This window comes from Pinus tabuliformis, chromosome Q, assembly GCF_031772625.1.
Source record: "Pinus tabuliformis cultivar Carrire ecotype Pingquan chromosome Q, CPIR1, whole genome shotgun sequence".
NCBI classification, from domain to species: domain Eukaryota; kingdom Viridiplantae; phylum Streptophyta; class Pinopsida; order Pinales; family Pinaceae; genus Pinus; species Pinus tabuliformis.
The window spans coordinates 245,908,577-245,980,665 of record NC_142296.1 but is presented as its reverse complement, the minus strand read 5'-3'; the positions used below and the strand labels follow the sequence as shown (position 1 = coordinate 245,980,665).

Here is a 72,089-nt window from a genome sequence, read left to right as displayed (position 1 = left end):
GCAATACTCCATATCACTCTTAGTTCATGGCCTTTTAAGATAATTTCCTCTTCACCGAATGCTTCTATTTTTCTCCATTTAGGAATATTTTGAATAACAACCTTCTTGGACTCATTGTAATAATAGTCTCCCAATTCATCAACTTCATCATTTGTATCCCTGGGGTTATCAACAATAGGAACATTATCTTGCAATTTGGAAATTATAGGAATAGAAGAATGGGGAATTGGGTTAATGATTGAGCTTTGTATCAAGTCAATTCCAAAGTATTTTCCTAAATAACATTTTCTTGTTGAGAGGATTCAGGGAAAAGCTATGGATCTTTTCCCTTCCTGCCCTCCTCTCCCAATTTCTTCAATTTTTCTGGTGGCTCATTTTCAATCTTCTCAACTTGTTCCTTTGCTTCAGCCTTGGCCTAGGCATTTTTTTTCCTTTTCTTTGAGCTTCTACATCAAGTTTCTTCTATTCTAAGGCTTTAGCTTTTATTCTCTATTCTTCCTCTTTAACTTTACAGATTGCATCAATTTCATAAAATTGATTTTCCTTTTTTTCTCTTTGTTCTTCAATTGGATATTGAATAGGTGGTTGATAAGTGGTTGTCATTGATGTCAACCCAAGCAACACCAAGAGCTACCCCGATCTTCCATGGAAAATTTAACATGGAAATTCATGGAATCTTGTGTCAATATCCTTCTAGATATATTCTCCTTCACGAGATTTTTTCGTTGATATATGCTACACCTCGTGGTTCCTCTTGGTTTGAGAGAAATTTGAGGTTGAATTTGAAGACCCATTTTGTGGGCTAAAACCCCAGGGGGTAGAGACATGACACCTTATTCACCAATAGTTGTCAATATATGACATGGATTCTCACCATAATCTCACCACATATAAGTTGAATAACTTCAAGATGAAAAGGTAGTAAACCAATCATTGACTTCACACTCAGGTAGGACCATATGCACTAAGCCCATCATTGAATTCAAAATTTAGTGGAATTGAAAATTTTTCTAGACAAATATTAATAAGTGTTAGTAATTAATTAAATTAAGGGTAATTATGAAAGAAACATCTTAGGAAGCATTTTAAATTAATTTTATCCCATAAAAATTATCCCTCCTACCTTAACAAAAACTATCTCTTCTCATAAGGCTCACGACCTCCCTTCCTTAGCACATATGACATAAATAAAATTAATATTTTAATATGCTAATTCCTATATGAATTCCTCTCTAATATCTAACACTCACCTATAAAGTCCCTTCCTAAACCTTAAGAGTCATCCTTACAAACCAACGTATGACTATAAAAAAAAAAACCCTTATCAATACTTCAGAGACAAGATTTTGAATGAATAATCTAAGGAATTATCTCTCTGAAGTTATTCGGTCACTGTGAGGAGCACTTAACGTTGGCATCTAAAAAATCAACAAAGGTCAGGGTTTGGTTTGGTTTAGGATTTATTTCATGGGAAGTTACCTTGCAAAGGAGAACACAGATCCATACTTTCAGCCATGTCATATAGACCTGTATCAAGTATTCTACTTTGGATCTATGGTGGAGGTGAGAAAAAATTTTAGGTAAGTTTATTAGGCAATTGTACTTGATTTGGTTTTCGGTTTAGTGTGGAAGGACTATTAAATTTCATGTACAAGTCTCCCTTCATATCTTTGGCCCTCGTCTACGGCATAACTCACACAACGCAACGTGAGCTATATATTATTCCTATTCATTAATTACAAGACTTGGGGCAACATTTTATATATATTATTCCTATTCATTTCAGCACAACATATTAGTCTCAAAGAAAGCAAAGTCTCAAAGCAATTTTAGGCCTTTTCTTGATAAACTTGGAACTGTTTTGTGCAAGTCTTAAGATAGAAAAAGTTTGGGCATCTCTTTAGGTTCAAGAATAATCCAATTAGTGCTTAGTTTAGGTCTGTCATAAGCATGTTGAGAGTTATTCCATAAATTTGTTCAAGGTAGCAAACCGTTCAAGACCTCTGATTAGGTCCTCAGATCTGTTTATTTAGGCTCATCATCATGTGTCCTTTTTGGCTTGGATCTATGGTGACAAACATCTAAAATTACTACCCTCCTAATACCACGTCAAGGTAAATCCATTATATGTATTTTATAAACATCAATGTTATCACAAGTAAAGGAGATCAAATCTGAAGATTTTTATTGAGAAAATATCCAATTCCAAGGTAAGTCATGTGTTTTGTTTCTTCTTAGTTTTTAAACTTAGTATATGTATTTTATTATAGGTGGAAGAGTGCATATTTCATATTAGTTTTGTAATTTTGTGTGTTTCTTTAAATGAACTATTCAAGATTATCAATTAAATATTTTCTCTTGGGTTCATAAGATTCATATAGGAGTAGATTTCGTTAAATACCTATATTGCAGGTATAGGTCTATTGGATAAAATCATACTCGAGTTCTCTTGGATACTCTTTTGGGATTGGTATGGGTATATTTGACTTTTGCAGGTGGAGGACTTGAACAATTTGTGGCAGCAAGGTTAAAAGGAACTGCAAGTCATGGCAAGAAACAAGTGTATCATTCAGTAACATCTTCATACATTATGCACTAGAGCAGTGAAGGTCTAAAGCAATAATAGTTAACCTAAAGCGGGAAGAGTTTCAACATAGTTCAAACATTCATGCAAGAATAGTGATATCAAATAAGGATGCTAGCCACAAGAAACAAACTTGTGAAAATTGAAGAAGAGATCAAGCAATGAAAGGACAAGCAAGCAAGTGACCAAGATCAGAAGTAATTCAACAATATACACATCTATATGTATTGTCTTGTAAAAAGCTTGTCCAAGAGTCAGTGTCATTTTTCAAAAATTATATATCATTGTAAATGGGTCATTATCCCTTGTAAGGCAGACCACATTTATAAAGAGTTTAGGTCATTGCCTTGAGTTGAATAAGGAAAATTTGTTTTGGGAATGTTCTTGGTTTGTCGAGACAAGGGTTTAGGTCTTAGTGTTATTGATCAGTTAAAGAAAATCATTGTAATATCATTTTAACGTGGATCCTTGTCCCTGGTACATGAGTCCACACTTTTGTATTTAATTTTCATCTTTATATTGTGGTAGGTGGTGCTAGGAAAGTGAATGAAGTCACCTATAGGTTGGGGCTTGTAAACACTTCAGGGTGGTAGGGTGGTGCTAGGGTGAGTTGTGGCTCACTTGGGTGTTGGGGCATCCATCCAGTGGAGTGCTGATAAAACCAGAGTGTTGGGGTGTCCTTCTAGTGGGAGCTAGAGAAGAATGTTTTTCTAGAATTCTACGAATTTGTAGCCTTCTTTTCAGTTGGAGCTAAAGATTAAAGAATTTATTAGAAAAGCATTCTGTGGTTTTTGACCCTGAGGGGGTTTTCCACATACAAATATTCTTCCTATTGTCTCTATCTTTATGCATTGATGTTTATTGTTTTACTGAATAATTATGATATTGTTGAAGATTAACTAATGCTCTGAAAAGATTAATTATGTGCTAATTGCTAAGAAATATTGATTCACTCCCCCCCCCGCCGTCTCAGTATTTCCAACAATTAGTATCAGAGCTTGGTTCCTGCAGTAACAGTTTAACTGGAAGGAGATCATGGAGTACACCAAGAATAGATTTCCTCTATTTAATGGAGATAATTATCCACTTTGGAGAAAAAGGATGCAATTTCATTTACTTGCATAAGGATATGAAGTTTGGGAAATTCTCGAGCAGGGCTACCAAGAAATAAAAGATGAAAAAGGTAAGAAAAATATCTTAAATGATGTTAAAGAAAAGGATCTTACTATAAGTGGACTCACTCAATCTGTCTATGTTAAGGTATTTGGTTGTAAAACAACTAATGAGGTATGGGACAAGATTCAGAATATATATGTAAGAGACTCAAAGGTCAAGGAAACTTCAAATTTACAGAGCTCAATTTGAACGACTAAGGATGAAAGAATATGAGAACATTGCAACTTACTTTCAATGTGTAGATGAAATAACAAATGACTTGGAAGGATTAGGAGAACCATTTGATAAGAAGGACATTGTTCAGAAAGTCCTCATAACTCTTCCATCAATATTTAATCCTAAGGTTTCAATATTAGAAGATAGATCAGATTTAAGCAACTTGAGTATGGGCGAACTACATGGGATACTTATAGCTTATGAAATGAGGATTGAAGAAGACGATGGATCATCTAATATAGAAAATGAATTCACATCATCTAAGTAAACCAAGAAGGGCAAACAGGTATTGAAACCTAGATCTAGTTGTTGCAAAGAGGAAGAAGAAGAAGAAGTAGGACTTTCAGATGAAGAATTTGTGTACATTGTTAGCCTCCTGTTGCAACAGGTATTCATCTTTCATGATCGACATTTTTACATGCCAAATATGTCATACTTTGCATGCTGCAATGTTCCATATTTCCTTAAGAGGCCAAAGAAGAGGCCATGAAAGTGTGCTAGTCTAACTGCCACTATTGTACTCCAATTTTGATGAGTCATTCCATTTTGAAGAATTTCCAGTTAAGGGAAGGCCAAACAGTTTAATCCTGGCTTCCCTAGGTTTCAATTTCTTGTTGTAGAACATAGAGAATGGATATCTGTCCAAACAGCTTAAGCTTGGCAGATCAGTAGCTAGGTACAGAAATAAAGGAGCCCAACTGCTTAATCTAGGCCCTTGGAAGATATAAGGGTACATTTAGATAGCAGGGCAGTCAAAAGAAAAGAAGATAATCAGGGTCTACAAGTTTAAGTGCACCCAAACCAAAAAGAAGAAAAAATGTTAGGTAAGTAGGCTGGGTAAGTAGCTTTTGAGGTTGCAGAATGAATAAGCGTGATCAATTTTGTATCTCAAAGTGTTATTTTACTTCAGATCACAAATACAAGAGAGTTTTCCCTTGGAGCAGCTCAAGCGAGGCATGACTAACTCCCCCTTCTTCTTGTTCCCCAAATCATTCACTAACCTCCCCAAAGAGGTCAAGATCTGCTTGATATCTCTTTACTTTCATCATTTTTCATAGCATTGCCTAAGTAAAGATCTGCTTTGCTTAAAGATACTTATATTTCTTAGAAAGGTCTGGTTTCCCCTTTAAAGCCTAATATTCCTATCCTTAGCGCTTTCTTCACAAAATTCATATTAACTCTTAACTCTATTATGTAAATCCCTCCTTATTTCCCCTTCCCATACTAAAAAATATAGTAAAAATCCCCATTATTTACATATCCCCTCCTCTGGTTGAAATATAACCATAAATATCTTGGGAATTACTAAGTTTGCCTGAAACTTAAGTAAGAACCCTCAGTTTTGCTTCTTAAAAACTCCCTCAAAGTGTCTTTGGACTCCTTCCAAGGCATGAAATCCCTCTTTTTTGATTATCGGACCCCTTCCGAGGCCTCAAGAACCCTTCCAAAGCTTTAAAAAGCCTTTTCCGATCACATAAATCATTTTCTGATCGCATTAACCCTCTTCCGATTGAGTGTTTCCTCCTCCGATGAGTTTTCTTCCCCTCCGACGCGATATCGTTGTCGGAGGTCGCACCTTTCATTCATCGGCCCCCCTTTTATAAAATCCCCGATATCAATTCGCCGATGCGATTTTGCGATCGGCACTCGCAAGGTTTTGTATCTGTATATATATCCCCCCTCTCATCTGCCGACGCGATATTGCTATCGCACCCGAAAGCATATCGCATCGCGTCCCGCTCATTTCCGCAATATTTCCCATTTTCGCACAGCCGCATGCCTTATCGCTTTGTCTGATATTGGCGATTGCTCCCATCACCCCGCACATATAAAAGCCATCGCCCCCTGTCCCCGCCGTACTGCCACATCACCCTGCCACGTCACTGTCGTACTAGGACCCACCGCTGGCATCATGCTGACGTCATCACTAAAAGAAGGCGTGAAGGGCGAAAATCGCAGCAAAGAGAGCCCGGAATGTAAAACAGAGGCAGTTTTCGATAAGCGCTAATCGCGCATCGCTAAGAAAAAATGACCAAAATGGAAGGCTTCATATCGCTCGGCTACCAGCAGGCCCGAAAACTCGTAGTTTGACAGAAATTCTTCATTTATGATTCCTATTCAAATCAGCCAACGCTGATAGCATCCCAGAGGCCACAAAAAGCATTTGCAACAGCCATTTTTGCCTTGAAAGGGCAGTAAAGGGGCGATTTGACAGTTTCAAACCCGTCAAGGGAGAGAAAGTGGCCCAATTCAACTGTAAAAGAGTATCAGAGGAAAGATGAAGCCTCGATTAAATTGAAGAGTATCAGCGAAGCGGCAAAGAGTATCAGATCGAAGCAGGTGAACATTAAAGGCCCCCAAGCAAAGTCAGAAAAAAGCAGTGAAACCATTTAAGGCTCTCATATCACAGTTAATGCACATCAAAGCCACTCAAGAGCAGAGGATCAAAGCCCAAAGCACAGTTATGGCTAAATGAACAGCATAGAGCCATAAGGACACCATATTAACTCATTTTGATACAGCTGCCTCCAGCGCAGCTCAAAGATATTTTCTTGCATTAATTTCAGGGCAAGATTAGGTTAAAAAACTCATTTCCCTCAGACATGTTTAAGGTCAGCTGTAATAGATATTTTTAGATTTTTCCCTATATATACCACCCAAATTCATTGTTTAAATGGTTGGTTGGTGGATAATCCTGATTCGGGACTCGCACTGTATGTTTGAGAATTTCTATAATCAAAGACTGCTGAAAATTCTGGAGGATGGACTGTCTGTTGTGTTATTAATGGTTGAAGAGTGAAATATAGAATTCTTGCGCTGCTACATGGCCCAATAAGTGTTTCTTACCTCTGTTTTAAATTCATATATGTTTATATCATACATATATCACCATCTAAGTTACAGAAAGAAATATTAGCTTAGAATTTGCTTGGCTGCACTCTATGCTCAGTTTCTGTGACTTCTATATGTTTTCTTCTAATTTAGGCATAAATATGAATTCCTCATGGCTCATATTTGCTCTATTTCATTCATGTATGAATGTTATTTAGGAATTCTTGACTGCTCCTAGATATAGTTCACTCACCTTCCCTCTGTTAAGCTGAATGAGAGATTCTTAGTTGCCTTTCATTCCTTAGCTTTCATTTCATCCTTTTAACTTGAAAGGTTGTTTCATGTGTAGCTATCTTGCTCTATATTCCTCTTGTGACCAAGAAAACGCACCAGCAGCCCAATTCCATGACTCCATGCCCAATGGTTCGAACCTCTCACATTATGCATGCCTCCCTACTTGAAAACATCAATCATCCCACCAAAACTTAAACAAAAACCCAAAGAAGCATATAACTAGCCTAAGATCAACCCAAAACAAAGTTAAACAGAAAGAGAGAGCCCTCTCTGATTACAGGTAGGCTAGGACCTGCAGTCCAAAGATTGTTTTGTGGTTACCTCGGCCGTATCCCTTAAGGAGCCAAGGGACAACCTGAGTGATAACATACATTATGAGGAATATGAAAAGAGGAACTGGTAAGTATAAAGGAAAACTTCCATTAGTATGTTTTGAATGTAGTGAGATAGGTCATTTTGCTACTAAGTGTCTGCATAAGAATAAAACATTTACAGAAGGAAAGAAGGGTCAAACAAATTTCAACAACCAAGGTAAGAAGAAAGAGTTTAAGAAAAAATTCCTCTCCAAGGAAGATAGTTCCTCCTCTGAAGAAGAAAGTGACAGTGATGAAGAAAACAAAGAAAGAGTATTATTTATGGCTAAGCATAACAAGATGGAAGCATATGACAAAGAAGAAGACGAAGGAGAAGAAATGGCTGAAATTGAATTTCAAAACGAGGTTGTCAGAATTATAAAAGAACTCGAAGAAGAAAGGAAAAATGTTAATTCTCTGGAAACCAAATTGAAGGAGGTAAATAATTTAAACAAAAGGAAAGAAGAAAAAATCATCAACCTTAGAGTAAATTTAGAAGAAGTCAAAATAATTGAAGAATCACTTAGGGATGAGTTAAAATAAAGCAACGAGGCAAGGGAAGAACTAGAAGCCCAAATAGTATCTCTTCGAAAGGAAGTAAAAAAGGGAAATTTTCTGCAAAATTTTGCTAACAATTCTAAAACTTTGTATGATCTTATCTGCAACCAAAGGTCATACAATGACAAGAGTGGTCTAGGCCATAAACAAATCCTTGAAAAGAGTTCAAACTCTAAAAGGGAAAATACACAGAAAACCTATGCTGAAGGATCTACCAAGCAAGGATGTTTCCTAGCCAAAACAAAGGTTCAAGATAGACAAGAAGGATCTTGGAAAATGATTCCATGAAGAAGGTTTCCTCGCAGGTATCAACCCACCTTTTATGGTTTTTGTTATTCATGTAGAAAGTTTGGGCATAAAGTTATAGATTGTCGTACTTATGAAAGCAACTTTGGAAGATATTTTAGGAATATCTATTCCAAAAATCCGCAAGCAAACTTTAGGCAAAATTATAACAGATTTGACTGGTTAAGAAATGAAGTAGAATGTTATAAATGCAACAATTTGGAAATTTGGCTAAGGATTGCAGGTTTATGCTCCTCTCAAGGGAATCACAAAAAAATCATAATGAACAAGTCTGGAACTAGAAAACTAAAAGGTGTGCTCTAGCATTAAAGGCTCAAAGTAAAAAGAATGTTTGGTATGTCGATAGAGGTTGTTCTACACATATGACTAGAGATAGGAATACATTTATATCTTTAAAGGAAGGAAAATATGGAACAATATCCTTTGGAAATGATGGATCTTCAAATGTCATAGGAATAGGTACTGTCAAGTTTGGAAGCAAGGATGTTATAGAAAAAAATGTGCTTCTTGTTGAAAATATGAATCACAATTTGTTAAGTGTAGGTCATGTTATCACTCAGGTTGTTCCCTTTGACTCCCAAGGGAATACGGCCGAGGTAACCACAAACCAATCTTTGGACTGCAGGTCCTAGCCTACCTGCAATCAGAGAGGGCTCTCTCTTTATAATTTAACTTTGTTGATGATGGTTTTAGGCTATTTATTGAGTTCAAGGGGTTTTGTTTAAGTTTGGTGGGAAGGATGATGCTTTCAAGCAGAGAGGAAATGTATAGTATGATAAGTACAAACCATTGGGCATGGAGTCATGGAATAGGACTGCTGGTGCATTTTCTTGGTCACAAGAGGAATATGGAGCAAGACAGTTACACATGAAACAACTTTCAAGCTAAATGGAGATGGATTGAAGGCTAAGGAATGAGAGGTAGTTAAGAATCTCTCTTTCAGCTTAACAGAGGGAAGGTGAATGAGCTCTATCTAGGAGCAATAAAGAATCCCTAGATAACTGTCAAACATGAATGAAACAAAGAAAATACGAGCCATGAGGAATTCATATTTATGCCTGAATCAGAAGAAAACATATAGAAGTCATAGAAACTGAGCATAGAGTGCAGCCACGCAAATTCTAAACTAATCTTTCTTTCTGTAACTTAGATGGTGATATATGTATGATAAAACATATATGAATTTAAAACAGAGATAAGAAACACTTATTGAGTCATGTTGCAACACAAGAATTCCATATTAATTCTTCAAAACATTAATAGCACAGTAGACAGTCCATCCTCCAAACTTTTCAGCAGTCTTTGATTAATGAAAACATCAAGTATACAAAGCGAGTCTCTCTTGGAACTATACAACCAACCAACCCCTTAAACGTTCAGTGGGGAGGTATATATACAAAAATAAGATACAAAAATATCTAGATGATCAGTTAATAGCTCATAACTTCTTCGCCAACTCTTAAGGGATAGTAGCTGAAAGAGTAAATGCTGTAGTAAACATGAATATAACAGCTGTTCATTCCTGTCAGAGAAAATTGACTTTCGAGTCCAATTGAGTCGGTTGGGCTGCACTTTTAAAATCTGCGGTATTTTGGGTTTGTCGTCCATGTCTTTTCTTTGTCACTGCTCCAACCTGCTCTGCCTGTTCTTTAACCGCTCTGTCTGGTGCTTCCGTGCCTCATTTGGCTGACTCATAACTGACCAAGATTTTAAATAACAAAAAGGGAAAAAACTGAAATTACCTGGGCACAATGGCCAGCATTGCCTGCCACCAATCCTCGGGAGGTAACTGATGCTTTTGTATTTTGATGAGTGTTTCATCAGCCTCTGTATACCTATAATAGTTGGGTGGCGTCTGAAAAAAATGAGTAATTTCATGTTCAATAAAAAATAAGTTTTCCAACTTATCATAGAGATTCTGCCCAGAAGGTGGCCCTGGCTCTGCTGTAGAGCCTGAGGATGCAGTAAGTTGATTTGTAACATAGTTGTTCACTCTAGTGACATATTTCTCACGTGTTAACAGCCTTCCAGCACTGGTCAGCAAACTGGGCAAACCTTTGCTTTGTAATGATGCAAGTTTCCACTTAAAATCATCTATGTCCCTTTGCATCTCTTGACACTTTCTTTCTAGTGTTTGTACAAAACCTCTCAGAATCAGCACCTTCTTTGCTGTGAGTATAGCCTCCGTCCTATTCATAATTTGCATGGCTGCTAGCTCTTCCTCAGTTTGATGGTTCAAAAAATTAATCATTCTGTTGGCCTGTTCAGGCATGGTTCCCAACGCTGCTCTGGCTCTCTGATTTTCAAACTGAGCTAGGCCAATTAGATCTATTTGTTCATGTATGGCCTGAATTGACCACCACTGGTCAGTGATCGATTGATTAATCTTGGCCCACAGAATCTTCTTTATTTCAGCTAGTGTCTTGTCCAAAGTTAGCCCCTCCTCCAAGGCCTTTATTTTGTCCTTTAGGGCCTTAATTTCCCTTGTCTGCTCAGCCACTGTCATTTTGGACTTATCATATTTTCCTTCTAGGTTGGCCAAATTTTCCTTGGCCTCTTTTATTTCTGTTGCCTAAAGCTCCAGCTCCTTGACATCTTTTGTCAATTCATCCATGTTCATGCTAGACTCAGGAGCTGTTGTTGTTGCCGCTGTAGCATCTGTAGCTATTGTAGCTACTGGAATAACTGGAGGGGTCACTGCTGCTTGTGTAGGAGGAACAGTAACAACAGTTGGAACTGTTTGAGGTGGCTGGGAGTTCAACTCTCCCTGCTTGCCTTGTAGTGCTTTCTCCAACTCTCCCTCCATCTCAATTATTCTCTGGTTCATTTGCATTAGCAGGTCCAATGAATCTTTGGCTTCTTTCTCTCGAACCAGTTCTCCTGTTTGTGGGTGCATAGTTGAGGTGAGCCTCATTTGCTTTTTCAGAGCAGCAATATCGTCCTCCTTTTTCTTCATTAGGGCCTTGATGGCCTTGGGGTTCTTAGGATCATGCCCTAGGTCCACAATAATGTCCTCCAAGGTTTTAATTCTGTTGTCTTTGGCTGTGGAGGAAATTATTTCCAAATCAAGCTGACTATTTGTATTCTTTAAAGATTCCTTCAACTCATGAGCCAGCGTGGCCTTCTCTGCCAAGGTGGCATAAACCATCTCCCCTGTTTTCTTATGTAACTCTATTTGATCCATGGGGTGAATGTCCTTGGCTAGGACCTCTAATCTTGTCTTCACATAGTCTGCAGCTGACTGTGGCTGCTGAACCTTGGGCTTGAAGTGGCTGAGAATCATCCTTTCTTCTTTGATGTCATATGCTGCCATCAACCTTTCCTGCTTGGCAGGTGTTGCTTTAAGAAATTGGTCATACAATTGTACTCTTAATATCTCATTTTGAGCCTTGATTTCTTTAAAGGTGGCTTTGATGCTATCTGGCTTCTTACTTCGCTGTGCAGAGGAAGATACCTCCATGCCATGCTGTCTGTCTAGTTCTTGTTGGAAAGAGCTTGTAGTTGTTTGTTGACTTCCTTCTCTGTCTCTCCTTGGACTTCCAAGGAGTTCCTCACTGACTTCCTCCTCAATTGGAGAGTCAACCTTTTGCCTCTTGGCTTCGGGTTGTTGTGTAGACCCACTAGCAGGTGTGGAGTCTTCTCGGTCTCGTTTTCTGCCTCTTTCCTCATGGGCAGGAGTCTGTAAAACAGGCACTTGTGGTGCCTCTGTTTGCTATGGAGGAGCTTGTCCTTGAGATTGCTCCATTGAAGTGGCAGGCTATTCTGTGACCATTCCTTGTTCTGTATCCATTGGCTCTTTTCCTTTAGTTGTACCTGTTACTGATGTAGATGCTCCCTGGGCAGCTTGTGAAGCTGCAGCAGTAGATGTGCCTTCTCCGACTTGGTGCAGCAGTTTGAAAGTTACTTGGTCAGCAGAATCCAAGTCAAGAGTTTTTTCTAAATCTTTGACATTGCTTTCCATAATTTCTTCTTGGGTCAATTCCTCAACTAATGTGTCTTGCAGCCACTCATCTTGGTTGGCATATTGTTCAATTTGTGGTAATTTACAATGGTCATAGGCCATCAGCCTGTATTTAACTCTTCTGGCATTGATAAAACCCTCCAGGTCATAAGGGACCCACCAGAAACTCCTCTTTAACTTATATTTGTCCCTCAGTATTTGATCGGCATCTTGCCAACCTTCTTTCTTGTTCATAACGAAGGGGCCTAGATGGTCTTTGAATTTCAGATGAGCCTTCTTCTTGGCACTATGGAAATGAGTAAGATCAGCATTGATGAGATGCCTATAGTACTCCAATGCAAACAGTCTCATTGGTACATATCTTGGGAGCCTATAAGGACAGAGCTCACAGCCATAGATTCTAATGATAGTGTGATCTTGGTAGAGATACCAATCACCTATTTTGTAACTCTTAGATAGCAGTAAGGTCTTCTGTATGTCAAATGACAATCTAGGAGGAGGGGACCATTTTAGAAGTCAAGAGACTGAGTAAACAAACTGGTCAATGAACTCACAGTAGGAAAATGGAGAGTTTTGAACCTCATGGAAAACTGATGACCAAAAGATGACAGACCTTCTTTCCCCCTTAGAATCCAGCTTTTTAATGGGGCATTGGAAGCATTCAGACTGGTAATACATGAACAAATGATAGATATATGATGAATATTTAAAGACTCCCTCCCTGTCCAACCTCAATAGCTGATCATGTATTTTGTTGGATATGAACTTGGCATAATTATATTTAACAACAGGGGACTGTCCTGGGTTGTATGTAGACAGCAGAACCAGCGCTGTTTCATCGATGTGCTCACTTGTTTTAAAACCCAGCACAGAGGAAATCATATCTATAAGCAGCCTGCCCACCTCATTGAAATTGTCATATAAGAAAGGAGGTGGGCCTGTTGGCTGGCAGTCTGCCCTCATGAATGTCTTGGTAATTCTTGCAATTTCAGAGCTGGAAAGCTTGGCGCCTTCATTCAGCAAATAGTTCATGGAGAAAGGAGTCAATAGCTGAGTCTGTTTGAAGTCGAGCATCTGGTTGATGGAGTCAGGACTGATATGAAAAAGTATGCTCCCAGATGGAGACTTGACAGCTCTCTGATTAGGTTCATAGTTCTCAGCACACAAATGGATGACCTCAGGAAAAACATTAACAGATGGAAGGAAATAATAAGGCAAATTGGACTCCCATATGCCATAGATGTCACATTTGTTTATAAAACTGTCTCTTAGTTGGCAGAAGGTCTTCAAGTGATTTCTGTCCCCAACTAGATCTTGAATGAGGTAATCCTTATCAGCCAGAGGCATGGCTTCAATTTCTTTGTTTGGTGGATTCATAGGAGTGACACTGAGAGCTGTTGGAGTGGCCATTACGCAACTTTTCAATGTTTGAGCTTGGAAGGAGGATCAAGGCAACAGCGGGCTAAATAAACTTGTTTGTGAGGACTAGCAGAGGAACCTAGGACTGAATTCCAATGTAACAATAGCTTTGACTGTTTGGCACTATGATGAAAGAGGCAATCTTTGCAGAGTTTTTAGGCCAACTTCCTTTCTCCTTAGAAAATTATCTGGATTTAGGGACTGTGGGGGCAAAATGCATAGGGGAAAAGGATAATTGCAGCTTTAGAGGACTGACATTTCCAGTGGGATGAGGCGGAACTAGGCAATGCCGGGCTGTTACAAGATTTTTTCTGGAGGCCGAGCTTTAAAAGGAGCTTTTGACGGTGAAATTGTAAACGGGCGTGGGCTTACTGGGCTTCTTTTGAGGTGAAGCCTTATCAGTGGGTTTTAGTGAAGTCTTAGGTGTAGCAGAGTTGCCAATTGAGGAATTTTGCAGGTTTGTAGCATGTACAGCAAAGAAACATGGAAGAACAGGAACGAAGAGAGGAGAAATTGGCAAATACCTGGTTAAAACGGCGCCGAGGGTGGACGAGCTGGTGCAATGGCAAGCTATGGAGTCGAATTACAGGCCGTAGCAGCTTGGTTAGTCGATTTCAAGCTTTGGGAATGAGAAAATGGTAAAAACAACGAACCAAAGCTTTGCAAAAGAACCAATAGAGGTGAAATACAACGGTCGTTTGCGCGCTTTTTATGCAAAAAATGACATTTTGGCACTTTTGGTGCTTTTTCGGGATGACATCATCGGCAGGTCCCGGGTACGGACGGGTGACGTGGCAATGACACGATAGCAGGGCGCGGGCACGAAAGGGATGAGCTGGCGGTGACGTGGAGCAGCGGCGGGGACGCGGGGGTGACGTCACAGGCGGGGGAGTGGTATCTGGTTTTTATCGCACTGCTTTTGTGTAGAAGCGGTTTCAGAGGAGGAGGCTCCACCACAGCCGGGAGGGTGACGCGTGGCGTGAGTACGACGGGAAAACCGCCCATCTCCCAGACGCTAACCCTCGGCACATTGGGGCACAAAAAGACCCGCCCACCGTAGATCTTGGGTGCGCCAGATCTAACGGCCGACGGGACAGTTAACGCGGCAGATGGTTAGGGACGGGGCCCGCAGCGCTATTTTATTTGTTTATTCATACGGCGCGGGGGGAAACTTTAATAAAAATGGGTTTTATGGGTTAATGCGGCATGGGTGTGGGTTAAGGCAATTATGTCCCAAAATGTGAACGCGTAGTGTGATAGAAAATGGTTGATGAGGGGGGGGATAAATGGTTATCAGTTCAACCAGGGGTTAACTGATCCCAAGGGACAAATGGGGAAGGGTTAAATGCAAGTCCCAGATGGATTTGACATTTCCCCAAACCTTTAGAATATATGGCTATAGTGCCAAGGAGTGGGAATATTATTATTTTTTGGATTTTATATAGTTTTAGTAAAATAGGGATAGGGAAGATGTTAGGGAGCTATATAATAGATTTAGAAGTTAATATGAGTTTATGAGGTGAAAGTAGAGCAGAAGGCTAAGTTTCAAAAGTAAAACTTAGACATAGGGGTAAATGAGAGTGGGGGACTGATTTTACACAAGAAATGTGGCTTCTTTTCTTTGAAGAAAGCCAACATTTAACATGATGTTTCAAAAAAATGAAGTTAAAACTAGGACTTGTTGGGCAGATCCCAAGGTCCTTTAGGGGGATGTTAGTAAGAGACTTTTTAGGGGGAGTGAAAGGGAATTAGACATGCTTCCAAACTTTTCCATCATAAGACAGCATTGGTACTTCTGCCACTAATGAGATGAACTTTCTTTTTCAAGGCCAAAACCGAAGATGATCTTGCTTCTGCAACCCCAGGCTGCCTACCCAGCTTAATACACCTAGCATTTTTCGTTACTTCAGGAAGGGTGCACTTAGACCTGCAAACCCTGATTGCTTTTTTTTTTTTTTTTTTTTAACTGTCCTGCTATCTAAAACTACCCTTATTGCTTCCAAGGGCCCAGATTAGACAGTTGGGCACCTTATTTTCTCTACCCAGCTACTGATCTGCCAAGTTTAAACTGTTTGGACAAATACTCTTTCTCTATTCTACAACAGCAATTTAAAGCTAGGGAAGCCAAGATTAAACTATTTGGCCTTCCCTTAATTTAGAAACGTTTCGAAAATGGAACTTTTGTAGCATGGAAAAGATGAACATTTTTGGCATTTCCACTGTCAATCATGAAATATGAAACCTATTGCAATAGGAGGCTAACAGGTCAAATGTGTGATCAAGGACACACAATATTATTTGACTCGAAGAAATGTGAAATAAGAAAAGAAAAATCCAGTCAACTTGTGGCTACTGCAAGTAGAGCTCCAAATGACATATACAACTTGGATGAGGTCGTTAAAGGATGGTTATTGGCAAAAGAAGATGAGAGTTGGCTATGGCATAGACGAATGGGACATGTAAACTTTGACAACCTTGTTAGAATTAGAAAAAAGGAAGTTGTGAGAGAAATTCCATTGATTTCAAAACCAACCAACGTTGTATGTTAACATTGACGACATGGCAAGAAGACAAAAGTCAAATTCAAGAGAAAAGAACACTTCACATCACAGCCATTGTAGTTAATACATACTAAATTATCTATGTGGACCAATGAGGACTAACGGATTAAATGGTGAATTATATTTTATGCTAATGATAGATTATTATACCAGAATGATGGTTGTTAGTTTCTTGAAGAAAAATTCTAAGGCATTTGAATGTTTCAAGATCTACAATGAAATGGTTGAAAATGAAATTGATTTAAAGATTAAATGTTTAAGATCTGATAACGGCGACAGGTTTAACTCCTACGCATTTCATCATTTTTGTGAAGAAAATGGAATAAAAATAAAATTCTCAACAGCCAGGACACCGAAAAAAATGGCGTTGTTGAAAGGAAGAATAGAATTATACAAGAAATGGACAGAAAAATGCTAAATGATTCAAAATTAGATGACAAATTTTGGGTTCAAGCAGTTGATACAATTGTATTTATTTTGAATAGAAGTTTGCTTAGAAACAATTGTGATATGACTCCATACGAACTTTGGAAAGGAAGACCAGAAAATGTCAAATATTTTAGGGTATTTGGAAGCAAATGCTACATTAAAAGAGAAGATCAGGAAACAGGAATGTTTGATTCTCGAGTAAACAAAGGTATTTTTGTTGGTTATTCACGCAAAATAAAAGCTTATAAATGTTACAATCAAAGACTTAAATGAATAGTTGAAAGCATCAATGTAACATTTAATGAAGATTATGGCTCAAAGGTTAATGAGGAAAGCTCCTCTTCAAGCAAACCAAAGACACATGAGTTACAACCAGATAAGGTCAAAGAAGAAGTCCCAAAGCAAGCATAGTTGAATAAGGAAACAACTACCAACCTGGAATAGATAAGAGACGAACAACAGGTTGAACAAGAAACACCCCCAAAGGCCCCCAAAGAATGGTATCAAAAGAATCATCCATCAAATCAAGTCATTGTGGATATCAATGAAGGAATAGGAACTAGAAGAAATCCCCAATTTGTGTACCACAACAAGCCCATCTTTCTCTCTTAGCTGCATTTGAGCCAAACAATTTTGAATAATCCAGTCAATATGAACATTGGGTAGCTACTATGAATGAAGAATTGGATCAAATTGAGAAGAATGGCATTTGGTAATTGGTCCCACGACCAAAAGAAAAAAATTTCATTGGGACAAAATGGGTTTTCAGGAACAAGTTAAATGAGGATGGAAAGGTTACCAGGAACAAGGCAAGGTTGGTTTGCAAAGGATATGCATAGGTTGAAGAAATTGATTTTGAAGAAACATTTGTGCTCGTTACTAGAATGGAAGCTATCAGGATGTTCTTGGCTTATGCATGTTCAAGAAAGATCAAAGTTTATCAAATGGACGTGAAATTAGCATTTCTAAATCGAGAATTAGAAGAATTATATATAGAAAAACCTGAGGGATTTTTTCTCATTGACAAGAAATATTATGTTTGTGGGTTAAATAAGGCGTTGTATGGTCTCAAATAGGCACCCAAAGCATGGTATGCCTTTCTTGACAGGTATTTGCAGCAACAAGTATTCAAGAAGGGAAGTGTGGATAACAACCTTTATGGAAGGATTGAACATGATAGTCTGACGATTATTGAAGTATATGTGGATGATATAATCTTTGGGAGTAATGATGATTGGTTAGGTAAAAAATATTCTACAAATATGCAGAGTGAGTTTGAGATGTCACTACTTGGTGAGTTGACATTCTTTTTAGGACTTCAAATATCTCAGCAAGACAAGGGAATATTTCTTTGTGAAACCAAATATATCAAGGAAATGTTGAAGAGATTTCAAATAATTCCCACCCCAATGGTGACAGGTTGCAAGTTGAGCATCGATGAATCATCCAAAGATGTGGATTAGAGGATGTATAGATCTATGATTGGTAGTCTTCTATATGTAGCAACTTCTAGACTAGATGGGATGCTGGCAGTTGACCAAGTTGTAAGATTCCAAGCAGTACCAAAGAAATCCCATGTCATTGTAGTAAAAAGGATTTTTCAATATCTTAAGGGGACAACAAAATATGGACTATGGTATCCTAAAGGAAATGAGCTAACCATCGAAACTTATACCGATGCAGATTGGGAAGGAAGTGTTGATGATCGTAAGAGAACTAGTGGAGCAGCTTTCTATCTAGGTGGTTGTCTTGTTTTATGGTTGAGAAAGAAAAAATCTTCCATCTCATTATCCACAGTGTAAGCAAAGTACATAGCAACATTAGCTTGTTGTACCCAAGTCTTATGGATGAAACAAACCTTGCATGATCTTCAAGTGAAGTTTGATGAGCCCATTCCATTTTTTTGTGATAACACCAACACCATCAATATCTCCAAGAATCCTGTGATGCATTCAAAAACGAAACACATTCTGATCAAAAACCAGTTTGTTAGAGAACAAGTTGTTGAGAAAAACATCAAGGTTGAATACATTGGGATGAAAGAACAAATTGCTGACATCTTTACCAAACCTTTACCATGTGAGGAATTTGACTATCTTCTCCAAAATCTCGGAATGCTTTTATCCATTCAAGTCGAAATGGGGAGCTAAGGTAGGTTACAGGTCCGCAAGAGAGGCAACTTTTCAAGGGGAGTTACCATTTTCCATTGATGTCAAAAGGGTAGAGAAAGCATTAGGAAGGTTAGAAGCATGATGTCAGGGGGAGTGCTTGTGCTTCCATAAATGTCATAGGGCGAGATTGTTGATAAGTGGTTGTCATTAATGTCAACCCAAGCAACACTTGGAGCTACCCTAATCTTCCATGGAAAATTTGACATGGAAATTCATGGGATATTTTGTTAATATATTTCTATATAGATTCTCCTCGATGAGATGTTTTCGTTGATATATGGTACGCCTCGTGGTTCCTCCTGGTTTGAGAGAAAATTAGGGTTGAAGTTGAAGACCCATTTTTGTGGGCTAAAACCCCAGGTGGTAGAGACATGACACCTTTTTCATGACAAATATTTATTTGCATTAGTAATTAATTAAGTTAAGGGTAATTATGAAAGAATCATCTTAGGAATCATTTTAAATTAATTATATCCCATAAAAAGTATCCCTCCTACATTAACAAACATTATCTCTTCGCATAAGGCTCACGACCTCCCTTCCTTAGTACATAAGACATAAATAAAATTAATATTTTAATATGATAATTCCTCTACGAAACCCTCTCTAATATCTAACGGTCACTTATAAATTCCCTTCCTAAAACTTAACGATTATCCTTACCAACCAACGTATGACTATAAAAACAAACCCTTATCACCACTTGAGAGACAAGATTTTGAATGGATAATCTAAGGAATTATCTCTCTGAAATTATTCTGTCACCCTAAGGAGAAATCACTGTAGGCATCTAAAAATTCAATAGGGGTTAGGGTTTTGTTTGGTTGAGGATTTATTTCATGGCTAGTTACCTTGCAAAGGAGAATGAAGATCCATACTTTCAGCCCTGTCATATGTTGCAAAATCAAAGATATTATATTAGGGTTTGATTCTCCTTTCTTGATAATTACTTGTGAGTGTGTTGTCTTCTTTTACTTATTTATTATCTTATCTTTCATCAAACAATTACCATATTATATGTGTATTAAGATCACAAAACAATAGACACAATATATAGGCACATGCCAGGGAAAAACCCCCCCGGAGGGGAAAACCCAGTCAAGATAATTCTTCCTTTCAATAGTATTCTTTGAGACTCATTACCCTAGACCAAGACTCAGCCTCCAAGATCTTCGACCCCTTCCAGCAACTTCGACTAGGCAGCAACTTCCGGCAACAACGAGATCTTAGGATACTTCGATCTCCCAACCCAAACCATGAAATAGAGAGAGAGAGGCATCAAAAGTCTGATTTTCTTCTTCTATAAAGACTTCCCCAAACTCACACTTATTTCGTCCTCCCGACAACAGACTTCGCGCTTCTTTAGCTCTTCTTGAGATATCGAACTTGCTTGAGAGTAATTGGTTCAAATGACTTCAACCTCCTTGAATATATAGGCTTCTTGTGGGTCGAATGGGGGTCCTTAAGCCAACTTGATCTCCCTTAGGCTGACATGATGTGGAGGGTACATAATTCATATTTGACTTGATACAAAACCTTTTTACATGATTTGAAAGCCCAAGAAGGGTCTCTTCAAATGTACAATGACTCTATAAACTCAATATTAATCTTAGAAGTCCACAATAGGGACTTTTACTAATATAATGATGACCCAAGAATGAAACCCATGCTTTAATAAGTCGTTGTTACAATAATAAAAAATATTTTATTTATTCTTTTGACAAGTAGATTACATAATGACTCAAGTACATTATTTAAGACCAAACATAGTTACATTTTCTAACACTCTGTTCTAGAGGCTACAACCACCCTCCAAAATTTTTCCTTAGCCCGTTTTGGAGCCTCCCTACCAACCTGCCACAAAACCTTGTCTTGTTTTGTCAAGTAAACAAGCTTCAGTGTTTTCTTGCACAAAGGTAGCCTGTTGATCACAGCTTGATGCATTCACCTCACAGGTTGATCACCCGGACTTAGTCTAGCTGCAGGCTGAGCAGCTCCCCGAAGAAATTGCGCAATTATGGAGGGAAACCAGCCTTCCCTTCATAAATTGTGCAATCATGACTGGCAGCCTGCTGGGCTCCAGAATTGCGCAATTCTGGCAGTCAACACTCACAGTGAAAATTGCGCAGTTTTCTCGAACGGGGCTGCTCAACCCAAAATTTGCATAAATCTGGGCAGAAGTCAGCTGCTCTACCCAGTAATTGCACACATTTGGGCAACAGTCAGCTGCTCTACCCAGAAATTGAGCAAATCTCCTCGGCAACCAGCCCGTCTCCCAGCCAGAAATGCGCATTTTGTCCCAGCAGTCGAACAGCCTCTTGTATGTGCATCTGAGTTGACCGGTACCCTCCAGGACCGAGAAAAATATACTTGCATGCATGGGTTGCTTCTCCCAAGGCAGCATGCAAAGGCATCCCTTGTTTCAGGAATCTATTTTTAGTAGTTGGAGGCTAAATGCAAGGATCATTTCAGAAACCTCCCACCAAGTGTCGCTTCCCCTAGATTTGTGGTATGCACGTTACAACCTCAATGTTGTCAAAACTCGTCAACTGGACGTTGCGGAGATCATTCCTCACATAAACCTTGCAACTCTGACATCCCACATCACATCTAGGAGTTGTCAGCACATCCATCTCAACTGTTTTTGGGTAAGCCCGCTTTCCATGCCTTGTGTTGCATTTCTGTAGCTTTTTGTGTTTTCGCTTGTATGAGTACTGTTTGCTTGATTTTTTTGAACACTTGTTGTTGTTTACATGTATACTAGCTTTTCCTAGCACTGTTTCAGTTTTCGTTGCTAACTCACTGTTGTCGCATGCATGACACTGTTTTTCACGAACAGTCGCCGATTCGTGCCTCGCATCACCCACATGCATGTTGTTCCATTTTCTGAATCTTTCATTCGCCATTTGCATGCATGATCATTCACTTACGCTTACACTCAGTATCACCATGTATTCACACTCACATTCACTTTCAGTTGCCCATCGGTGAGTTTGGGTAGCCTTGGCCCGGACTCTGCCACACCAAGAGCCTCACCAAGACAGCATTGCGCAATCTTTTCAGGAAAGGCTTTATCTTCCTCTTAGGAAATGCGCATTTCTACCCAGAAGCTATTCCCCAAGCCTGCTTTGTGCAATCCTGAGGGACAGTGACTGCTGGCCCAGAAAATTGCGCAATGCAGTCACTGAGCTTGTAATCAGTGCCAGCTAAAATTGTGCATTACGCAAATCCAGTAGTCAGCAGTCAGGCTGGACTGTGCATTGCATAGTTCTAGTAATCAGTTAGTCTCCCAACAGCCCAGACTTGCCTTGCACAGTCTTGGCAGTCAGTCGCCCAACCTCCCAGCCGAAATTGTGCAACCTTCATGATCAATCACACAGGTATGTTGCAATTCAGTTCTCAAGTTCATTTTGGTTTTTAACTGACGGATTTCTTGCCATGAGTGTTACCATGTCTCCAGGTATTTTAAGTGTTCATCTGCCTCTCAATAAGTGTTGGTACAATGGTTTCCAAGAGAACAGAGTCAAAGACACCATTCAGAGCACACCTAGAGATGTAGTCGATCAAATGTATATGAGATTTCCCAATCACGAAGATATCAAGTTGTTCGTAGACATGGACATCAAGATATGACAACAGCAGCATCACAGTGAGCAACATCATGAACAGCAGCTGAACGCAACATACCGAATGCAACAAATGCAATGAATGCAAGAGGAAGGTTGTTGACTACAAAGGCAGAACAAAGTTGCAAGCTCAAGTTGATCCACTGATGATGAAAGCAACTTTGGAGACTTAGGCTATGAGGTGACGGCGCAACATGAATATCACACAAAAATACAGAATGGAACAAAGAAGGAGTTGCATGTGCTGAAGCAACAACTCAATGAAGAACATGAAGCTGCACCGACAGACGAATGAGTTGCAGCAGGAATAGGAACCACAGTGGGCGCGACATGCACTCATGAATGAAATTGCACCCATACAAGTTAAAGATCCATCCCAGCAGTTGGCACAAATTATACATGGTGAGCAGTGTCGATGATCACATGCAAGAGATTCAGCAGCATGCATGTCATTTTGTACACAAATGTGATCCAACCCATTCAGCACACTCACCAAGGCGAAGACAAGAAGCAAGTCCAACTGGAGCTAAACATGTACTTCGGCAAGTTGATGTGCATGACCACCAGCGCACACTTGAAGATCATCATGGACACTATGCATCAGTTTTTTGCCAGTTCATCTGCACCCAAGAAGACCATGCGCATGTTAGTGGATGAGTTGGATGAAGGAGCCGAACCAATGCACCAGTTGAAATGGAGGCAAGAGTTCACTTCAGCAAGATGTCAACATGGGGTGCATGCACACCATCACGGATGACCAAGCTTGGCATCATCTCACCACCTTCGCCATCACAAGCATGTCAAAGAGTGATGTCTTGCATGGCTTGCTTAAGCCATGTTGTCTCAAATGAGTACATGTGCATTGTAATGTTGAGTCATGTCAATTGTAAGTCAAGTGTCAATAGTTGGATGTAACAGTCATAGAGTAGGTGAAGAGTCATGAGGGTAGTTGAACTGTCACAAAGGGGAATGTCAAGGGTCACCCCACCCTTTGCTATAAATAGTCCCACATTACTCATTGTAAAGACTTTTGGTCAGCCAAGCTTCCAATAAGACTATATTGGAGAGAGCTTGGATAGTATTCTAACGCGCCTTGGCTTCTCCACTGCACAGAGCTAGTTCATCTCATTGGAGGAGCAGGTGGATGTGGCTGTAACGTTCCACTGTTGGGGCTAGTGGGTTTACATGGATGTATTGTATGATTGGAACTTACACTTATTTATATAATAAGAGCCAACATGTTTTCATGCATATGTTTTTATTGTAGTTGGATTGTTCCTATTGCTTAGCAATGTATGTTGTTTGACTTACGTAGTTGTGTATGAACTGCTCTGTATGCAATTATATGAATTTTGTTGTGGATGTGCTGTTGGTTTAACCATCACTTTGGATTGTCGACTGGCCTACTTTCCAGCTTGTGATGCATCTTTGCTTGTGTGTTCCCTTCCTAGTTGAGTATTGTTACAGGTTTCCAAGGGGCACACTCATGTCAACCCCCATATGTTAGAACCTCTCATACACCTTCCTTGACTCACTGCAGCGGTCACACCCTTGTTACTGACAAAGTTATCTTACTTGCGTCTGTGCGACATCATGATCAATACATTACCATACGACCCACTGTTGGGACTCCTACACCAAACGGTCTGAGGTCTAATTGGGACTTCTTACTAGGGAGATCCCCTTAACATGTTGGTGGGTGCAGCACCGTAAATATTTCTGGCACTAGAAGGAGGGCCAGATGACAAGCTATGTCCTCTCATCTAGTTTTGAACCTTTGCATACCTTTCATGGATTCTTGCACTCTTCTCCCTCCATGAATTTTTTCGAATCGTGAAGATGTCTCCATCATGGGGGAGTTTTGCGATCTCTTGTCCACTTACATGTATGATGATGAAGGCGAAGTGGCCTAGCCTGAGTACTTACATGACTTTCTTTCCATGCTTCATGAGGAAGATGGGTGTTCTGACAAATAGGCCAACTTGTTGCTTGCACACACACTTCACGAATCTCCACGTCGATGGCTGCTCAGCCTACCGGCTGACAGCGTGCACTCACTTGAGCACTTCTGTGATCTTATTGAAGACACTTTCTATCATTTTGATCCAGACTATCTTGACCAAAAACTGTTACAGCAATGGAAGGCTCCACATGAATCGGTTATTGATTTTTGGCAGCGCTTCCATGACTTGTAGTTTCAAGCTCCGAGGAGCCAGATGAAATTTTCCTATCTTTGGGACCAGTTCGAGTATTGCCTTAAGAAATCTGCCCGTCCCAAGAAGAAGCTTGAGATCAAGCCTCGCTCAACATTCTTCACTGATGGAGCTGCACAATCTCATGTGGATGTAGTCATTGTCTCGACTGAATGTCCGCCTCCCTCTCCTTCAACAGCTCCACCACTGCTGAGTGATGTTGAGGATCATTCTCACACACTTGTTCATCTTCCACATTCTCCCAACATCACTTCACTCAATTTTTGCGCAGATTTGGTTGTGAGTCCTTTGAGTTCTCATATGCATTATGTTCTACGGTGTCCGTCTTCGCACTCGGGTGTTCCTCCAGATGATATTGTCTTGTGTTCGTCCATTTTGAACTCTTCACTTGTTGTGAACGAGGAACAACCCATTGACATAGTTAATGTTTCACAACCAACATGCAATATCATTCATTAAGAGTATGAGTGGGATCTTGAGCATCAACACTTGGCGAAGGAGGACTCCCTCCCGTCCGAGCCCCCTCCATTCTTTCCTAACATATTTGGTCAACCTACCATCCATGATTTCGCATGTGTGTTTTCATCCACAAATGCACCCATTGTTGATCACTCGCAAGACTCACCAGATGTTGGTCCATCATTCAACAACGAAGAGGATAAGTTATTCATTGAAAATCCACAGGATACTTCATCTGTATTTTCCGGAAACACAGAGGATGATTTTGTTCGCTTTTCATCTACCCCTCTATTCATCTAATCAGGAGGATGCCGATGAATTCATTGATTTTTCTGATCGTGGCGGTTGTGATCCATTTGTTTCCATATTTAATCACGATCATGACTCTATCATAGTTGATATTTTGAAGCCACTACTCTATAATGATCTATCTAATGATGAAGTTGAAACACCAAGACAGTCGAGGCACTTCAGCCTGAGCTTATGGTTATGTCAAGTCCTCGCTCTCTTGGGGTTAGTCTCACTTCCAATCATGAAATTATTCAATCACCCAAGGCTCCTCATCACTCATCTGTATGCATTGAAGATCCATCTCACACACAGATCACACTTCCTCCACTCGAACTACATGATCCTATCGCTCGTGTATTGGAGGAATCTTACATTGCAAGAACTCATTCGTGACGCAAGTTATCTTTTTTTCTTTCGTTTGCTTGCATGTCACAATCAAGAGTGTGCTTATGCTCCAAAGTTGCACGCAGTGTCACACAGCACCATGATAAGTCCACAGACTGCTCATCTTGCACTTGCACTCACTTATGTCCAGTGGGAACTATCAAACATGCAAACATGAAGTGTGGTTATCTTCATTGTTATATCTTCCTTGCTTGTTGGTTCGCATAACTAGGTTGCTCGCAGCCCAAACCTTCACCAACATGGATAATCCAATGCGTCGATGGCTGCATTGGAAATATCACTTCACGTGATCAGGCCCATGCATTGTTAGTGTAGGAGTAGGAGTAGTGTTTGCTTTCAGTCAGTTTACTTGCATGCTTGTTTGCTTACTCGTTTTGTTTGTTTGTTTGTCTTCTTGCTTGTTTGCTTACTTTCTTTGCTTTAACTTTCACTTCTGCTCTTGCTTTGCTTTGTTGTTTGTTAGTTCGCTTGTTTCGAATAGTTCGCTCTTTTCGTCCGTAGGTTAGTTTCGCATGAAGCCATGTATGACTCTTGAAACGAGCTGGGTGAAGTACAAGAGGGCTTGTACAACTATCACAACTTGGTTATCTTTCATCTTGCCTCTATATGAAGAGCTTGTTACTTTTACTCCATGATACATTGAAGGAAAATACGTATTTTTCAAAGCGAACCTTGGTGAAAACACAACGGTTGCCTGCTAACTAGTGTCACCTTCTCTAGTCAATTGTTTTTGGGTCAATCCTTGTCACCTCAATCAAGTAGAGTAAGGTGAGGGGGAAAACCTTAGAAGGCACATCAGAGATACAATAAACTACTTCTTTGCACGAACAACCTCTTCTTCTCTCAATAAGTTGGGTTCCCTCTTCCACCTTTGAAATGAATAAGTGCTATGCACAGTGAAAATGAAAAATGAAAAAAATGAAAAGTCAAAAAATTGAAAATGAAAAATGAATAAGGCGAAAGAAGAGAAAGGCTTCCTGCGCACGGAGGTGATGCAAGTAACTCCGCCAGGGTACCAACCAGGCTCGATGGTAGTGGAGCCATGCTTGTGTTCCTATGTGACTCTGCCGAGGTACTATTCATGCATGCTAGTAGCGAAGCAACACCAGAGATGAAACTAAGACTCTGAGGACTATATTGCTTATGCACCAATGTACCCCTCAACCCCAATCAAAACAATTATGTTGCCTTGGCTTGGAATGTGTGTTAATCAACCAAGAGTTTAGTCGATGCTACATCTTACAATCAAGCTAGTGTGAAACCAAGATGAGTTGAGAACTGAACAATACTTCCGGAGTTGTTAGACTTGCTTTTCATGAACAAGGTCCATTCAGAGAGTTGGATTTCTACCAGTGTGTTGCCAAGTGTTGTAGCAGCCACAACCACCCTCCAAAATTTTTCCTTAGCCCGTTTTGTAGCCTCCCTACCAACCTAGACCTTGTATTGTTTCGTCAAGTACAGAAGCTTAAGTGTTTTCTTGCACAAAGGCAGCCTGTTGATCATAGCTCAAGGCATTCCCCTCACAAGTTGATCACCCAGACTTGGTCTAGTTGCAGGCTGAGCAGCTCCCCCAAGAAATTGTGCAATCCTAACTAGTAGCCTGTTGTGCTCCAGAATTGCGCAATTTTGGCAGTGAACACTCATAGTGAAAATTGCGCAATTTTCCCTAGAAGGGATGCTCATCCCAGAATTTGTGCAAAGCTGGGCAGCATTCATCTGCTCTACCAAAAAAATGTGTAAATCTCATGGGCAACCAACTCAGCTCCCAACCAGAAATGCGCATTTTCTCTGAGCAGTCGAACAACCTCTTGCATGTGCAGCTGAGTTGACTGATTCCCTTCGGGACCGAGCAAAACAGACTTGCATGCATGGGTTTCTTCTCCCAAGGCAGCATGCAAAGGCATCCCTTGTTTTAGGGATCTATTTTTTGCAGTTGGAGGTTACGTGCAAGGATCATTTCAGAAACCTCCCACCAAGTGTCGCTTCCCCTATATTTGTGGCATGCGCATCACAAGCTCGATGTTATCAAACTCATCAACTGGATGATGCAGACCTCATTCCTCACATGAATCTTGCAACTCTAACATCCCACATCACATCTAGGAGTTGTCGGCATATCCAGCTCAGTTGTTTTGGGGTAAGCCCGCTTTCCATGCCTTGTGTTGCATTTATGTTGCTTTTTGTGTTTTCGCTTGTATGAGTATTGTTTGCTTGATTTATTTGAACACTCAATGTTGTTTACATGTATACTAGCTTGTCCTAGCACTGTTTCATTGTTCGTTGCTATCTCACTGTTGTCGCATGCATGAAATTATTTTTCACGAACGGTCGCCAATTCGGCGACTCGCCTCACCCACATGCATGTTGTTTCATTTTTTGAATCTGTCATTCGTCATTTTCATGCATGATCATTGACTTATGCTTACACTTAGTATCACCATGCATTCGCACTTAGTTGCTCGTCGGTGAGTCTGGGCAGCCTTGGCTCGGATGCTGCCTCACCAAGATAGCATTGTGCAATCCTGAGAGGAAGGCTCTGTCTTCCTCTCAGGAAATGCACATTTCTATTGAGCATCTGTTCCCCATGCCTACTTTGCGCAATCTTGAGGAATAGTGACCGTTGGCACAAAAAATTGTGCAATGCAGTCACTGAGCCTGCAGCCATTGCTAGTTGAAATTATGCATTGAGCAATTCCAGCAGTTAGGTTGGATTGTTAATTACACAGTTCCAGTAGCCAATTAGTCTCCCATCCGCCCAGACTATGCCTTCTGTAGTCTTGGAAGTCAGTCTCCCGAACTCCTGGTCGAAATTGCACAACCTTCATGATCAGTCACACAGGTATGTTGCAAGCCAACTCTCAAGTTCATTTTAGTTTTCGACTAATAGATTTTTTTCCATGAGTGTTGTCATGTCTCTAGGTATTGTAGGTGTTGATCTATCCCTCAGCAAGTGCAGGTACAATGGTTTCCAAGAGATCAGAGTCAAAGACACCGTTCAGAGCACACCTGGAGATGCAGTCGATCAAATGTCTATAAGCATGCCTACTCACAAAGATATCAAGTTGTTCGTAGACAAGGACATCAAGATATGACAGTAGCAGCATCACAGCGAGCAGCATCATGAACAGTAGTTGAAGGCAGCATACCAAATGCAATGAATGTAAGAGGAAGGTTGTTGACAATACAGAGGCGGAACAAAGTTGCAAGCTCAAGTTGATCCACTGGTGATGAAAGCAAATTTGGAGACTTGGGCTATGAGGTGATGGAGTGACATGAATATCGCAAGAAGACAGAGAATGGAACAAAGAAGGAGTTGCATGTGCTGAAGCAGCAACTTAATGAAGAACATGAATCTGCACAGAAAGACGAATGGGTTGCAGCAAGAACATGAACAGCAGTGAGCACAACATGCACTCACGGATGAAATTGCGCCCATACAAGTTAAAGATTCATCCCAGCAACTGGCACGAAGTAGACATGATGTGCAGTGTCGTTGATCACATGCAAGGGATTCAACAACATGCATGTCATTGTGCGCATGCATGTGATCCAACCCATTCAACACACTCACCAAGGCAAAGACAAGAAGCAAGTCCAATTGGAGCTGAACATGTACTTCAGAAAGTTGATGTGCATGACTTCCAGCACACACTTAAAGATCAGCATAGACACTATGCATCAGTGTGTTTCGGTTTAGCCACACCCAAGAAGACCATCCGCATGTTAGCGAACGAGTTAAATGAAGGGGCCGAACCAATGCACCGGTTGTAATGGAGGAAAGGGTTCATTTCAGTACGATGTCACCATGGGGTGCATGCACACCATCACAGACGACCAATCTTGGCATTAGCTCACCACCTTATCCATCACAAGCATGTCAAAGAGTTGGTCTCATCACAATGGACCGAGTGTCAGTGATGTCTTGCATGGCTTTCTCAATCCATGTTGTCTCACATGAGTACATATGCATTGTAATGTTGAGTCATGTCAAGTTGAAGTCAAGTGTCAATAGTTGGATGTAATAGTCATAGAGTAGGTGAAGAGTCATGAGGGTAGTTGAACTGTCGCAAAGGGGAATGTCAAGGGTCACCCCACCCTTTGCTATAAATAGTCCCTCATAACACATTGTAGAGGCTTTTGGTCAGCCAAGCTTCCGATAAGACTATCTTGGAGAGAGCTTGGGCAGTATTGTAATGCACCTTGGCTTCTCCACTGCACAGAGCTAGTTCATCTCTTTGGAGGAGCAGGCGGATGTCGCTGTAATGTTCAACTGTTGGGGCTAGCAGGTTTACATGGATGTATTGTATGATTGGAACTTACACTTCTTTATATAATAAGAGTCAACACATTTTCATGCATATGTTGTTATTGTAGTTGGATTGTTCTGGTTGCTTAGCAATGTATGTTGTTTAACTTACGTAGTTGTGTATGAACTGCTTTGTATGAAATTATATGAATCTTGTTGTAGATGTGTTGTTGGTTTAACCATCACTTTGGATTGTTGGCGGACCTGCGTTCCAGCTTGTGATTCATCTTCGCTCGTGTGTTCCCTTCCTAGCTGAGTATTGTTACAGGTTGCCAAGGGGTGCACTCATGTCAACCCCCATGTGTTAGAACCTCTCATACACCTTCCTTGACTCACTGCAGCAGTCACACCCTTGCTATTGACAGAGTTATCTTACTTGCCTCTGCGTGACATCCCAATCAAGGCATTACCATATGACCCACTGCTAGGACTCCTACACCAAATGGTCTGAGGTCTAATTGGGACTTCTTACCTGGGAGATCCCCTTGACATGTTGGCGGGTCTAGCACTGTCAACACACTCCCTCTTAACTAGGGAGGTATTCATAACGTAAAAATATAATGGAAGATCTCAAACTATATGAAAACATGAAGAAATTTTAGGCACCACAATTCCATGGACTAAATTCCTGACCAGGGCAATCTATCCAACCAGTCACTCATCAATTTAGGCGCTGCAATGCCATGGACTAGATTCCTGACCAGGGCAATCTATCCAAGTGGGACTAAGGTGGACTCAAGCTTTCAGCCCCTCTAGGCACCATCAAGCTTACTTGTTAACCACCAACACAAACATACAAGTGTGTATCCAAAAAGAAGACCAATAACCAATGCCACCTTTTCATTTCCGGAATCCAGACATCAACACAGAGTGTCGGCCTAATGTCTCCCCAAACAATGATTCACTCGCAAAGCCTCAACAAATCTCTTCCATTTCCTTATCCTCAATAGAATCACCAATATCTACCAAACCCAGCAGGTCCTTAGATATTCGAACTTCTTATTAGGAAGAGCCTTTGTCAGTATGTCTATTACCTGTTCATCTATCGAAACATACTTTAACTTCACGATCCCATCCTGCACCAAGTTCCTAATAAAGTGGAACTTGTTATTGATATGTTTCATCCTCTAATGAAAGACGTGATCTCCATACATCTTGATACAAATTTGATTATCACAATTAATCACAATAGGACCCAGAGACTTCTCGAACAAATTTGTCAGAATCTTCCTTAACCAAACAACCTCTTTTCCTACTTCACATGCAACCACATATTCTGCCTCGGCACTACTCAATGCTCTTGCTTCCTACTCATCCATGAGATCATAGCATCTCCCAGACTAAATCATCCTTTAGTAGTGCTCCTTCCATCGATCTCACTGCCATCCCAATCAGAGTCTGTGAATGTACACGGCAGTCGTTGATGCTTCACCCCATAAGAACTTCAGTAGATCTTGATCAAAGCGCATAGTTCAAATGCCTTCTTCAATCGACCTATTCTTCCTTTCATCCAATCCATTTTGTTTGGAATAGTAGGGAACAATGAGCTCCCTCTTAATACCTGCATCCTTACAATATGCAATCAATTCTTTAGAAGTGTATTCCCCACCATTGTCAGACCTCAGAGTCTTTATCTTTATTTTGGTTAGGGTTTCTATTTCAGCCCTAAACTCCTTGAACTTATCGAATACTTCATCTACAGTTTTGAGTAGGTAGATCCATGTCTTCCTCTAATCATCAGCAATGAATGTTACATAGTCAAGATGACCTCCAATTGATTCGTCAGACATGGGCCCACACACATCGGAATGGATGAGGTCTAATATTTATTTGGACCTAGTTTCATTGTTATGAAATGGCTTTCTAGTATGCTTCCCTAAAGAGCATCCCTTGCACACACCTTCATGATCCAACTTCATATTAGGAATACCATGAACCATTTGACTAAGAGTGGGGATGACCCTATAATGAAGATGACCATACCTTCGATGCCATAGTTCAACGGGACTTATTTCCATATGAACCAAAGCTTGAGGAGATGGAGTGATAACTCGGTAAAGTCTTCCTTCACGAACTCCAATAACCCTTGCTTTATCAATGCTAGAGTCTTTCCCCCAAAACAATATTTTTCCATCAACAAAAGCAATCCTTTCCCCTTTATCTTCTGAATAAGAAATAGAATGTAAATTCTTCTTCAAACCTGGAAAATAGAGAATGTTGTTGAGATGCAACTTCGGCCCACTATCGAGCTTCAATGATGTTGATCCCAAGCCTCTAACAACATATCTTTTTTTGTCACCCAATTCCACTGCATGAGACGATGGCTCTTTTGATAGTGTGTGAAGTTGATTTCTTTCACCTGTCATGTGTCTCGATGCTCCAATATCAATGATCCATGCATTCTTGAATAAGTATAAGGTGATATTCTTGATCCAACTTCCGGCAGTGTTGTAACCCAATCTTATGTAGTTCGCCATAGAGGGACAATCCATGCCAAAAAAGTGATCTTCAAATTCTATTGACCTTAGCTCTGATACCATGTTGGAAAATCAAAGATATTATATTATGGTTTGATTCTCCTTTCTTGATAATTACTTGAGTGTATTGGCTTCTTTTACTTATTTATTATCTTATATTTCATCAAGCAATTACCATGTTATATGTGTATGAAGATCACAAAACAAGAGACACAAGATATAGGCACATGCCATTGAAAAAACCCCCTTGAGGGGAAAATCCAGTCAAGATAATTCTTCCTTTCAATAGTATTCTTTGAGACTCTTTACCCTAGACCAAGACCAGACTTTCCCTCCACACCATGTCAACCTCCCAGATCTTCGACCCATTCCAGCAACTTCGACGAGGCAGAAGCTTCCGGCAACATGCAACTTCTGGCAATAGCGAAATATTAGAAGACATCGATCTACTAACCCAGACCACGAAACATAGAGAGAGAGGCACCAAAAGTTCAATTTTCTTTTTCTATAAATACTTCCCCAAACTTGCACTTCTTTCGTCCTCTTAGCAACAGAATTCGCACTTCTCCATCTCTTCTTGAGATATCAAACTTGCTTGAGAGTGAGTGGTTCAAATGACTTCAACCTCCTTGAATATATAGGCTTCTTATGGGTTGAATGGGGGTCCTTAGGCCAGCTTGATCTCCCTTAGGCTGACATGATGTGGAGGGTACATAATTCGTATTTGACTTGATACAAAACATTTTTATATGATTTGAAAGCCCAAGAAGGGTCTCTTCAAATGTACAATGACTCTATAAACTCAATATTAATCCTAGAAGTCCATAATGGGGACTTTGACTAATATAATGATGACCCAAGCATGAAACCCTTGCTTTAATAAGTCATTGTTAAAATAATAAAAAATATTTTATTTATTCTTTTGACAAGTACATTACATAATGACTCAAGTACGTTATTGAAGACCGAACATAGTTACATTTTCTAACATCAAATAGACCTGTAGTAAGTATTCTACTTTGGATCTGTGGTGGAGGTGAGCAGACATTTCAGGTAAGTTTATTAGGTAATTGTATTTTATTTGGTTTTTGGTTTAGTGTGGAAGAACTATTCAATTGTAGGTACAAGTCTCCCTTCATATCTTCGGCCCTCATCTAGGGCATAGCTCACACAACACAGTGTGCAAGGTTTGGTAAGATTAATTACTGGGGTAACATTTTATATATATCATTCCTATTCATTTTGGCACAGCATATCAGCCTCAAAGAAAGTGAAATATCAAAGAAATTTTAGGCCTTTTCATGATAAACTTGGAACTATTTTGTGCAGGTCTTAGGATAGCAAAAGTTTGGGCATCTCTTTAAGTTCAAGACTAGTCTACTTAGGGCTTAGTTTAGGTCAGTCAAAAGCATGTTGAGGGTTGTTCCATAAATTTTTTAAGGGTAGCAAAGGCTTGGGACCTCTAATTAGGTCCTCTGATCCATTTATTTAGGTTCATCCTCCTGTGTCCTTTTTGGCTCAGATCTATGGTGACAAACATCTGAAATTACTACCCTCCTACTACTGTGTCAAGGTAAATCCATTATATGTCTTTTATAAACATCGGTGCTATCACAGGTAAAGGAGATCAAATCTGAAGATTTTTATTGATAAAATATCCAAGACAAGGTAAGTCATGTGTTTTGTTTGTTCTTAGTTTTTAAACTCGTTGTATGTCTTTTATTACAGGTGGAAGAGTGCATATTTCAGGTCAATTTTGTAATTTTGTGTGTTTGTTTAAATGAACTATTCAAGATTTTCAATTTAATATTTTCTCTTGGGTTCATAAGATTCATATAGGAGTAGATTTCGTTAAATATCTATATTGCAGGTATAGGTCTATTGGATCAAATCATACTCGGTCAAGTCAAGGGTTCCCTTGAATATTGTTTTGGGATTGGTATGGGTATTTTCGACTTTGGCAGGTGGAAGACTTGAAAAATTTGTGGCAGCAAGGTTAAAAGGAATTGCAAGTCATGGCAAGCAACATTAGTACCATTCAGTAACATCTTCATACAGTATGCACTAGAGCAGTGAAGGTCTGAAGCAACAGCAGTTCACCTAAAGCAAGCAAAGTTTCAACATAGTTCAAACATTGATGCAATAACAATGATAGAAAATAAGGATGTTAGCCATAAGCAAAAAAATTGTGAAAATTGAAGAAGAGATCAAGCAGTAAAAGGATAAGCAAGCAAGTGACCAAGACCAGAAGCAATTCAACAATATACACATCTATATCATCTATATCTATTGTCCTGTAAAAAGTTTGTCCAAGGGTTAGTGTCATTTGTCAAATATTATATATCATTGTAAATGGGACATTATCCCTTGTAAGGGAGCCCACGTTTATAAAGAGTTTGGGTCATTGCCTCAAGTTGAAGAAGGCAAATTTGTTTTGGGTAGGTTTTTGGTTTGTCGGGACAAGGGTTTAGGTCTTAGTGTTATTGATCAGTCAAAGAAAATCATTGTAATATCATTGTAACATGGATCATTGTCTGTGGTATGGGAGTCCACACTTTTGTATTTAATTTTCATCTTTATAGGGTAGTAGGGTGGTGCTAGGCAGGTGAATGAAGTCATCTACAGGTCGAGGCCTGTAGACACTTCAAGGTGGTAAGGAGGTGCTAAGATGAGTTGTGGCTCACTTGGGTGTTGGGGAATCCATTCAGCTGACTATTGATAAAACTAGGGCGTTGGGGCGTCCTTCCAGTGGGATCTGACGAAGAATACTTTTCTAGAATTTTGGGAAGTTGTAGCTTTCTTTTCAGTTCGAGTTGAATATTAAAGAATTTATTAGAAAAGTGTTCAGTGGTTTTTGACCCGGAGGAGGTTTTCCACCTAAAAAACTTGTGCCAATTGTCTCTATCTTTCTACATTGTTGTTTACTGCCTTACTGAATAATTATAATACTGTTGAAGATTAACTAATGCTCTGAAAAGATTAATTAAGTGCTAATTGCTAAGAAATATTGGTTCACACCCCTCTCAGTATTTCCAACATAGGTGACATAGTTTTCTTTTCTCTTGTTGAAAAATAGTAGTTGTCGTAGGTATTTTCATTTTCAAAATCAAAGGAGGAATTATTTATCTTCCAGTTGTCCATGTCAGCCTCAATTGGACAAGTCGTCCCCACCACTTAAAGGGGTTTGACCCTGAGGTTAAAACCCACCTCTTAACACACATATAAAGTGGCATTCGTTGGACCTCATTTGGCATCATCACAACTCAATCATTTGATCAACCACAAGAAGTCTATCTACTCACACGTGTGAAGAAGACGAAGAGGATTTATGTCTACATTGACCAACGTGTTTGACTTCTGTTGACCAGAATTGACTTGGTTTTTTTCTCTCTTGTTTGACCAAGTTATAGATTAAGGTTTGAAGGCTAAATATTTTTGGTTTGTTGATTGTTCATTGACTGAAGTTTTGTATTTGTTTTGGTCCATTGATTGAGGTTTGACCATAGGTAAAACTCTAAGGTTTGACCAAATTCTTTATGGAAAATGCAGGACTAAATTTCAACCCTTTGACCAACAACCTCAAGCCAATATTTGGCCCCCTTGTGCAGAGTTTGACTGTGACCAAATGTTGACTTATTCTCTCTCATTTTACTAGTTTTGACTTGGCATTTGTTGCAGTCAAAGGTTGGAATTTTGACTAGAATATTCTACTATGCATTTGATGAATTGAATTCTCTCTCTCATAAGGAAAGATTATCAGGCTTTCCCCCTTGTGGAGTTTTGTCCCAAGAAATTTTGGTGTCTCTTGTTTCATTGTTTTTATTGTGATCTTTATTGCTCTATTGAAGTTAATGGTTGAACTTTTCAAGTATAACTGCCTAATGATTGGAATGCTCTAAAGAAGTCAAAATTGTATCATTCGAAGTAGTTATCAGTTTGAAAGATATTTTAGTCTTGTTTGCAACTAGAAATTCAACATCTCTTACCTCGATTCTTTTCCTCGCCTCCTCATATGTTAAAACATCCTGAAAAGTTGAGTTGTTGAGAAAGAGTTCATGCTCATAAACCCATGAAATATTTACCGACTTGCAATGTTCCTTTATCACACCATGAGGATCATGTCTCCTGAAAACACCAGTCAACAACTTTTGGTCTTTAAGGTTTTCTACTTCCTTTTTCTCCTGTGGGAAATTAATTAATGCATAATGGCCAATTTTAAGGGGAATCTTGGCCATGATTTTTTGGAATTATTGGAAAAACCCAAGGCTAAATTTATTTCAAAAATTTGATAAGAAATTTCTTTGATCATCAATTGGTCGAGGACTAAATGCAACATCAAATGGGGAGTTTTCAACATCCATAGATACAAATATAAGTGTAATTTTCTTCATAATACCAATTCCCCAACCCATTCAGGGCTTTCCCGACTTCTTCAAACACTCTAGGGGATGGATGACAAAAGATGAGTTGGTGTGTCTATGCTAGGAAATGGTCATAGGTTTCATGAAATAACTTGGGATGATGGTTGGCCCATAACTCTTGATAGTAAATGTGAATTGGTGGCGTTTTGGGTGTCCACTTATAATTCATGTTGGGGAATTCATTAGCCACACAAAAGACATCTATAAGATAGGTTGACATATAAAAAGATGCACCTTGGTTTTCTAGGTCTTCCTTTATCTTCTAAATAACCTTTATCAATTTTGTTGACAAAGTGTTTGACAAATTGAAAATACAACTATCAAGTTTTCCGACAATATATCTGACAAATTGAAAATACGACCAAAGGCCATCTCTACAGTGAAAGGTAACCCTTTAAATTTGAAATGGGATGCATTGAACTCACCATATGATATGTTGATCATGGTCATCAAATGGTGGAATGGTGGATGAAGGTGTTGGGTAGGATATTGCTTGTTGGTGTGCTCCTTGAACAAGTCACTATCCCACCACCATCCCTTTATAATTTTGATGAACTTCAGATTTTATGTAAAGAATTTGTTTAAGAATTTCTTGTTTAATTTGATTTCTAGAGGTTTCAAGTGATAAGTTTGATTGAATACCATGGGATTTAAAGAGTCTATAATTTCTCCAGTATTGTTTCCTATGGCCTCTTTCTCCAAATCCACATGAGTAGCCCACCTTGACATATTGTTGTATGGCATAATCATTGGTCTCTTTGCCACACGATAGATCTCCAACCTCTATATATTACACATTGCACCAAAGTCTTAATCTTCTTTAGGGAACTATGTGTTGGCATAGGTTCTGTAAATTTCTCACTAGTCCAGGCATACATTAGCTCCATCGAAAAATCTGATATCCATGAAGTGGGTTTCATTTGTTGATGAAACTTGCACAATGGGTTATGTGAGATTCAACTTTTTCCCTCTCTCTTTGTGTGTTTTCCACATCTTTTCATTTCTTATGCCTTCGAAACCTACATACAATAAACAAATATAAGCTCCAAAACATGTGTGTCATTCCAAGTTAGAATAATAACACAAAGATAAAGCTTCTCACACCTACAAAATTTCAAATAATCACAAGCAAATTATCATCTAGGAGGGCAACTTTGCTACTGTAGAGAGGCTCAACAGAGAGAATTATGTGGATAAATGGCAATGGATGGGTAGATATGGAATCTAAAACCCTTATTTGTAGCATTTAATGGAAATTGTGGGAAAGGTTTAGTGCATTCCAAGTATGCTAGAGCATTATTGTGTAGTGTAAAGCCTAGTTCAAGTGAAAATCAAAAGATCGTTATTGGAAGTTCATGAAGTGGAGCAATGTGCTCATGGATGACTCTTGTCCGATGGTGATATGTCAAAAGAAGTTCATCAAAAGGGACCAAAGGGAATGAAAGGGAGAATAATCTGATGGGATATATCAAATAGTGATAAGAGTACGTGAGACCAACCATTGAGGTTGGAGATTCAAAAAATAATAGGTTATGATTTTTACATAATTGTCTAATCAGAAACATCTGATAAAGGAAAAGACTAAGATTCAATTATAAATCGAGAACAATATAAGATAATACTTGGCCATTGGTGGCTGGAAGGATCGGTTGAGAAGGTTGCGCAAATGATCATCAAGGATCATCTGATAGGAACTTTAAAATCAACCATCAGCGTCAAGAAGTTCGGAAGGATGAGGATTCAAAAGCTATTGTAATGAATTTTTTTTCGATCTTGGATGTCTGATACGAGTCATCACTAAAATATGGAGTAATTGTTTGACAAGTGCCTTAGGGCCTTGGGTCCTATGAGGAGGGTTCTTCAAGGGCCCTTAGGTATCACACTTTGAATATTTTGGAAAAAGTGGAGGGGGCCCTCATAATTGTTTAGTATTTACTAAATTTTGAGGGGAAAGGTTTGGGCACAACACTTTCATGCCCTCAATAAATGTAAGGAATGCATGTTATCATGTGATGACAAGAATGAGGCTTCTTCAATTGCAATGATGAGTGGCCATAGAAGGAATTTCTAGGCTTACATTTGAAGGTTTTCTTTAAGTTCTCATTGTGTGCTTTTGCTCAGAGGGTAAAACAATTGTAATTCACAACGATATTGTGGTATTGGAGAGTACGTCAATCTAAGTGATAATTGAGTTGAGTAATGACTTGCATGGTTTTATCAAATTCTTCAGACACATGTTTTAAGAAATAAAACCATGAGTTGTGTTTGCATAAGGGAACCTATACTAGCCACCACACATTTCATTGTTGCATAGGCCCCAACCTATCATTGTTGCATATGGTCCCACCTACGAGTGCCATGTTTCCCACTTGGAATAAGTCCACATTGGCAAGGGAAAACACATTTTTCGATCACACCTACCATTACCCCCGCTCCACCAGTGAGTCTACACTTGGCTCTAGGGGGGGAATATCCAGTTGTCTCAATCTTACATAGTAAGTAAACAAGCAAATTGGGGTCACATATTAGTGGTCAATCCACCCGAGCTTATGTGCATTTTTGTTTAAAATCTTTTTATGCTTTACTCTTTTCGCTAGAAGTATCAATTTTCTTGTATAGCATCAAAAGGGGGTTGATATCTATTGTTAGCCACTCCTTTGGTTGGCAATGATCAAGATAACTTATTTAGTAAGTAGTGTTTAAGAAAATAACGGGTTGAGCTCTTAGAGGCCATGCAAGAGGCAAGGACGATGTAATAAAGGATCCCTAAATAGGCCACTAAGATCAACTAGGGAAGCATGAAAACTTTTTACCCAAGTTGAACCTCCTTGTCCTCTTCTCTTTTCTCTAGGGTTCCTTCACATGAAAAATGAGCCAAGAGTTCATTGGATATGTATTTCACGGGGTTGGTTCTATTTTCTTCGTAGGAAAGTCTCGTGTTTCATTTTAGATGTAAGAAAGAAAATGTTTCTAGTTGGATGCTCATAAGGATTGTTAACACCCAAGCATGGTTCTCCACTATAGATCAAGAAAATATGACACAATGTAGGGTTAATAAAGCTAGAAGATGTAAACAATGGTGTAAATGATATTGCATCCATAAATGCCACATTGCAGTGCTACAACATTGAGTTTTGCATACGTAGTAGTTAAATTTTTATTTTCATTACAAGCTACAAGATTATGGCATAGGGCTTCGATTTGAGAGGAGAGATCATATTATCAAATCTCATTACAAAAATGATGAAATTAAAGTACACTTGCTTTACTAATATTATCATGGGCTCTAACAAATTAATCCTTGTATAAATTTTGCAGGTATCTAAAAAAAATAACCTATAATGGACATGAAATGTATGAATTCATATCTCAAAAACATTATCCAAGAATCATGGGTTATGTCTAGTACTTATCTAAAAGGCATAAGTAACCTATAATGGATATGAAATGAATGAATTATGTTAGGTCCCTATAATAGTAGTGTAGCCCCCTTATTTTTATTCTTAATGTAGCCTCCTTATTGTTATTGTTGTGTGCATGTAGCCCCATATTGTTATTGTTCTGCCACATAAAAACCCACTATTGTTATTGTTGTGTCCTTACATCATTATTGTTATATAGGCTATGATTATATTGTGACCCTTTGGACTCCTATATATGCTAAGGAGGTCATGTCATTTGTATCATCCAAAAATTGTTCATTTATGTGATGTAAATGGGTTTTCCCCCTCGAAGAGGCTAATTTTCAAGTCATTGATCTATCTTTTTTGTTTTGTGATCTGGTTGCATAACAAATTCATATCTCAAAAACATTATCCAAGAGTCATGGAGCATGTCTAGTACCTATCGAAAAGACATATCTCATAACTAACTAAGAAAGTTAAGAAGGCTATGATTCTTTTTCACAAATGACAATTAAACTACCATGGTGGCAATTATGGCTTAGTGAGAAGTGGAAACATGCTAGGCTATGTACATGCAAGATATTCACTGCTCATAAAATATAATTAAATATCAAGGTGTATTGCTTTTGTTACATTAAAACTTTTTTTCTTGTAAGCTCACATTCTATTATTAATTAGGAAAATATTTACATTGCATATAATAGGATAGCACCTCAAAATTCCTTTGTCGGTCAATCTAGAAACCAAAGGTTCCAGCATAAAGTTATCAAAATATGCATAATTTGCATGATATGTGTAATGAATAGTACAAAAAACTGAGCTTTTCAACCATATACACTGCAATTACATAAAACAAAAAACACATAAAATCTAGTTGCAACATATATAGTAAATCAAGTGCCATCTGCAGTAGGACCAACAAGAACATCAGTGCTAATTTCCCGAAGCTGGAGGATCAAGATTGACTAGAGAAGGTGGGTCGTGGTCACATAAGAGAACGACCTCCATGTGTTGCACATGCTCGCCCATGATCTGGTATAGCAAGTGTAATTCCTCCATTCAAAGGAGTTCATCACAACTTTCTTTATGTTCAAATAAAAAAATTCCCAACATCTCCTTAGGGCGCCAATAGAGATCAGGGACCTAACTTGGGATGGATTCTAGGATTTCTAAGTCGGAGACATCTTCTCTTTCCTTAGTCAGAACGAAAGGCCAGTTGAGACTCCTCTCTTCATGAGAGTTCGAAGCTGAAAAAGGGGGTTGAATGATCATCCAATTCATTCAAAATAAAAATTGAACAAAGTCTCCTCGCAATGCAAGAGCTTGCAAAAGCACAAGAGAAACCAAAGGTGATGCAAGGACAAGAAGGAAGGAACCAAGCTAGGAGGACCTGGTCTTTACTCTTGCTTGGAAGGAGAAAATGGGTAGGCAAAAGCCTTTAAAATTTGCAAGTTTTCAAGCCTATAATTCTACTGATTTTTATAAAAATCCCTAGAGATGGCAAATATTCCTTCCTATTGCCTAAAACGACTAGAGCCAACCTTAAAGTACGTGTTGCCTTCAATGGCAGCCTCCAAACCCAATGAGCAATTCATGGAAAATTCAATGTGAGGTGACGTGTTTGAGTGAAATTACGATCACTTATAGCATCCACGAAAATCAATGACTATGTGGTCTTAAGACTCAAGCATTATGACATGTTAGCACATGGTGAATTTGTGGATAGTAATTGTCCTCCTTCATTGTCATCCCCCTCCCCGTTGTTGGACCAAACCTTCAATTTATAAGCCATATTCATACCCTTACAACATATTTCATAACTAGTATATTACCAATTTTCACTAAATGCATTCATTTAACCTTGTGGTTGATTATTAATGATTTCTTGTATTTTTAATGATTAAATGAGTTTTTATATGGTTTTATCAATGAATGTTTACTAATGTGGTTATGTGGCCAATGAGCATGTTCCACTACGAAAATTTTTATCCTTGTATCGATTTAGCTATTCTGTATATAATTTTGTACTTGCACGAATGGAGGAAAAAAAAAGTCTAAAATTATAAAATATGTTTTTATTTTCTCTAGCATGGTAAATTAGGTGCCACATGGGCCTAATATGCTAGTACAAGCCTTGGAATATACCTAGCTCACATGTGTGGAATCCTAGCACATGATTTAAGCTAGAGCCAAAAATAGGTAACAGTTTTGAAATTGCCATGTTCTGCCTCGATTTCCATGCATATGGTGGCGAATCTCAAGAATATGGAAAATGGGTTTTTTCACAACATAAAAATTTACTTAGATCTCAAACCATTTCCAAAAATTCCATACGGTTTAAAAGTTACAATTGGTTTTTTGAAGCAGATTTGTGCAAAATTTATGCAAAACCCAGATTCACAAAAATATCTAAAGAGTCAACTTCATGCACAATTTTCGATGCCATATAACTGTGTTAATTTTAGATAAAAATGGTATGTTCTATGCTTTAGAGCAATTTACTTCAATTTTTCTTATTATCCCAATACCAATTTCCATATTAGCAATCACATTAACACAATAGTAAACGCAGATAGAACATAAATAATAAGCAGAAGACAAGCCAAGACAAGAGGACACAATATTTGGCGGATGCCAGGGAAAAACACTTTGATCAAATCTTCTTATTATTCTTCAAAATTTCAGTAGAGAGAGAGTACATACAAAATTTCCTTGCCGAAACACTGTCAAAACAGTGCAGCAAAACAACAGTCAACGGGATGCCCTAACTAGAAAGTCAACGTTAGTCAAACTAGCAGAAATATTCTTCCAAATCATCTTGGTCAAACCCAGTCAACTTGGCCTTCAAGGACAGTCCAAAGCAGCCCAAAACAATCTGGAAATTCTCAATCAAAGTTGGTCAACACACGGTCAACTCTGCAGTCAAACTTGTTGTAGTCAACACTAGTCAAACAGCCCAAAAAATCTCAGTTTATGTGCCCAAATATGCAGCCTGACCAAACAGAGATATTCCCACAAAAAATGCGGTCAAACAAAGTTAAACACTGCTTGGTAAATGCTGGTCAAAGTTGGCTACAACTTGGTCAATGCAAAAATCAGAAAACCCAGTCAAACTTTCGCACGTGTGGAGAGGAACGGGCTACCCTGCAATTCATACGACTCAATCAGATAAAGAGAGAGAAATATGTGTGAGTGATGAGTGACCAAATGAGGAAAATGACTCTTGTATATATACACAACGTTGAGGGTGAAGATACACGTATGTCGTGCTCGATGAGCCTACATTAGACATTTGGCCAACCTTGACATTTTGTCCATAGAAGAAATAAATTCATAATTCCATTTATATTTGTCATAATGAAATAATCTTTGGATTAATCCTACACCTCTCAGAAAGAGGAATCCAATAAAAATATCGTCTCCATCATATAAGTTGTCCAAGGTGGAGTTTGGCCTTAGTTATCAATTTTAACAAATTGAATCAAGAAATTCCAAGAGAGGTTTTTGTTGATAATATGACAACTTAGGCTCCATAAAAGAAAATCCCCAAGGTACACCATGGTTGAGAAGATATGGCGAGTTTTTTAACACCAATTTGTATAAAGTTACACAAAAATCAGATTGATGAGGTTTTCCTCTAAAGTTGTAAATTCGTTTTTTGTGTTTAAGGGATTGGACTTTGTTAGGTCCCTATAATACTAGTGTATTCCCTTATTATTATTGTCATAGTAGCGCCTTATTGTTATTGTTGAGCCCATGTTATCTCCATATGATTATTATTGTGCCACTTAGACTCTTATATATAGAAAGGAGGTTTTGTCATTTTTATCATCCAAGAATTATTCATTTGTGTAATGTAAAGGAGGTTGCCCCCTTGAAGAAGATGATTTTGAAGTTTTGATCTCTCTTTTCTTCTATTTTGTGAGCTGGTTGCATAACATTTGGTATCAGAGCTTTGGATTCTAGGGTTTCGCTACTCCAAACAGATCATCATGGCATTTTCGCTATAACTTTTTTTCTACGAAGTTTCAGAAGCTAAAAAAAAAACCATTTGAGCCGAAATCTTTTTGAACCTCGAGTCTGAATTTCAGATCTTGTCTCGCTATATTTTCAGCAATATGATCCAAGGAATTTAAGGTTTTTGCAGGATCTCGAATTACATCTCAAACAGGTGACCTTGGGAAAATCGTCATAGCATTCTCTTTGGGTATCAGACTGAAATTTCATAAGAAGGTACAAAATAAGATAGACTGTAGTCTATCGTGTATCGTTTTCAGGTCCGAAGGTTTAAACAGTGACACGTGGAACTTCATACAAGTTCGCTCTACTGAACCCGTCTATAATCAAGTCATCATGGGAGATTTGGCCTAACTTTTTCTTGAATACTCCAATCATGATTAGACCTGTGGAGTTGGAAATATGACACAGAGGACTATCACATGACGAAATTTCAGACATTGTAGATCCAAAATTATAGAGATACAACAAATTTAATATCAAGCTCCTACAAAGCGAAAAAAAGAAAGAAAATGGAAACACCTAGTAAGCAACCTAAAAGCTCTAGCATGACTCATGAAGAAGAGGAAGAAATGCAACAGGATATATCAAAATTACGAGACCAAGTGCAACAAATTTAACTCTCACAAAAAGTAACAGAACTAAGATGGATGGTTTAAAGAAAGGTGTGGAAGCTAAGATGAATGGTTTAGAAGTAAACATTGAAATTTTGAAGAAATACACGGAAGGTTTGAAAGGAGGTTTGGCAAAGTTGCTACAAGAAATGCTTCATAATGGCGAAAATGTAGTGGAGGAAACTCATGATGAGAACAAAAGAAATGTTAATTGTGATTTCATAGAATCTAACGTTGAATTGAAGACCCACCATGTTCCAAATATCGATATGAGGAAGTTTGATGGCAAGGAACCCGTAACATGGATACTACAAATGGAGCACTATTTCGATCTCCATAATGTGAAAAACACACAAAAGATACGCATTGCACCTTATATTTGGAACCCAATCAATTTGTATGGTACCGATGACTTTGCTCTCGTAAACAAATTGTCACTTGGTCAATTTTTATGGAGGAAATGATAGCACATTATGATGATACAAAAAAACACCTTCTTTAGCCAATTGATAAATCCCAAACAAAAGGGTACAATGGGGGAGCACATTGAGGACTTCCAAAAATTGAATATAAGGGTAAAAGATATTCCAGAGGAGCACAGGATTGATGTGTTCATAAGGACTTTAAAGGATAACATTGGAGAAGGCATTTAGGTTGGAAAGAAAAATTGAAAGCAAAATTATAATAACAAGGAAGCCTACCACTCACAACTATAAAGATGGAAGTGTTGCCGCACCCAGACTTCCACAACCTACAAGGTTGACACCTCAACAATTGGAAGAAAAAAGAGCAAAAGGGCTTTGTTACGGTTGTGATATCAAATACATTAAAGGTCATAAATGTGCTGAGAGGAAATTATTTTACATAAATTGCGAAGAGGAGGAAAAAATAAACAAGAAACATCAAAAGAAAAGGATATACACCATGAACCAACCCTAGAAAAAGAAAAAAATGAATCTGACCATATCTTGTAATGCATTGGCAAGAATTACCACTCCTTAAACTCTCAATATAGAAGAAAATATCAAGAAGAAAAAAGTAATAGTGTTGATTGATTCGGGCAGTACCCATAATTTTATCCATTGTAAGATAGCTAAGGAATTGAATTGCTTCCTATATCCAGCACCAGAGTGTCAAGTAATGGTTGCAAATGGAGGAACCATAAATTGCTCTTGAAAGTGCCATAATATCAAGCTATCCATGGGAGAATATCTATTGAATAGTTCAATGCTTTCCATTCCAATGGGTGGTGTTGATGTTGTACTAGGAGTCCAATGGCTACAATCTTTGGGTACAATAGCTTTTAATTTTCAAGAACTTTTCTTGAAAAAAAAATCGGAAGGAAGTTGAATTAAGGGGTATCGCAGGGGAACCGGGAAAGATAATCAGCTCTAACAACATGACTAAGCTTCTAAAGAAAAAACAACGAGACGTAATTGCACAATTATGTTCACTAGAGGTTCCCACATCGAAATCATATATTTCTCAAGATCTCCAAAAAGTTTTGGACAATCATTCCAAGGTATTTGAAACTCCCAAAGGCCTCTCACTTATTCGTGATCATAATCATGTTATTCATTTGATTCCAAGAAGTGTTCCTCCAAACATCAGGCCTTACAGATATCTATATGCCAAAAAGTGTTAAATTGAACGTATGGTTGCAGAAATGTAGAGGCTGGTATAATTCAACCTAGTCAAAGTTCTTTCTCTGCTCCAGTAGTATTGGTGCACAAGAAAGATGGATCATGGCACATGGGTCTGGAATATAAGGAGCTCAACAAGCTCACTATTAAAGATAAATTTCCCATTTCTGTCATTGATGAATTATTGGATGAATTCCATGAAGCAATTTATTTCACCAAGTTGGATCTTCGTTCAAAATATCATCAAATCAGAATGAAGACTGAAGACATTCCAAAAACAACATTTAGAACTCATGAGGGTCATTATGAATTTTTGGTCATGCCTTTTGGCCTTACCAATGGACCTTTTACATTTCAAAGTTTGATGAATTCCATTTTCAAACCCTTAGAAAATTTGTGTTAGTATTTTTTGATGATATAATAATCTACAGTAAGTCTTGTAAGGATCATGTTCAACATGTTGACTGGGTGCTCAAACTATTGGAGGAAAAGACAATTATATGCAAAAACCTCCAAATGTTTCTTTAGAGTACAAGAGGTGGAATATCTGGGTCATGTTGTATCTCATGAAGGTGTTAAGGTAGACCCTCACAAAATTAAAGTCATTAAGGATAGAAAATCCCCACATCCATAAAGCATCTGCAAGGATTTCTTGGGTTGATAGGGTATTATCGCAAGTTTGTTAAGAATTATGGGAGAATAGCAACACCTCTAACAATATTACTAAAGAAAGATGCATTTTCTTGGACTTCAAAAACGACAAAGGCCTCTGAACATCTTAAAAAAGCAATGTGCCAAGCATCGGTCTTAGGTACGCCAAACTTCACAAAAACCTTTATTGTGGAATGTGATGCCTCAGGAAATGGAATTGGTGTTGTTTTAGCGCAAGAAGAAAGACCCAATGCTTTTGAAAGTCATCCAATCAAAGGAAAGTATTTACACAAAGCTATTTATGATAAGGAAATGTTGACAATACTACATGCACTTAAGAAATGGCGACCTTACCTGATGGAAAGGCACTTCAAGGTAAAACAGATCATGATAGTCTTAAATAATTTTTAGAACAAAGATTATCTTCAGAAGAGCAACAAAAATGGGTCAAAAAGATGTTGGGTTATGACTTTGAAATCATCTACAAAAAAGGGAAGCAAAATGTTGTTGCAAATGCACTCTCAAGAAAGGACGAGGATGTGGAAGCATTACTTTGTGCAATTTCTATTATCCAACCAGATTGGATAAACGAAGCAAGGGATGAATGGAAGAATGACAAAGAAGTGTGAACACTCATTCAAAAGTTACAGCAAGATCCCAGTACATATGATACATTTAGCTGGAAAAATGATTCGTTATGGTACAAAGATCGCTTATACCTCTATAAGAATTCCCAACTCAAACAAAAGATTTTTCAAGAATTGCACACCTCTCCCTTAGAAGGGCACTCAATATTTTTAAAAACTTACCACGGGGTTAAGAAGGATTTTTTTGGGACAACCTTAAATATAATATTCAAACGTTTGTGGTGGAATGTTTGATTTGCCAACAAAATAAAATTGAAACAATTAAGACCTCGGGTCTGTTACAACCTTTATCTATTCCAAGTCAACGTTGGGAGAAGCTTTCAATGGATTTTATCACAGGTTTACCCAAGTCTGAAGGAAAGAGTTTCATCATGGTGGTAGTTGATAGACTTACCAAGTATGCACACTTTTGTGCATTATCTCATCCATTTAAAGCTAGTACAGTCGCTACTGCATTTATGGAAACAATTCAAAATCTACATGGAAACCCAAAGATTATTGTAATCGACAGAGATCCCATTTTCACTGGAATTTTTTGGACAGAATTATTTTCTTGTCTCGGTACTCAGTTAGCTCATAGCTCATCCTATCATCCTCAATCTGATGGGCAAATTGAGATAGTGAACAAATGTTTGGAAGGATATCTTCGTTGCTTTGTATATGATAAACGGACACAATGGGTCATGTGATTGTCTCTGGCTGAAAGGTGGTATAACACTTCCTTCCATACTCTAGCAAAAATGCCCCCATTTATGGCACTTTATGGATATCATCCACCATCCATCACATCATATTTAAGAAGAAATTCTAAGGTTCAAGCAGTGGAAGATCACATCGAGCATCAACAACAAGTTCTCCAACTCTTAAAGGATAACCTCACTTTGGCGTAGAATAGAATGAAACAACAAGCAAATCAACATCGCAACAAAAGAAGTTTTGATGTAGGTGACTGGGTATTTCTACGAGTACAACCATACAAACAAATGTCCCTCAAGCAAGCTAAGAAGGATAATAAATTATCACCAAAGTATTATGGTCCATACAAGGTGTTACAAAATATTGGTACTAGGCATACAAATTGGAGCTCTTACATCTTCCGAGTGCACCCAGTTTTCCATGTTTCATGCTTAAAGAAGGTTATAGGTGACAAGCTCCCAGTTCAAACAATATTGCCAGAACTCAACGAGGAAGGAAAAGTCATATTGGAACCTAAAGCAGTCATGGAAACAAGAAACCAACAACTACGAAATTGATCAATTTCAGAGTATCTCATCAAGTGGAAGAACTTACTCACTAAAGATTCCACATGGGAGGATGAGAATTTTATACAGAAGCATCCAAAACTACTCAAACGTTGAGGACAACACTTTTGAAAGAGAGAGGCATGTTAAGTCGCTATAATACTAGTGTATTCCCTTATTATTATTGGCATAGTAGCCCCTTATTGTTATTGTTGTGTCCATGTTATCCCCATATTATTATTATTGTGCCTCATAGAAATCCACTATTGTTATTGTTGTGCCCATACATTAATATTGTTATGTTGGCTTTGATTATATTGTGAACACTTAGACTCCTATATATAAAAATGAGGTTTTGTCATTTGTATCATCCAAGAATTGTTCATTTGTGTAATGTAAAGAAGGTTGCCCCCCTCGAAGAGGCTGATTTTGAAGTCATTGATCTCTCTTTTCTTCTATTTTGTGAGTTGGTTGCATAACAGATTTTATCCTTCCTCAATGGATTTTATGTATAAATAAAGCCTCAAAGGGAAAAAGAAGGAAGGTTGTTTATTATTGTAATAGAAGAGATCAATGATTAGTTTTTGAGAGATTAAGAGAGCTAATTTCTAATAGATTTTTTGATGTGAATAAAGAATTGATGGTTCTTAAATTGTGGTACATCTTAGCTTGATCTAATCTTTCCTGACAACATTGACCACTTGAGAAGGGCCCCTTAGTGTGGGTAAGTGCTGCTATATTTCATTTGTTCAATAGTTAGCATTATATTGTGTATTTAATTTGATTTCCTCTCTTCTTCCTTTGTGCGGTTGTATAGTTTCAGATTTGCTATTGTTTATATATGTGATAAGATACATCATTTATATGACTGAGTGTTTCGTCTCTCGTTGCTTCCATTTGTTATACATATCTTTGTGTTCACACACAATAAACATAAAATTTGCATTGTGGTTTGGGGTCTAATTCAATTTAACCTCTTCATCATAACCCTATTATTATTAGTAATTTCAATCTTGAATTTGTGTTTTACTTGAAATTGAAATTTTTTGTTTTGGGTTTTGATATAGAGCAGGTCTGTGACAAAGTATAATCTGAATATCTTGTGAATATCTCATTTGTGAAAGTCTTTTTCTTTTAAACAAAGCTTTGATATCTTGGTATGATAGTACAAGGTGTGAGTTACTCATTGAAGATATTACTTTGAATCCTGTGATATATCTTGAATATAATATGAATGGATAATGATACTTGGAATGTTATGGCTATGTAATGATTTTTTTGCAAGTATTATGATCTCACTAATTGGTGTGAATCTCATTTGGTTGCATATATGTAAAGAAGTCATGGATTAAAAACAATGTTTAGACTTAGGCTAGTTTCCTTGCTCGAGCATTTAGCAATTAGTCACTAGCAATCTGTACTTCATTGTTTAGTATAGTTTTTGAATGAGGTTTCATTTCAAGCATTTTCTTTACATGCCTTGTTTTTTCTTTCAGCATTTAATATAGTTTTTTAACGAAATTTCCTTTCAAGCATTTACTTTACATGCCTTGATTTTCCTGTCAACATTTGGTTTTAACAAGTTTTGGAACTAGAACTAGAACCTCTTTACTAGTTGATCCAACCTACATTGAACACTTGAGCACCTGTCATGAACAGTGAAATATAGTAGTTCTGGAGCCAAACTAGGGGAACGAGGGCAGAGGCTAGATTAGGTAGGCCTACAACTCATCCACATTTCCAGTCAAGTTTTAAAAGTTGGTTTTGTATTCTCAACTAGATTAACTTAGGCTCTAATCTTGCATTTCCTGTGTTTGCATCTCTAAGTCTTACGATCTCGAGGTGGGCTTTGATCCACTTATGTGTGCACGGGACACATAATCATTTTTAATATAGTTTCTATGGGTGCAACCACACATTCAATCACTACCTCAAAGTGCCCCTGTGGCTTCAAGGTTAGGCCCTCATGGGAATTGAACCTTGCTCAATAATGAAAAACTCTTTGCTTTCCACTATTGGATCCAACATTTTTATACTGTTGTATTGAAACTTGCTTTAAAATGGTGCAATTCTAAAAGAGATTTGCATCTCAAGAGATTTGATCCCTCCCATGGTTGGTAGATCCAAGGATAAAATGGAACTAGACTGATTTAATATCCCTTTTAAATAAATTATATATTATATTACACTGAATAACATAAGTCATTTTTATTTTTACTATTATTTCATTTTTATTTATTTATGTTATTTTATCACAACTGCTGATGGCAAGGACTAATCTGAATTAAATGCTATCGTAACTGCGGAAGATAAGGCATAATAAAGCCTTGCTGGTGGCAGGGACCAATATGAATTAAATGTACAGTAACTGCTGAAGGTAAGGGTCTAACAAAGCCTTGCTGGTGGCAGGGATTAATCTGAATTAAATGCTATAGCAACTGAAGCTAAGGGTCTAATAAAGCCTTGCTGATGGCAAGGATTGATATGAATTAAATGCTATAGCAACTGAAGGCAGAGACTAATAAGCCTTCGAGTGGTTATAATCCTGGTGCACATTACCTCTGTCCATATAAATTTGAAGTCGACTCGTTGTCTAATTGAAATTTGAAGTTTACTCGCAATCAACTGGTCATATTCTTGGTGCACATTGCCTCTCTCGATACTAATTGAACTTTGAAGTCCAGTTGGTATGTCATTGGTCAAGCCACTGTTTCTGTGATTTCAGTGGTTTGTTTTATTCATCATAACATATTCATAAGAAAGTGAGAAGCACTGTAATTTCTGTTGTGCTAAAGACTAATCTCTTCCCAATGTCGGTAGATGCAATAGTCTTGAAATAATGTGGTTGAAGTGGATGCCATATTAAGTGAAAACATTGATACCCATACTGGACATTGATGACATTAGATCATAGAGATAGAGATAGAATATATATTATATAGTGTACATGGTGTTAACTCAAGACGGGGTTCATAGCACTGAAGCAGTAAACAAAACATTTTAAAACAAAAATTGAAGCATACATGGAATTCATTATTCATCGTATGGCAGAAATTTGATGACGGGCGGCCATGCTCCTAGATGGAAAGGCCTCAAATAACTGAACCCCGCTTTAATCACCATGACAGAGTTCTATCCCAGCCAGATTTCTTTCCTCCACTTCCTCAATCGATTACTGTCCAAACTTGAAAGAGTCGAGCCGCCAATGCAGCTCTGGCTGCTGGAGATACACCATTTTTCCCAATAATTGAAGCCAAAACTCCTTGCGCAAGCACTCGGTTCTTTATCACTGCTCTGCCCTTCTCCGGAATCGAAGAGTCTTCAGAGAATGCAATCTGCCATTGCCCACACGATTTCTCAGACATATACAATCAATCAAAACTTATTCACATATTCTTGATAATTTTAATTTTTAAGTGCAAGGCATTAAATTAGCAACGGTGGTGTGTCATGGAGTATCATGTAAAACTATGAGATTCAATGTTCGAAGTCCCAATTAACGCATCCCAGGTCTATGGACCAATGTTCGAATTCCCCAATTAACGCATCCCCATGTCTGTGGACCAATGTTCAAATTCCCCAATTAACGCATCCCATGTCTGTGGACCAATGTTCAAATTCCCCAATTAATGCATCCCATGTCTGTGGACCAATGTTCAAATTCCCCAATTAACCCATGCCAATGGACCCAATTAAGCCGTGTCTATAGAAAGTGTTTCTATATCTGTATCACACGAATATAAAACCCATACAAAATCGACCCAGTTACTAATCAAAGGATTCATCTCAAACCAGTTAGCATATCAAACCAGATACCTACTAATAGGAAGTAGCCAAAATGCAGAGCAATATTGAGCACAACCAACCTATTAAGCTGCGCTTACTTACCGCCAAGCCTGTGGGCGAAATCGTGAAGAGAATGGAAGATCCAGGGGGGAAATTCTGATCCTTGAATGCCTTTTTGAAATCTTCGATGGCCTCAGCTTCGGCCTTGCCATATATTCCTGCAGCCTCCCATGCTGCCTTGCAGCCCTCGGCGACCTTTTCAGAGTACTGAATTCCGGTTAACGGGAGAACCATGGTTACTCTCGTGAATTTTTCGTATTCGCCTGCCCAGGTATTCCACACACCGCTATTACTCTGACGTAATTGTTACAGGGCTTTATAAAGATTTAGTTTGTCAACAGAGCACCAAAATGGAAATTAAAACTGCTTACAGGTAACAATGTCCATGAAGAACTCTGCACTATCATTCAATTCCTCAATCGTCTTCCCTTTCCACTTGCTTGCGAGGTGAGGAATGATGGCGCTGTCGATGTAAATTCCAATTGCCGTAAAGGTGATGAACTTGCCTTCGATCGGTAGCTGTCGAACACCTGCAACATCCACCTCAAAAGCTAAGAACTCAAACAATCAATTCTTAACAGAGCAACCTTTAATTCAAAAGCTGTTTACCAGCTCCTCCCAGTACGAGGTCTTTTGTGGCCCCCGGGGGTCGAACCGTGGGTGGAAATGCGATGCCCTCAAGCTCCACGCCGTTGAGCACAGTAGTGAAACAGCGGTCCAGCTCGGGAAAATACTGTTAAACAAATGAATTCATTAGAAATTTGCGCGTGGACAAATCGATGAATCTGCAGGAAATATTATTCCCACGTACCGTATAATATGGGTTTTCACTCGTTCAAGAAATAAGTGTAAAATGGGCTTTGCTCTTTTATTGGTAATGTTACAAACATGGTCTTCCTAAAAGAACCCATAATGGCTGTTAAGATGTGATAGAGTCACAATTCATCAAGTGAGATGTCCATATGCACAGAGTGGAGAGCATGTCCTTTAACACACAGCTTTAGTTTTGTCCATTGGGTTAAGGTCATACAGCCATGAGAGTTTAACTAGTCCAAGTTTGGTTTTCAAGGCATTACTCTATAGACTGTATAGACTTTACAGGAGAATCCCAAAACATGTCCCTTAACAAAGAGCTTTATTCTTGTCCACTGAGTTGGGTCAAAACGCAGTTGGAGTTTACTACAATTACCCCAAGTTTCATTTTCAGCCCATACCTGAGTGAACTTTACCTGAGAATCCAAAAAATGTCAAGTCCTAAGAGCTTCGATCTTGTTTCTGTCAAAAATTGGGCAGGTGGTCTCTGCTTCTTGCTGTCGTCATAAATTAATATAGGGAATTCAACATATAACGAGCATCTAACGATATAAATCTTGGTCTGATTTATGATTGGGAAAAGGTCCCCATGTCCTTTAACAGAGTTTAATTTTTTGTTGGCTGAGTTTCATTGTTAGATCCATAGAAGTTTACTATAACTCATTCAAGTTTGGTTTTTCAGAATCCCCAAAGCAACACGCCTGACGAGTTTCAATCCTGTTTCAGCTAAATATTGAGAGGGTGGATTCGGCTTCTTGCAGTCTAGTTCATAAATTACTAAATGGAAAATATAACCAGCGTATACCCATCTAAATATTGGCCTGATATATGGGTGACAAAGAGTGTTTCAATGGAATTCATAATTGAAGAGGATGCATGCATTTCCATGTTCAGAAGCTGAAGATTGCAAAGTTGGGGATCCGGGGATTTCGGTAAAATCTATATAGGATTTACCTATGAATCCCCAGAACATCAGGCATTAGGAATTTCAAACCTGTTTCAGGCAAAAAGTGGGAGAATGGTTTCTGCTTTTTCAGTGAAGTTCATAGAATATTATATGAAAAATATAACTAGAGTATAACCATTTAAATTTGGGTCTGACATGTGGTTGGCAAAGGACTTTTTTCAATGGGAAGGTGGTTTCTGCTGCTTGCAGTGGAGTTCATAAATTACTATATGGAACACATAACCAGAGTATACCCATCTAAATCTGGGTTTGATAAGTGGTTGACAAGGGGTTTTTTCAATGGAATTAATAGAAGATGAATTTCCATGTTCAGAAACTCAAGGTTTCAAAGTTGAGAATCAGGGATTTCAATATTCCTAATTTCCTACAGAAGAATTTACCTGAAAATCCACAAAGCTGCAGGTCTTAAGAGTTTCAATCCTGTTTCAGCCTTCTTGCAGTGTTCACAGGGGACAAAAAAACTAGCATTTACCCATTTAAATCTTGGTCTGGTATATGGTTGAGAAAGAGTTTTTAATAGAATCCATTAATTGAAAAAGCATTTCCATGTTCAGAAGCTCAAGGTATCAAAGTTAGAGAATCTGGGGATTTCAATATTCCTATCTAGAATTTACCTGAGAATCCCAAAAGCAATAGGTCTTAGGAGTTTCAATCCTGTTTCGGCCAAAAATTGGGAGGATGGTTTCTGCTTCTTGCAGTGGTGTTCATAGATCCAACATAGACCCATCTAAATCTTGGTCTGATATGTGGTTGAGAAAGGGTTATTTAATGGAATTGATAAAAAAAATATGCATTTCCATGTTTAGAAGCTCCAGTTTTCAAGGTTAAAAATCTGGGGATTTCAATATTCCAATAGTCTATGAAATTTTACATATACACCCTCACTTTTTAGCCTTGAAGTTCATATGGTTGTGTTACTGTCCACATTCAACGCACCCAATGCACAAACCAAAAACAAACATGTGGATCACTGCAACTTCCAAACTGTATCAATGCAAAATTTTCATATATTCCCATACAATGAATTTTATTTCTAGGCACTTACCAGCTTGGAGACCCGATCTGCGATTGAAGCCTTGGCGGCAGGAGATACACCACTTTTGCCAATGATAGATGCGAGGACCCCTTCAGCCATGATCCTGTTCTCTATCACTGTTGTGGCCTTCTCGGGAATCGAACCATCTTTAGAGAACGCAATCTACCAACACAAACTAATTAATCAACATCCTTCCATAGACAGACCGAAACAAGAGATTATGAATTCTGCAGGATGAGATAGTGATCATACATACCACTAACCCGCTAGGCGAAATAGTAAACAAAATGGAGGAACCAGGGGGGAAATTCTGGTCCTTAAAAATCTCCTTAAACTGCTCGATCGCCTTGGCTTCAGCTTCGCCATATATGCCTGCAGCTTCCCAAGCTGCCTTACACCCTTCGCTCACTTTTTCAGAGTACTGAGCTCCAGAGAGCGGTAAGATGAGTGTTACTCTCACGAATTTCTCATATGGACCTGCAAGTTTCCGATTCCCACAGCCACCTCACTTCAGACTTTTAAGAGAAACAAAATGCTTTCAGAGTTCTAAGAGAAGCAAAATTTCAGACTTCTAAGAGAAGCAAAATGCTTTCAGACTCCTACGAGAAGCAAAATGCTCTAAGGTCAATAAAGAAAACAAAACCTCAATCTCGAATGTATTATACCCCAAAAACACATTTCAAATGTATTAAGATCCAAGAACTCAAAGGCAATTATCCATAGATATCAATCTTTAATCAAAACAATAAACCAGAGTATTCCACAAATACCAAATCATTGGTAGAAATTCCACCCATGTAACTCTATGTGGAACTGAGGTGCAGCTTGGCAGAGGAGAAAGGAGATTTTACAATTGTAAAATCCATTCTATGTATATCATATGGTTGATTTATACACTCACAGTATAAAGGCTAAGCAAGCATGCATATTCACATTCCACTAAACAACCATTATTATATATAATAATATGATATGATAGTAAGAACACATCACTTTCTGTAGAAAACCTTTCCATAAAAATAATGGTAGGTTGAGACTTATATGCACAGATAAACAGAAATTTAACTGTTATATTCATAACAGTTTTAACCTAAGCATATATTAAACCCCAAGAGGAATCTATGCCCATGAACATAACAAGCTTACATGTGACAATGTCCATGAAAAAATCCACCCTATTCACCAGCTCTTCGGCCGTGCTGTGCTTCCATTTGAAACCAAGATGGGGGATAATGGACTTCTCGATATAAACACCAATTGCTGTAAACGTGACGAATTTCCCCTCGATCATGAGCCCTCGAACACCTGCAAATACAAGAAGAATTATGGCAAACAGAACTGAGAAATCCCTTGGAGCTGCATGGGCATAGGCAGTGCCTTACCAGCTCCTCCGAGAACGAGTTCCTTGCTGGATCCCATGGGCGCCACAGTAGGAGGAAACGTGACGCCTTCAACATCCATCCCACTGGCCACTGAACCCACCGTCATTGCTGCTCTGCATTCGATTTAGACAATATTAATGCAGCATAAATCTGGCACAGATACAATTCAAACTCCAAACATTCGGGAAAATTAACTGCAGAAATTAAGGAGCCCTTTGACAGAGAGCTTACAGATATTATGAGAGTTTGAATCGAAACCAGTTTCTGAAAACGCCCACCCCAAAATCAAAAATGGCTTGCATGCATTTGGGATTTGGGTATAGACGGTTTGATTACTTACGGTTCCATTATTTATAATGGAGGGAAGACCCAGACAGACGAGAAATTGAATGTATGAAGAGCCGCTGCATCTACCATCTGCACGTGGCGATTTATGGACCTCCAACAACCTTGCATTGTTTGTAAGGTTCAGCGCAACGGTAGGTATTTTCTTATTTTGAATATTTATATTTATAGGATTCGGTCCTTGGTATTGAGTTTCTTGACCTGAAGGTGCAGCTAAGCCCAGTGAAACCAAGAGATTTTTAGGTTTCTGAGCATAGGATATTGCGTCAAAGTTTTTGGGAAAAAGTTATGGAGGGGCAAGGATTGTGATTGTTTAAGAATATGTGGTTTTATGCGGAAGTTGTTGGGCCAAGGATTGTGATGGTTTAAGAATATGTGGTTTTATGCGGGGAGTTGTTTACTCTGGTTGAAGAATTGTCCGGTCGGTTAAAAATCGCTGGAATCTGGGCAAAAGAAAATCAAAAAATTTTGTAGATTCAGTGTTTGAATCATGTTTTTGATGGTGGAAATAAATTCAGCACCATTAAAAATGTTCAGGGCACTTAAAATTATGAATTTTGACAGTTTTTACTTGGATTTACAAAAATCCCTACCATATTGTTTCAAAAATTATGAATTTTTACAGCTTTTATTTAGATTTACAAAAATCTCTACCATATTTTTTCAAAATACAGGTGGAATTTCTATAATTTTCAGAGCAAAAAAGCATAATTTTTAAACTACCACTTTATGTGGGCTTTTTCAGGGTATTTTTTACACAATTTTAGTGTTAGTATGTTCTTTCATAGAATATTGGTGTTACTTTTCTCTTCTTTCTTTTTAATTTAATTTTAATTTTAACGCAATAGGAATATTTATTAATTTATTGTAATTTAATTGTCAAATTAGTAGTAAGAAAAATTATTATAATTTAATTGGTAAATTAGTGGTGAGTTAGTTATTATGAGGTGTTATACAGGGATGTACGTTGACTCATTATTGTTATTCGACAAAAATCACTCTATTTGGAATTATCTTAAATCACTCTATTTGGAATTATCTTTGTAGGATATTTAGCTATCACCAAAGGTTATAGATGAATGCAAGTTGATTCATCATTGTTATTCAATGAAAATCACTCTATTTGGAATAATCATTGTATGTATTTGTCATATGCCTTTGGGTTTTGGATCATTAATTTGTTTTTGACATCCAAATGGATGTTAACCAAGCAAAAATAATCTTCTACTTAAATTTATTTTTTTTTGTTAATTTTATTTAAAATAAAAATTTCAAATTTTATTGAAATTGAAAATTAGACTATTATTGGACAAAAATCATTCTATTTGGAATTATTTTTGGAGGATATTTAGCTATCATCAGGTGTTATACATGAATGCAAGTTGACTTATCATTGTTATTTAATGAAAGTCACTCTATTTGGAATTATCTTTGTATGCTTGTGTCACATGTCTTGAGGTTTTGGACCATTAATTTGTTTTTGACATCCAAATAAATGTTAACCAAGCAAAAATAATCTTCCACTTAAATTTAATTTTTTTATTAGTTTTATTTAAAATAAAATTTTCAAATTTTATTGAAATTGAAAATTAAAAAAACTGATATGTTATTTTATGAATTTAGGATATGACATGAATTATTTTTAAAATTTCCAAAGATTTAATTTAAGAGGGGTGAAATGCAAATCAAACTATAATTTAATTTTACTGAGAGAGAGAGGAAGGACACATATTTAAGAGGCTTATATTAATGAGTATGTATGGGGTTTAGCTCTAGGGCACTTTAACTTATAGATGAAATGGTTTTTTCATGAAAATCTAGCAATACAATTTCAAACAAGATTGTAATGTTTTGTTATTTAAAATATATTTTTCAACGTATAGATTCAGCACCTTGAAAAACTTTGGGATATTTGAATTTTACAGATTAAAAAACTTAAACTCAAATTTTCAAAAATCTATATCTGATTTTGATTAAATTTAACAAAAAAAAAATGTTTGTCATTTCAACCATACATTTAGTTTTTATTATTGATTTAAATTTTATGAGAAAATATTAAAGATGGGAATCACTAGTGGAAAAAATATTTTATGACTATTTAAAGTTAAATTGAGTCCCACATAATTTTAATAATATTCTAGAACTCGAGCATAGATCCATCTTAAGCACTGATATAAAATGAGCCAAGAGGGATGGAATTTCTTCGAGTGCAAAGTTATTTTAGAGTGCAAAATTCAATCTGTAATTTTTCTTTTTTCTTTTTTATTATTGTTCACATTTCTTTTCTATTTAGAGAATATTGTATTTTATTTTATTTGAAGTGGGACACGTGTCAACTCCAAGTTGAGCACAGAGATAGTTACACATAGCCTCTATACTAAATTGTAGAATGAGCATCTCGCCTCAATAAATTATCATTTTAATTAATATTAAAATCAACTCCAACATAAACTCATTGAGTCTCACATAATTTTAATAATAATATTTCATAACTAGATAAATAAATAAATTATTTTGAAATGTTGCACTAATCAAAAACATTACATAGTTATAAAATAACATGTTAACTTGTTAAATTAATTAATTTATAATTTATAAATAAATAATATATAATATTTATTAATTTATAATTTACAAATAAATAATATTTATAAAATTTGAATGAAAAAGGTTTATTTTTTATCTTTTATTAATTTAAAATAATATTTTTGTGGTTATAATAATTAAAATAAAAATGAAAAATGGCATAAAAATTCAAATTTTGTTTGAATTGAAAATAAAAATGTATGTTATTTCATGGAGTTAGGATATGATAAGAGTTAATTTTTTAAAGTTTTATTTTAAGAAGCGTGAAAAATCATAATTTTTTTTAAATTGTTATCAATCATATTCATAATTAAAAGAGTTTATATCTGATGTCAAGGTTTACATAGAAATCTCCAGATCCAATCCCACAAACACAAAGCGAAAGACTTATGATCTAACCATTTAAACCAAATATAATCATTATAGGACAAAAACCCAAGATCCTAGTAAAGAAACAATGGATTTATAACTTATCAATACAAACTTTCCACAAAAAAGTTATAGCAAAAACATATTGTTGTGGAAATTCAAACTCCAAGCAATTTTGACAATGCGCAGACAATTCTCCATGTATTGTGGAAGGCATTTGAAGCAAAACCAGTCCTTGAGGAGTCATGCAGTCACGAAGAAGAGCTCCTTGTTATCTGCCAAATGACCTTCCCAAAAGAGCTCCTTGTTGTCTACCAGCATAGAGAAAAAGGAACAACCACCTTTAACACCATAGAAATCTATAATGAAAACCATTCCAAAATGTTGCAAGACACCAAAGTTGGCACCAAAAACGCATTGTTTCCCTTCCAACACTGAGAAACGTGACGATAATAGTTGCAGAGAGATATAAAACACAACAACCACTTGACATAGATTTTGTGCCCCTATCAAAATTCAGATGTGCTTGGTTTCCAGAGAAAGCAAAATATATGGTGCACACAAAAGCCAAACCATACAATGCCCCATAACAGATATAAAAGGTAGATTGTCCTATAGAAACCAAGTTGTAGCATATGAAGACTAATAACAAAATACTTGAAGATAACGCCATCACTAATCATGGTTCAAAGAAATTGAAACATGCAGCTCCTTGCCCTCATCCGGAGCAAGGTCAGCGAAGTCTCTAGAAGCACAATCGCTCACCATAAAGCCTTCCACTCAAGTCAGATGTTGGTTGACATTATCCATACAGAAGCGTAGATTTCCCAACATATGCTTGATATCCTTCAAAGAAGAAAAAACATTATAGTTCTCCACCTGCTTGTCCTTAAAAATAAGGCACAAGAGGGTAGCCATTTGTTTATGGAGTGTTAAGGAAATCATAAAATGTAGTTGTTGCTTCTGAAAACGACTAGGGTTAGTTACCCATTGCATATCCTTCTCTGCCAATTCAGAATCTGAGTGATACGGTCTATCTCCAGATTCTTTTGCCTCCAACAATAGAAGTTCCTTATGCACCTCCAAAGGCACAACATCGAAAAAAGTTGCCACAAAATCGTAGGCAAAAGGGTAGACCCTTTTATGCCCAAAATTAATACCACTCCCCTTCTAGAGCTCATTCTTTGCCTTAGATGCATGATAAATGACACCAAGGAGCATTGACAACAAGAATAAGAAGAATGTCTACCGAAAAGACTGCAAAAGGACAAGGCAAAGGACCACTAAAACTGATTCTGAAAACAACAATATCGTCACCCACAGAGCACGCAGCCAGGCCCAAGGCCAACCAATAATCCAAGCTACCACAGTGTAATGACATAACATAATACAAATACCATCAACAAAAACACCTAAGAGCAAGAAGTTCTCCAGCAATACTACAAGGCAAGCCCAAAATGTGAATTAAACTTGGGAATTTCATAGTAAACCCCTGCCACTAAAAAGGTTGCCTCAAATGAAACAAACACAGAAATACAGGGCCTAGCACATCCCTGTAATAGGCCATTTTGTCACATCCGATCAGTGAGCCTCCTAATGGGATCAATCAACATCATATTTCCCCTTGTCACCATCTTGCACAAATCCCTAAGCATGTTCCCTTCATCTCCCATAATTTCAGCCCTAAACTACATCATCTGAGCCAGTTTTAGGACCAACGCTCCTTGTATGCCTACTGGGGTGCGATCACCTACAGGTTACTCCACAGTGGCCTGCGTTGGTCACCAATAGGTTGTTCCCCTTTGCACGTGCATTAGTTCTAGAAATCCGGGAGAATTATCGGGATTTCGAAAGCTTCCCCTTTTAGGAGTTTCCAGATGTTGTTTTAACTACTTACCTTGGATAAAACATGCAGATCCTATCGTTCCCTACTTTGGATTTTTCACCACTTATCCTTTGATCATATCCCTCCATCAAAGGTGGATCTCAAATCTTATGATGGTAATTGGATAAGGACTCCCAATTTACCCTACTTCTCTATATGTTCCCAGCCTTCTATGTGGTTAGGGTTGGCTTTTGGAGAGTGATTATGCCCTTATGTTGCTGTGGTGAGTGGTTATTATCTCATGCATTTAGGGTGATTGGAGGTGCATATTGTGACAAGGAAAGGACAAGTCAACAACTTGGAGAAGCTCTTCTACAAGATCAACTGCTAAACTGCATCATCTGAGCCAATTTTAGGACCAATGATCCCTGTATGCCTACTGGGGTACGATCACCTACAAGTTGATCCACTGTGGCCTATGTTGGTCACCAACAGGTTGCTCCCCTTTTCAACTGCGTTGGTTCTAGAAATACGGGACAATGGTTGGGATTCTTGAAGCTTCCCCCTCTAGGAGTTTCCAGAAGTTGTTTTAACTACTTACCTTAGATAAAACATTCTGATCTTATCCTTCCCTACTTTGGAGTTTTCACCATTATCCTTTGATCCTATCCCTCTATTAAAGGTGGATCTCAAACCTTAGAATGGTAATTGGATAAGAACTCCCAACTTACCCTATTTCTCTATACATTCCCATCCTTCTATGTGGTTGGGGGTTGGCTTTTGGCGAGTGATTATGCCCTTATTCTTATGTGGTGAATAGTTATTATCTCATGCATTTATGGTGATTGGAGGTGCATATTGTGACAAGGAAAGGACAAGTCAACAACTTGAAGAAGCTCTTCTACAAGATCAACTGCTACTTATGGTTGTAATCTCCTTCCATTTATATTAATGAAAAGAATTCATTATTTTCCTATATGTGATGTTTTTATTTCACTTATTTCAATACCATGTTGATCTATTGAATTACGTACTTAGATGACACTGCATAGATCTCTTAGTTTCTTAGATTTTGTTATCTGACTGTGCAGGTTCTAATTTTTCCATTTGGAGCTGGAATTGGAGCTTCCAAGCTAAAGAAGGAACGAAGTGTGCAAAGGATTCCAAGTAGGCGTCACTTTGTCATCTATTTACTTTAAGGAAAAGCATTGTGTTCGTTGTCTCTCTTTTGTTCTAGGTTAGCCACTGACCTAAGGGAGATACTTTTGTCTGCAATCGTAAATCTTGTATAACAATCCCATTCTAAAATCTTACGAAACAATATAACCCCAATGACCATAAACACCCACCGATGAAGTAGAAAATTACTCAAAGACACAGGAGTTAAAAAGACAAACATGTTATCATCATTACGCACACCATAAACCAAACACACCCGCTAGCGAAACATAGAATTTCTCACCAACTTAACAAATAAAAGGGCAAGCATACTACCTTCAGAACATTGAGCCCATGCAAATAACTAGAGACCTACGATACTCACCAGCTGTTAAAGGAAGACCATGGTCCAATCAGAAGAAAGGGTCCAAAAAAACCTGTGTCGTAGACATGGAATATAACAGTATGGTCCTAGGGGGTAGACAAAATTGGTGGGCAAGGAGAAATCCTTGCCTTTACTCGCACATAGCTCGTACGTCAACCAATGTTTCATGTTGAGCATTTAAAGCTAAAAACCACTCCCACATCAAACCCTGCCATCTTAACTGTCCACTGACATGCTTTTACTCCGAGATGATGAGTGTGAGTAAAGCACACATCACAATGCATATTATAAATGTTGAGGGACACCCCATTGGGGGGAAACCATAATTACACTGATAGGCATTCTATTATGAGGTTCTTCTCGGTGATACTATAGAGATTCGTCGTCCTCCATTATAGATATTTGGATCACATTCCAATGAAATCATGGTTTAATCGTGCTCAAGTGTGTAAGTTAAGGTCACCTACTATGTCGTAACATATATATCAAATTGGTTTTTACTTAGAACATTGATCCCACCTCTGAGCTTGTTTTGAACAAAGTCCAGTGTTCCCGATATTGAGTCACTTTTGACAACCATTTCACTCCCTGTACTAATTGTTTTTTCCACGTCAATTTCATTCAACTTTTTAAACTCATACTTCGCCTTGATCAAACCAGTGGACTTATTCCTCACCTTCTTTAATAAGGCAGAAAAATATACCAACACATGCTCCATCTTTCACGAGACTATTAGAGCTCACATTTCTATCTTTAAAACAAGACCCTTTTGAAAGTAACTTGTTATTCAAACTCAAATATCAAAGAATTTAGATACTTTTTACCTGGATTGGCTATTGGGTAGAACCAGAAACTAAAAAATATGTGAAACTAAAAACCATAGAGCTTTTCTCTTTTTCGTGGATGATCGATCTAGAATGATCGAGAACTGGTCGATGGAATGAAGTGAGGATTATGGGAATGTAATGGATGGAATTATTGTATCAGATTGATATGGTTGTGTTCTAGCGACTACAACCACCCTCCAAAATTTTGCCTATGCTTCATTTTGGAGCCTCCCTTCTAAACCACAGCAACTCATCTTGCACTGAGCCTGGTATTGTGCTTTGATTGAGCCTCATACTTTGCATATTGACTTGTGTTTTCTTACTTGTTTTACTTTCTAACCCACAAGCTGATATCTTGACTTAGTGTTTTCACAGTTCCCGGCTTTCCATAGAGAACTACACAATTCTTGAGGGAAATTGGCCTTGCTCTTGGGAATTGCGCAGTCCTGACTGCCCGTGAGCCTTGAGCTCAAGAATTGCACAAAACTAGATGGAAACCAACCTTGAGCTAGGAAATTGCACAAACATGAGAGGCAACCCAAAGCCACTCTTCCCAGAATTTGCGCAGAACCCATTGTGCTCAGAAACTACTCAATGCATGAACCAGCGAGTTGCCCGATATTTCCCATAACTGCACAATATTTCTAGTAAATTCATGGCAGTTTTTCTTGAAAAAGAAAAAAGTAAAAAGCAAAAAAAACATCCCTTAAAATAGGGATATATTTTTAGCAACCCGAAGGAGGCACTTGAGTTAATTTCTAAAATTCCACCAAGTGTCACTTTTTCCTTAATTTTTGGCATTCATGTCATAAACCCTAACTTGAAAAAATCTATTTAATCGACGATGTTAGAGCTCATTTTCACATTCAATCTTAGAGATTTGGCAGTCTTGAGGAGATCAAGGAAACTTCAGTGCGACGGTCATCGCTTTTCCAGGTGAGTTTTGCTTTTCTAGTATTTTGTTGCTTTTTTGGTTGTTTTTTGTTGTTTAGCTTATGAGAGTGTTGTTTCACTTGTTTCTTTGAATGATTGTTGGTGTTTTAAATTTTTTTAGCTTGTATAAGTGTTGTTTCAAGTTTTAAATTGTCTTTCCCAAGTGTCGTGTGTGTTTTCCTGTTTTTGCACCAATGGTCGACGTTGCGATGACTCCCTTCACATGCTTCATTTTCCTTCAGTTTGATTGATTCCTACCCTTGTGTCACATGTATGCATCAACACTTAGTCCGATCTACACTCAACATCACATCATCCTTCATATCTGCCTTTTTTCACACTCCCCATGGGCATATTTGGGCCCCCCTTGCTCGGATCTCACACTTCATTGCATTCACTGCATAATCTGGGAGCTCAAGGCCTTTGCCTTGGCTTCTGGAATTGCTTAGAGCCTATCATATCCTGGCTCCAACTACACACTACGCAGTTCCAGGAGCCATCCTTCCATATTGGCCATTGACACTATGCAATGCACAGTCTCTCCGAGCCTTGGCCCAAGACTGAACTCCGCATTGCGTAGTTCCAGTCAGTAAGCTTCACAACTGACTGTTGGGACTGCGCAATGCATAGTTCCCACAGTCAACCAGTCACCTTTGACAGCCAGAATTGTACAATCCTTCCCATCATGAGCTTGACTTGTTGATTGATTTTGTCTTCAAGTTGCTTTGGTTTTTAAGCTGAGAATTTTTTTCCATGAGTGTCCTCTCTATCTCACAGGTACAACAGTTGTTGAGCATCTCTCAAGAAGTTATAATTAACATGGAATCCAAGATAGTTGCATCAAAGGAAATTGTCGAGAGCAGTACTAGGGAAGCAGTTGAGTAGATATCAATTGATCTACCAATTTACATAGATACTCAGTTGTTCATTGAGAAGGGTACCAAGTTAACATGGCAACAAATCAAAGATACTTTCGCAGAGGACTTCAAGGAAGCCTTAGAGGACTAACAGGTGTATATCAGTATCCAATGTCAGGCTTATACAAGGTTGCATGCAGGTACCTCGCCTTCCCATGTGTGGACATTATCAACTGGATTTTATCACACATAGATGAACAGACTATGACATTGAGCAGTGCTAGCAGAATAGAGCTTGCCACATTTAGGGCAGAGAAATTTCAACAAATGTATCATTTACCCTAGTCGGTGAAGCATATGGACTCATTTTTCTATGCCACCCATAGATTTGTGAACACTAGAGATATCATCAAGTGATGGGTGAAAGCACCATCAAAGTTTAGATGGACACCCAATCATGTTTACAAGACAAAGTCTCTTAGGAAGGCTTATCAATTCTTGATCATCTTTGCCTGCAAAATATACGATCAAGAGAACACATAAACCTTTCTTGAAGTTTGGGTAGTCGTACTGGACCAATTGGTGAGTGATGGGAAGCCATTCAAATGGTAATATTTGTTGGCTCGTCATTTGAATATCCATATGACTAGCACTCGGAATCCGCCCAAGAATGAGCAAGAAAGGTTTTACATCTATGTATACTTACTAGATGCAATCTGTGCCCAATAACATTTTCCTGGCATGAGTTGGACATGGACACCAAAAGACACTGTCGTCAACGTCTATTTCAAGTTGCTTTCTGATTGTAGCTATCGAGGAGTGATGGCAAGGAACTGACCATTTTATCATCCCGTTGTACAATATTATATTTGAGCAGGATCCACCTTGCAAGTCCCGAGAAGTAATGGAGGCAATCGTAAATATCGTAAATTGGTATGCCTCACTAGGTGGCACCTTCATTAGAGTGTTTGGCAGAGAGAAGCCTCTGCATGTTCTACCAAGGTATGCGACTGACAAGTTGATCATGTAAGAGGTTTCATATCATGTCTCCACAGGGTTATTAACAAGACTGCATAGGAAAAAGAAAGCATCATGGCCCGCTCTTCCTTTGCGGATCAGATTATACTAGATTAAGAGCTTGAAATATGCAGATGCTGAAGCTAAGGAGATCGTGAGATTCGAGTTCAGAACCAAAGACTTGAATCCGTATGATCCCCACTGTATTTTCAAGGACCATTGTGTGAATTTGTATTATCTATGGATCCATGAGACATTTCACTGGCACAAGGAGGACCCTAGGAGTTACTGTTACAATGCCTCTAAGCTCCATGAGTTGGTTAGTATAGAAACAACTTGGAATGTTTCTCTACAGACATAGCATCTCAAGAAGCAATAACAACAACAACAATAAGCAGCAATCCAGTGAAGGACAAGGGCAAGAGGAAGGTTGTTGAAGATCCAAAGGTAGAGAAAAGATGTAAGATGAAGGAAGATCCTCTCTTGGAGAAGGCATCTTTGGCAATGGAAGCAAAGAGGGCGCAACAGATAAAGAGAACAGAGCGAAGGAAGAGAGAAAATCAGAGGTTGCAGGAAGTATAATTAAAGTGTAGGAAACAAAGAAGAATTTGAAGGAAAAACAGGAGCTGAGGAGGAGAGAAAGAGAAGACAAACAAAAATAGAAGGAAGAAGAATGGAAAGGCGCAATGAAAAAGCAAACAATGCCCATACAGGTTGACAAGTCAGAACAACCAGTAGCTGAGGAAGATGGTGAACAAATGCAAGGAGATATTGTTCTCCTTGATGATGATTTGGTCATGGATGTGTACAATCTATCATTTGACGAGCCATAGAAGAGGATTGTATAGGAGCGGAGGAAGCACTTTCCGAATGATCACGCATCACCTGCATTCATCAAAGAAAGTGTGATAGTGTTAGACACCAGGAAGCATCTAGCTTCCCTTGCTGAAGCTAGCTTAGCCTATGCAAGAGCAACAAGCTAAAATCTTAAGTAGCCGACGGTCGAGAATTAACAATTGGCAAAGAACTTTATGGTTGTCAGGCAAGAGGCAAAGCAACCCCGAACATCAACGCATAATGTAGTTCCCACAATGGGGGAGTTGAGGAAATCAATACTCATTGAAGTATCAACACTAGAGGAGACCATGCAGAAGCTCCATGACATATTTTTCACCGTGCATAAAGCAATTATACATGTACATGACCTACAATAGCGAAGAAAAGAGTTTGTTCAACTCTTAAGAACATACATGCTGCCATCACCAATGTGAAAGAGTGGACAATGCGGTACAAAGGGCCCCCGCTTCACTTAGTTAAGAAGATGAAGCCACAGGTACAGTTGGAGAAAGAAAAGGTTTGGATGTTGATCCACAACTATGAGCAGCTCATCCCATTCATCAGCAGCATACAAGCCTCATATGCACAATTGTACAATGGTTTGGATGTCATGGCGAGAATGCACAATATCCCATCAATCAGTTCCCTCACTGAGGTTAAATCCACGAACCAAATCCGGCTAGAGATCGATGAGTACATGGAACATCTAATACGAGAGGCCACCGGGAAAGACTCGGAGTTGAGTCCATATAATATGCATAAGTACATTTATGGTCCTATCATGGTCAACACCATGTTGCACATGCTTCAGAACAAGTTGGATACAGGTTCCAAGACCATATACTTGGATTCCATGGAGGCAAGAGTCCGCTTTCAGAAAGACACCATCAAGCAGTTTGGGGACACCATCATGTAGTACCAAGCTTGGCATCAATATGTGATCGAGAAGCACCAAGTGAAGGTTGTTGACATGGTCTTTCCTCAAAATTCGCAAGTGTTTTGTCTTGTTAGGTTGTCTCTAGCCTATTTTGTATCACATGGGTACATGTGGAAAATGTAATATTATTTGTAAATATGTTGTAAGTGAAATTCCAAGTGTCATTAGTGGAATGTGAAAGGTCATCATGTTATGTAATGAGTTATTTGTAAAGAAGTTGAAGAGTCATGAGGGAATTCAAAGAGTCACAAAGAGGAATGTCAAGGTTCACCCCACCCTTTATTATAAATAAAACCTCATAACTCATACAAGAGTCTTTTGGGAGCCAAGCTTTTGGCTAGGCTTAGGCTTAGAAAAGGCTTGGGAGTATTGTGATGAGCCTTGGCTTCTCCATAGCATAGAGCAATAAACTTCTTTGGAGGAGCAAGTGTTCTTGACTGTAATGTTCCACTATTGGGGCTAGTGGTCGTTAATGGTGTATGTATGGATGTAACTTTCACTTATAATAATAATATCAGAGACAACACGCTTTCATGCATATGTTCTTATTGTAGTTGGACTATTCTGGTTGCTTTAGAAATGTATGTTGTTTAACTTACTCATTTTCTTATGAACTATTTTATATGCAATTGTATGAATCTTGTTGAATGTGTGTTGTTGGGTTAACTCATCACTTTAATTCGTGGATTATTCTAAATTTGAGCTTGTGATGTCATTCCTCTCGTGTATTTTTTTCAAGCTGCGTACTATTATAAGCTTCTAAGGGGTTCACTTCCTTTTCCCCTCCGTGTGTTGGAACCTTCATGCATCACATTTGACTCTCTGCAGGGTCACACACTTGATCTCACCTAAAGTCATCATACTTATCTTTGCGCGCTATTGTGGTCAAGGAACTACACTACCACCCACTATTGGGGCTCCTACTCCAAACAGTTTGAGGTCTAGTTGGGACTTCTTATCGGGGAGATTCCCTGATGTTGGCAGGTCCAACACCGTCAACAAGTTGCTAGCTACAGAATCAATGATCCACACCTGCAACTTGGTTTTCAGATGCACGAAGTTTCGGACTTGAAAATTTTTACCTGGATGGTTATTGGGTAAAACCGGAAACTGAAAAAATTGTGAAACTAAAAGCCACGGAGATTTTCACTTCTCCTTCGATGACCGATTTAGAATGATTTAGGATTGGCCGATGGAATGAAATGAGGATTATGGGAATACAATGGATGGAATGCATGTATCAGATTGATATGGTTGTTAGCTATAGAACCAATGATCCACACTTGCAACTTTCCTTCTTTAAGCACAAAATTCTTGGACTTATATGAAAATTTGATCAAAATATGGAATGAGTTAATTCCAAAACATAGTGGTTCAGAGATCCAATAATAGGACCACCATCAATGATGAAGAGAGTAGCGGTCACAATTAGGTCATGAGCCAGATGCATGCGAGCCAATGCACGGGTAAGATCCATGCAAACTGCATGTGGAACAAGTGGAGGTCATTAGATGCAGCGTGTATACATGTTGTATGAGCTAAATAAAAAACTATATGCCAAGAGGCATCGTAATCGCCAGGACATCACTTGCGTGGTTGTATTTCAGTTTCGAAAACACCACCACCATATCAAGCAAACTGCTTTATTTTTATTTTTTTATAGGATTTTCTCATAAATTCTAGAAGCAAATGGAAAGAAAAGAGAGATGTTGTTTATTTGTGCAAAGAAACCAAAGAAACCATATCAGTTTCTATTTTAAAGTTAAAAAGAATGAAAACTTGAGGACCAAGCAGAGCACATCGAAGAAAATACATCCCGACATTCTCTTCTTTCGGTTTTGATTTTTTTTCCTAAACCGACAAATTGCAAATAAAGAGAGATTTATGACATGAGATGTGATGAACAATAATTGTGCATGCATGAATATGGTCAAAATAACATCTTGAAACATTATATATAAGAAATGGATGTTTTTTTGTCTTGTATGAATGGGGTGTAACAAATTCCACCCTTTGCTCTCACTTTGTTTGCCATCTCAAATTATATTGTCCAACTTTTGGTTGTGGCCACTGGGTTTTACTGATATAAATTCCATTATTGATGGCAGGGTTTGTTCCATCAATTCCTTCATTCATGTATTGTGCATTCCATTATAGAGTCTTTTCAGAGATTTTGTTACAGAATGGCGCATGTTTAATTGCCCCTGGTTTCAGGTTCCATCCCAGTGATGGGTAGCTTGTGGTTTATTATTTGAAGAGAAAAGTTCATGGACGTAAGATAGAATTGGAAATTATCCCTGAAGCTGATTGTATAAGTTTGAACCTTGGGATTTGCCTGGTATGTTTTGGGATTCTAGGCATTGATATTTTTCTGCTATGTATTGTCTCGGTCAATGCTTACAGTTTGATTTGAGTGCAATTGCATTTTTCTACATTGCACCCATCAATAATAATATTCAGTACAGTTAATGAAAATTGTGTCCACACATAGATTCCTAAGGTGATTGGAAGGCTATGATAAGAAATTCTTAGGTGTTATTTACTTTTGGTTTCTGGTGGAAATTGTTGGTTCTGTTTAACCGAGAATATGGAATATCCTTACTTCCCACCATTACTAGAGCTAGAAAAATATAATTCTGAGAGACAGCTATTTGAATTTCGCATTGAAGCTCATTTGGGTTCCCTAATATTAGT

General features: G+C 38.2%; 1 protein-coding gene across 3 annotated transcripts; it reads right to left on the bottom strand.

Moving 5' to 3' along the window:
* Positions 1–52,173: 52,173 nt before the first annotated feature.
* On the bottom strand, positions 52,174–57,815 carry LOC149219105 (chalcone--flavanone isomerase-like). 3 transcript variants are annotated; one of them, XM_089384263.1, is made up of 9 exons: positions 57,660–57,815; positions 57,320–57,432; positions 57,084–57,242; positions 56,194–56,414; positions 55,947–56,099; positions 53,731–53,854; positions 53,493–53,651; positions 53,164–53,384; positions 52,174–52,610 (listed from the first exon to the last, which is right to left on the bottom strand). In XM_089384263.1, the coding sequence occupies exons 1-9, from the start codon at positions 57,665–57,667 to the stop codon at positions 52,440–52,442; spliced, it is 1,329 nt and encodes a 442-aa protein (XP_089240389.1). In that variant the 5' UTR covers positions 57,668–57,815; the 3' UTR covers positions 52,174–52,439. The 3 variants fall into 3 exon arrangements, with proteins under 3 accessions (XP_089240389.1, XP_089240390.1, XP_089240391.1); XM_089384264.1 differs by having other exon boundaries at positions 57,551–57,706; XM_089384265.1 differs by having other exon boundaries at positions 57,320–57,427; positions 57,551–57,704.
* Between the last annotated feature and the right edge of the window lie 14,274 nt (positions 57,816–72,089).

What these genes read in the sequence shown, in the direction of transcription:
- LOC149219105 (XM_089384263.1), bottom strand. An exon ending in TTTCATGGACATTGTCACAT is followed by an intron (nt 56,415 to 57,083) that starts GTAAGCTTGTTA and finishes GGAAACTTGCAG; the next exon opens with GTCCATATGAGAAATTCGTG. An exon ending in CAGATCGGGTCTCCAAGCTG is followed by an intron (nt 53,855 to 55,946) that starts GTAAGTGCCTAG and finishes TTTGTTTAACAG; the next exon opens with TATTTTCCCGAGCTGGACCG.